The sequence below is a fragment of the Phodopus roborovskii genome, unplaced genomic scaffold (assembly GCF_943737965.1).
Source record: "Phodopus roborovskii unplaced genomic scaffold, PHOROB, whole genome shotgun sequence".
In the NCBI taxonomy this organism is placed as follows: domain Eukaryota; kingdom Metazoa; phylum Chordata; class Mammalia; order Rodentia; family Cricetidae; genus Phodopus; species Phodopus roborovskii.
Genome location: NW_026126447.1, coordinates 26,848,145 through 26,920,233, shown reverse-complemented (window position 1 = coordinate 26,920,233; position 72,089 = coordinate 26,848,145).

Here is a 72,089-nt window from a genome sequence, read left to right as displayed (position 1 = left end):
AACAAGTTCTCTACTTACATTCCTTGAATATTCTTGAGTACATCCAGATACAATATAAGTACCTCACATAGCTATGGTCTTTGCTAAATGTCTCAGTGGCAAAATCTGAACCCAGATAGAGGGTAATATAGCCTCTTATTTATTGTAAAGTCACTATTGGATTTGAATATTAACTTGCCAACAGTGGTGAAGCTCTGTTGCTAAGCCAGCCTTTGAGGGTAGCTGAATTGTTTAGAGAGGAAAGAGTAGGAAGGAAAGTAGTAAGAAGAATCAGATGAAAATAATGGTGTTTTGGTCCTTGAGGGCTTTCATAGCTACCATTTCCTGTGCCAAAAGTGTCTGTGAAGTATTTTGGTTATCTAAACCCACAACCCTGTTCTAGAAGGAAAGTAGGGAATACAGTGTTCCTTTCACAGGTGAGTAAGCTGCATTCCAAGAGATGGAATCATTTACTCAAGGATCAAGCCACTGCTGGACAGAAGAATCAGGGTTCAAATTCCAACAACTCTCATTTCAAAGCTCTTCCCTTTCTATTGTAGGGCATTGGTGAGATGAAAATAAATCAAGACTCAAAGGGACCCCTCCTTTTGTCCTTCTAAACTGTCTTTTAATCACATGACCAGGCAGAAGTCTATGTCATTTTTCAAATAGATTGCTGTGTTCTGCTTGTTTTGTTAACTGTATTTTTTCCTTTTATTTTATAGGAAAAGTGCAGTGTAATTCTTTTCATGCAGTAATGTCAACCCATTACTGTGTGTGAATGGAACACATTTTCACATGACATTTCATTTGGGACTTCATAATATCCAGGAAGCAATATCTGCAAAGACTCCTTTTGCTGCATCAGATCAAGGTCTGGCAATTGCTGGGTCCCAAGTTGAATTTAGTTTCCTATGTTTTAGTTCAATGGGTGCAACAGAACAAGGTCTCTGAACGTACACTCAGTCTTGGTGAAGAGGATAAAAAGTGAAACAATAGATAGCTTTGGAGAAGGGGCATGTATATGGGGTAGTTATTCTCTGCTCCCTGAAATGACAGACAAACATTATTGAGCAAGGATCTTCAAAAATTCTAAAGAGATGCCTGAACAGCAAGTTAAAGAAGAAAAACTATAGAAGTCAGACCTAGTACCCATATCACCCATAACCTGAAGCACAACGATTCAGACAGAGGACACGCTAGAAGCCCTACCCCCACTCTGTGGGTGTATGCACATGTGTTGAGTGTGTGTGTGTGTATGTGTGTGTGTGTGTGTGTGTGTGTGTGTGTATGTGTTTTTCATAAATCTGTAGTGGTTGGCTAGAATAATACCAGTTACAAATTTAAATGTAAGAGACAGTAGGAGGTGACCCTATGAGACTCAAATGGACTGCTCCAGTCTAACAATTACAGATATGGCCCTAGTTAAACTAAATGAATTATAAAACAAAACCAAAAGTCATGATTCTGGAAAGGGGACAGGTTGGGAGGACTGGGGAGAGTTTGATATGGACAGGAGAAAGGAAAGACAGGGTAGGGGGTAACTGAAGTATATTATACATGTATATGAAATTGTCAAAGAACTAACTTAATTAGTAAGAAATAATGTGAAGGTGGATACAGGTATGAAAGTAGAGATCACATCTGTACTAATTAGCTGAGTAGGGAGCACTAACTATGGGTCTTGGCATTTTTCTGTATTTGAAATAGCTGTTGTATACATGTGCTTATGATGCTTTCTTGGAGCTGGTGCTCTATTATTTCACTTACATATCCTTAGGAACAATCAACTCAAAAGTATCTCTTCTTTGAATCTCATTAATTTCATCACTCTCCCTTTGCCTTGGGTTTTCTTCCTTCCCCTCTCCTTCCCCAGTCTTCTCCTCTCCTAGCTCCCTTCTCCCTTCTTCCATTCCAGACGGGCACATTTCATTCTGTTTCTACTATTTCTCTATCTCTGGACTTGAACTTCATCTGTGACTAATGCTGGGAGTAAATATTGTCTGGTGCACTTCTTCCTGGCATACAGCTCTTGGTTATATGAATAGCTATTCTCTATAAGCTTTCCTGGTTCAAGGTTCCTCATTCATACATGGCAAATTTGGAGTCAGTAGTCTGTGGACTACTACCCAAATTTCCAAGTATAATACTATAATATATACACATATATATTATGTAATGTATATATTTATATACATAACCATACATATATGATTATATGATATACGATGTAGAGTTCTTGAAGATAAAAATTATCCTGATGGGGAGGGAAAACAAAGTAACCCCCTAAGCCACTTCCTGTTGATTGTCTCAGAGTGAATTAAAACTTGTGTGTATATTTGTACTGGTTTTGAAATGCATGTTGTGATTTGCAACATGTCTAGTATGCTCTTCATAAGTTGATTCAAATACAGAGAAATTTTATAACGTCCCTGAAGAGTTTTCACGTTCAATGAGAAGTGTGCTCTTATGCTTGTCATATCACAGACTGGGAATTGCTGGCCCACTGGGAAAAGACTGACAAGGAGAGGTTGAGAAGGAAGCCACATTTTCTGGGAACCTCAGTGCTGCATGTACTGTAGATTTCACAGGGGAAATGTGTGAAGGGAGCTGGGAATTACAAAACTGAAAACAGAGTCTCAATTTAGGACACTTTGTCTATTTGTTTTTTTTAAGAAGAGTGGAGTGGTACTTTTACTTTTGGAAATGTGGTAAGATTTTATTCACAGAGGTCTCCTCCCTTGCAGTGGAGTATGCCTTCCCTGGGGACCAGTCCCTTATATTTACCCTTTTCTGCTTTATTGACTGTGATAGAACTTGTCATTGTTGCTTCATATTCATTTTTTTATCTTATGCTTTTCTCACTAGAATATCAGGTTCCCGAGAGCAGATAAATGTCTGTCCTTTTTGGTGTTAATATCCTGAGAGTCTATGACTGTTTTGAAGGTACTGTGAGAGTCAATAAGTGTTTATTGAAGATAAAAAGACCTGGGAATAAATTTCCTGTGTTCTACCTCACTGACAATAACTATTGTTAAGCCGCAAGAACAGCACTGTGGCTAAACTGGTTTGTTTTCTTCATGTGGCTGAAGTTTTGGAGGAGAGCATGATAAGAGTTGTTCTATAATCTCTCTGGGAAGGGACATAGAAACTTGCCAGTTGCAACACTAGGGACTTTATTTCCTAGTCTGTTATGATGCTGTTCTTGTTTGATTTTCTTGGAATAAGGTGTGATGGTTGAAGTATTCATAGCTGAAGGAAATAGACATTAATTAGGTTTAAATTACTGGACTTTACTGTGGCCACATCCTAGAGAAACCTTCTATTGTTGTCTAATAAGGCATCCCAAAACTGAATGGAGATTCTTATATGCTACCATTCTGAGAGTAGAGGATCTAGGACAAATTAGTTGCATGGCTTGGCAGTCAAGCTGAAAGCCAGGGATGTGACCAGCTGAAGGAAGTGGAGGCCCACTGCCAGACATACTCGTGTAGCTGTTGGAAAGAGGCTCTAGTTTTTTACTCTATAGCAGTTGTATTTCTCCCAGAGAGTCAGAAATTTATGAGAATTGAGAGGGGAAAAGGAAGGAAGAAGAAGAGGAAAATGAGGAAATCTATATGTAGAGAGCAAGCTACAGAAGAGGACATGGTGTTTTTAACACCTGAAGTTGGAAATTTGGGGCTAGAGAGGTAGCTTAGCAAAGAAAGGCATTTGCTCCCAAGACTGACCATCAGATTTTATTCACAGAACCCATGGTAGAAATATGTACATGAACACACCATACACACAGGCACACACCATACACTCAAGAAAAATGAAAGAAACACAACCCATTACTTATGTTGTATTCTGTTTCTTACAGCAATCAACTATATTACCTTTGAGGAGTAGACTATACAACATCGTGAATGTCATGCCAATATTATTGGATGTCTTAAAGCTCTGTGTATTAAAACCTTAGCCCCCAAGACTGTGCTGCTGGGGAAGCCATAGAACCTTGATGAGCTAGCAACTTTCAGGAAATTCTGGTCATTTAGAGATGTCTTCATAAGGGATTCTGATACTTAGTCTCTTTTCCTCTTTTGCTTTCTGGATAAGGGGCAAAATGGTTCAGTCCCCAAGCACTCCTTGTAAATAACTCTATGTGGTGGTGGTTCAAAGAAAATGGCCCCTAGTGGCACTATTAGGAGGTGTGACTTTGTTGGAATGGGTGTGGCCTTGTTGGAAGAAATGTGTCACTGTTGAGCATGGTTTGAGCTTTCATTCATGCTCAAAATACTGCCTAGTGTCTCAGTCCACTCCCTGTTGCTTTGTGATCAAGATGTAGCCAACATCATGTCTGCCTGCATGCTACCGAGCTCCACAATGTGATGATAATAGACTGAACCTCTGAAAAGTAAGCCACCACCACAATTAAATATTTTCCTTTATAAGAGTTGCCATGGTCATAGTGTCTCTTCTCAGAAATAGAAACTCTAGCTGAGACACTCTGCCACCCTCCTAAAATTCAAAGTCAATGCCTATCCTCTGAAATCATAAACTAGAACCAATAAAACTATGTGAGTGAAATTAAAGGTTTTTCTCTTTATAAGTTTATGATCTCAGGTATTTTGTTACAATGATAGAAAGCTAGGAACCATCTTGGAGCTTGGCTGGCTACCACACTGGAAAAATTATGTGTGTGTGGGGGGGTAATAGTATTTTCCATTCTGGAGGGTTTCTCCCACAAAGTAAATTTGGTTTTTATTTCTGTTCCTCATAGTTAAATCCTGTCTCTTATTTTTAAAATATATTAATACACTTGTATTTCATGCTCTGTGTTTGTAAACACTAGTGTCTAAAGACTTTGCTCATCTGAATTTGTTGTTGCCCATCTTCTCATCCAGCTGTAACTCAAGGTGTCTTTTGTTTTAGGACTCTGTTCACAAAAGCTGTCTGAGAGCAGATCTTCTTTTCCATAGAGGATTGCATTTGCTCAAGGGAACACTTTATCCCAGAACCACTTTGAAAAAAATTCTTGCCTTGTAAATTTTTTTATCGTCTAAGTAATGTGAATAGAAGCTAAAACTGCATAGAGATTACCTTATATTTATAAATCATGAAGGGAATGTCTTACTTCAATCGTTGTCAGTTTTGTGACCAGCAATTACCCTCACACTGTCATGACCTGGGGTTATTTATCATTTACCCTCATACCATGCTGGGTGCATTTGGGATTGAAACTCCACATTGTAATTCCTATTTTCCTACCCATCTTTCCTGCACCAGAACATTCATCTTTCATCCATACTCTTTACTGCTGGGCGACTGAAGCACAAATTCCCCTGCAGCAAAGGTGCTCATCATTCAAAATTCTTGTCTGAGTTCCTACTGTTGCCTAGCTCTGGCTTCTCTGAGACTTCATTCCTAGTTCATCAGCACATTACAAACATCTTAAAAATCACCTTTTATCTAGAGTCCTTAATTAGTTCTGTTTGGAATGCTGGATCTAATCCTCTATACTGCTAGACATCACTTTTCTCCTCTTAATAGCTTTCAGTAGCTTTTATACTGAACTTTATTCATACACACACACACACACACACACAGAGACACACACCCACACACCCACATCCACGCACCCACTGCTACACACACACGAGAGAGAGAGAGAGAGAGAGAGAGAGAGAGAGAGAGAGAGAGAGAGAGAGAGAGGGAGGGAGGGAGGGAGGGAGTGAGGGAGAGACAGAGCAGAATTGGATTATGGTGACAGACTGTATGTTGTCTTCATTATATCTGAAAGGTTGTGTTCCAGAATAATATGCATTGAACATCCTCTTGCTTTCTTTCTCAGTGGAGATTAAAAAAGGATTCCCAACATTTATGGAATTCAATGAGAATTTTTACAATAGAATATGTTGGTTTTGTTTAAATTTAATGTGTTAACTTTTTTAAAGCATATCTTCTGTTGTCTTAAAAATTTCAGAAAACACAATGATCCAAATGAAAATCTGTGCCATTGTTCTCTCCAAACACAGAATGATGGGTTTGCGATTTGTTTTTAAACCTATGATTTCTTTTTCATTCGTGATATCATAGTTCATCTTTCTTGATTTTGTCTCTTACATTAAATATCCAATTTTAAATTCTGTTGTCTAATTGATTTAATGATTATAAAAGTGTTCCTGATACTCAGCCTAAATTTTGTTTCCTAATTTATTCCCATTACTCCTGGCTACATCTTGAATAACGAGGATTGATGAGACACTGAGAAGTAATTAATTGATTGCTAATGTATCGTAGTACTTAAACTCTGCAGTGAATTATCTTTGTTTTAAAAATATGCTCAATAAACTGCTTTGTCAGACTCTTTGTTGTTATTCCTATTACTTTTTGGAACAAGTTTAAGTATAGTATTTTAGTATTTTCCCTGAAGATGTCACATGGATGTATGAACTCATAAAAGGTCCACATTTTTACTTAGATATTTTTATCCATTCTTCTGCAGTGGAGTTTATCATATTTGCAGAAAAGGCCTTCAGACTTAAGTGGCCCTCTGGGAACTGTCTTTTGCATGGTCCTTTGTGGATGGAATGTACTTTGAACATAAAATATAATTGACTGAGTTTGTGGCCTACTCGAGGCTCCAAAGCATTCTGAGCTGCACCTTCTCTAAGCCCTTCTTACCCTGCATTGCTGAGTTCAACCCTGTATGCCATTTGGTAAATTTTTGTTATTATTATTATTATTATTATTATTATTATTATTATTATTTGTTTTTCAAGACAGGGTTTCTCTGTATTGCTTTGGAGGTTTTCCTAGAACTCACTCTGTAGACCAGGCTGGCCTCATACTCACAGAGATCCGCCTGCCTCTGCCTTCTGAGTGCTGGGATTAAAGACCTGTGCCACCAACACCAGGCCTCCTCTGGTAATTTTTGTAGTCCTGATACAATTAAACCTTCTTAAATAAGAACTTTGATACATCCTCCATTTTCTACAGACTGTGCTGGAAAACAATAATCTGTTTGTGGCTGACAACAGCATGACCCTTAGTGCCAACATAATGATAGTGAGTTGAATTCTGAAATTGCAGGAAGTTCTTTAGAGCATGTAGGGTTTAGTAGGAATATAGTTGGTTGAGAAAGACTCAGCCAAGTGCACATGGCAAGCTGGTTTATTTGTTGTGTGTATGACTTAATGTGTGTGCATGTGTCTGTGTGTGTGGAGGACAGATGTCAAACTTGAGTGTCTCCCTTATTGGCTCTTAAACTCATTTATTTATTTATTTATTTATTTATTTATTTATTTATTTATTTATTAATCAGGGTCTCTCTGTGAGCCTGGAGCTAAAGGATTTAGCTAGGTTGGCCAACGAGAAAGCTCTTCCCAGTTTTGTCTTCTTCAGCACTGGCACAGAGTGCTTAAGGGTCTGCTTTCTTATGTGAGTACTGAACATCTGAATTCAGGTCCTCAAGCTTTCATGGGGAGCACTGTACCTACTGACCCATATCCCCAGCCTCTTGACAACAAGTAATTGTAGGTTGAGAACATAATCTACAAGTTCCACTGCGTGGCAATGCTCTTAAGAGTGGAATACAGTGCTGGTGAAACAGACAGAATTGTGCCCTGGGTACTTGATATGCTGTATTTAGAAAGGTCTTGAAGAAGATGAAGAGTTCATATTTGGGGCATCTAGATGTATTTGCTATTGAGGATTTTTATGAGTTTTATATAATGAGATATTTAAACTTTTGTTTAAAGCATAGTTCAGCTATAAACAAAATAGTTTAGGTTTTGGTTTGGAAGTTACTTCAAGATTCAACATAAAAACATTGTTTTGCTTCTCCCATTGAGACATAGTTTAAGACTCAATTTATGAGAGATGATCTCATAGGAGCCCTTATTTTCTCCTGGTTAAAAAAAATGCAGCATGGTTTTGGAGAAACAAAAGTGTATGGATTTGACAGTTCTGGCTCGTTCAGTTCATAGATGCTTAGCTGACCCAGAGGGGCTGTTAGGAATTTCTTTTCAGATCTGTGTGACAGATAGGTGGGCATGTGGCCCAGCGTAAGCAAAAGGAGAGGATAACATGGCAGGCTTGGGGTTTATAATCTGAGTATTAAATTTTAGCATAAGAATGAAAATAGGATATAGTTTTATTTTATTAATTTCCTATCTTTTGTATTAACCTTTAGAAGAATACATTTTAAAATGTTGTATGATATTGCATGTCTTTTTAGTAACCTTCTAGACTCTTTTGCATTTGTCTTCATTCTGATGAAATCTGGGAAATATTGAGTCTTGGGAATTATAAGAGTCTTGGCATTACTGAGGAGCTTTGATTGTCAGTATTGTATGGGTCAGGGTTCACCACTGGACTTCAGGCCCATAGGGCATGCACCCACCAAAATAAAAAAAACTGTGATCCTGATCAACATTTCTTAATGCTTTGTATGACTTTTGTGCAATTATGAGTTCTATTCAGACAAAACACTGTTACTCTTTAAGGCCCTATTCAATGACAACGGGGTCATTCCCCATCAAGGAGAATGCATTGTTAATGTCAAATTTGAATATACTATAAAACAATACAGAATTGTATAGTGTATGTATTTATTTTAGTCTTGTGAAAGTTTAAATGAGTTGCGACCATAGGTTCATGCATTTGAAATCCTAGTTGCCAGTTAATGGTACTGTTTGGGAGCCTGTGGAATCTTTAGGAGATGGAACCTTGCTGGAAGAAGTGTGCCCCTGGAGTCAGACTGTAAGCGTTACAGCCTCACCTTAGTTCATGTTCACTCCTTGCTTCCTATGTGAAAATAACTTAAAATCAACCAGCAGCTTCCTGCCATTCTACCAACACCATGACCTGGACTCTTGTCTGGAAATGTAAGCAAAAGTATCCATCTGCCTCCCAAGTGCTGGGACTAAATGTGTGTGCCAAATAAACTCTAATATAAATTGCTTTCAGTCATAGTATTTCACACCAGAGCAACAGAAAAGTGACTAATACAAGGCAGTATTTGTAGATTTAGATGTAAGAACATTTTGATTTACAAAATAAATTCAGTGAGTTCATTGTTTGAAGGGAAGAAAAAGCAATGGACTTGATCTGGACTAACTCCACAACACTGACCCATAGGGCTCCAGATAGTCCCTGTCAGATCCAGCTGTTTCTCCAGCAGGAGGAAAGATGGGGCAGGAGGATTGCTAGTTTGAACTCCAGGCCACTGTGTGCTGCATAATAAGATGCAACCTCTGGGGGAGGGAGGAGAGCCCTGTAAACCCTCATGCCAGGGAAATACGTAGAGCTCTGTGAGTTCAAAGTCAGCCTGGGCAACATGGCACTGTGCCTCAAAAAACAAAACCAAGGGGCTGGAGAGATAGCTCAGGGGTTAAGAGCAATGGCTGCTCTTCCAGAGGTCCCAAATTCAATCCCCAGAAACCATATGGTGGCTCACAACCATCTGTAATGGATCTGGCACCTTCTTCTAGCCTTCATGTACAGGCAGAACACTGTATACATGATAAAAGTATAAATATTTTTTTAAAAATCTGCATCTGAAATAAAAAGAGTCTTGGCATTGAATTAAAACATGACTGTGGCATTTATAAAATTATCTCAGAGCAGTGCCCAAAGGATTCATGATATATATATATATATATATATATATATATATATATATATATATACACACATACATATATATATATATCTCCCTTTTCTGCTAATGAGCAGTGTGTGGGAGGCAAGCAGGGTCAAGGTTATCCAATAATGTTGTGTGCAAAAGTTTCTGTTGGCCAATGTGGGATTTACTTCGTTACATTATGAACTTTTTTGGTTGATAACTATATTAATGTTAGAAAATATTTTTCACCTCCTGGGGGCTCTGTTGGAATCACTGTGAATTCTTTTTGTGGTTTTAATTTATTTCTAGATGAGAGGGTCAGGAATATTCCACATCTCTTTCCCTTTTGTCTTTTTTTAGGCTGGCTTCCAACTCTGGCATGCTGGAAGCGAAGGAAAAAAAACAAAAACAAAACCTCCTTTTCAAGGAAGGACAAGTGGGAAGATAAGACTCAAGATAGATAGAGGAGAGGAGAGAGGAGCAGAGACAGGAGGAAGAAGAAAGAGGTGGTGAAATTAAGAAAGCGAATACAGGGAGAGAAGAGAAAATGTTAAAGATGCTCTTTCCTGTCTTTTCTCATTTCATTTTATTAGACATATTCACAGAACAGGGCCTTGAGAGCACAGAGGAACGGATTCTGACTTACTGGTTACTAAGCAAGAAAATTCAAACTAACTCACCTCTCTGAAGCAGCTTGAGACAGCAGCTGTAAAGAAAAGTAATAGGACTAAAAACACACTGGGCATGTGGCCATAAATTGTATTTTGTATAAAAGTAAAACATATTAATGATTCATATCCTTTTTGATTAACATCGTGAGATGTATATGTGTACACACGTAGACATATTTTATTTATAGCTTTGTTTTGGCATCTAAGCTACCTTTCCAAATACTGCAGAAGGTCAAGGAAACAATTCTAAAGATGGCAATAAGAGAAATTAAAGGTAAAGGAAATGGAAGAAGGCAGTTGCCACAGAGATCAAATTTTATCTTATTTTTTTTCTGCCTGAAGTTTAACACAAAAGATAAATCTTTCCAGAAAGCACAGGCTGAAGAATATATCATATCAACTTGTAAGTTATTAACTGCAGGTTTTTTTTTTTAAGACAGATATCATCTCAGTAACTGTTCCAAATGCATTCACTTTATTTTAAAGGTTGTTCTTTCCATTATTAATGCCATACCAAATCACAGAGCCATTTGAGATGAGATGAGCTCCTCTAAATCCTGTAAATGCATCTGCAGTGGTTACCGATACTGTCTGACTCATTCTAAAACGTACTGTAATTTTTGGAAGATGTTTTTATCTTACTGGATACGCCTTGTGGACAGTTAGAATCCAATTTATTAATTCTCCCTAAGTTGAAAGCTCATGCTCCTGTAAAGTGTTACCATATTTGTCAGGATTGACCTAAATTATGTGTTAAGTGGTAACATTACTACTCAAGACTCTGAATATCTAGCACAAATAATGTCTAGATAGGGCTAGTGTAATTCAGAAGGGATTTTATTCTCATTTAAATTAGTACTGTATTTATTAATAAATTAATAAATACTGTATTTGCTGTACTATTATTGAAAGTGGGAACTTTTACTTAATTGGACAAAAAAAGTGTGTAGTCAACAGGCATATATTGTTTCAAAGCCTGCCTACTTATAAATATGATGTAGATATAAGGAAAGTGATGTAGGATCCTTGAGGTAGGGGTCCAGAGAGCCTAGTTTGTTAAGATCAGTCCATAAACCTGTGTGAGACAGTTATCTCAAATGTAATGTGAAGAAGCACCTTCAGCTTCTTTGCTTCAGGCCTTGTAAGTCATTTAGTCATTTTTTTTCCACTAGAGGAGATTATTTTACAACTCTCAGAGAGTAGGGAAGTGGTAGCTTGTGGAGCTCATATGTACCTGTCTGATGTTTTAAGCAAGCGAAGTAAGTAAATTGGTGTTATCTAGATTCCAGATTTATACTTTGAGGCCGTGACATGCAAGAATACTGAGCTTAGCACTCTTCTTGATTAGGTTTGAACCCAGTTCTTCATATGCAGGGCAGCTGAGTTCTAAAAGATCAAAGGGGTTGCAAAATCTAATACAGAAGTCAATGACTGGCAAGACATGTGTTCTCTTCTCATGTTTTTACTGAGTAGCATTGGGGCCTAACATGGTATCATGTTGTTGTTCCCATAGTAAGACTTGCTCTCTGGAAGGGCTCATAGAATTTTAGTTTAGATGAAGATTAAGTGACCACTAGGTCTTTCATTTTCTTCTGGTTAAAAATTTGGACTGTGGCAGCATTCAGCTGAGAGAGGTCTGATGTTCACAGGGTTCACGAGAACCCTGCTCTGTCTCTCTCCAGTGGGATCCCATATTCTTCAACTGCCTTGGCCGTTATATTTTTCTTCCTGTGCATGCAGAACAACAGCAGCAGCAACAAAAGCCCGCCTGATCAGAGAAGCATTGCATGCCATGGCCTTCATTGCTGTCGGAGGAGAACTTAATACCAGATTTATTTACCATAGCTTTATTAGCTTTATTATTAAGATTTTGATGTTAAAGCACTGAATGAATTTTGTTTCTGATCTAATAAACTTGTATTACAGAATTAGTGTTCTTACATCCTTCTGTGAACTGGCCATGAAATACCTGTTCATGGTTTGGTGGGTAAGACTTTACTATTGCATTGTGCTTTCATGCCCTTTTGCAGATGTTTCTTTTTAAAAGAGTTTACAATGTTGCCTGTAAAATGCCAATGATGGGAGAACTTTTTCTGTGTCCAATTTTCTTAATGACATATTCCAGGGAACAGAAAACTTGCTAAAAGAAGTGATCTAATGTCAATTCATAGTCCTTTTATTTATAATTTATATAAGATCCACAAAGGTGGGCCCTTATTCTAAAGGACTACCAAAGGATACTGTGCGTAAAGGTAGGATATATCAGACTATATCTTGGATATTTTCTAATTCAACCGCACATCATCTTTGGTACTATAATATTTTGGTTCTGCTTCAATGGTATCTTTTACTTTGTATGATCATGGCATTGGATAATGGTTCAATACTTAAAACAATCCCTGAGTTTCTGCTCCAAAATGGCTGTTTCATAATTAAGGGGAACATGTTTCTCCCTGGATGAAGTATGTAGGACAAATGTAACATTTTACTATTTTGTGCAGAACTCTAAGGCCAACATTTAATAGTTACAATGACTAAGAGGTCAACACCCCCCTCCACTTCCTATAACCTCTCATTAAGGGCAAATCTCTAGAAGGCCTGATCTCCTCTGTTGGATCCTTGGAGACTATAAAGCTACATAAGCACAAAGCAGGGGGCTTTTCCTTTTCCATTTCCAATCATCGGTGGAGAGTCTAAATGAAGAGGTATAAATGGCTCTTTCAAGAATTTGTCAAAGCAAAATCCACATTAGAAAAGATTTACTGTTTTCTCTCTATCAATAGAGAAATCTCTCTTGATATTTCTGGGCTTTTATCTTCCCTTCAAAGAACACACTGTCCTCGGCTTAGGTTTGCAAGGTGCATCATTGTGGGGTAGATTAGCTTCATAGGAAATGGAGATTTAGAAAGTTATACTTCTGGGACAGCATGTTTTAGCAAAATAGACGTTTCCCTAACTCAAAGAAAAGAAACTCAACATTAAAAACAGCAGCAGCAGCAACAACAACAACAAAAACCAACCCCAAATCACTTACATAGAAGTGATTCCTAAGAGAATGGTGGGTACAAGATACTCCTTTTAGAGAGGTATGTTTTGTAATGTTCGGATTCAGGACATTGCTTAGAGAAAAAGTCTTTCTCCCTGATGTTGTTATCTTTAAATATTCATTATTGATTTCTGACTACTCTCTCTCACAAGTTCAAGGTTATGTTCTCTTTAACTACTTTGTATGGTGTCTGTGCTTGCAAAGAAATGTGTGGTCTTCTTTCCAGGGATTTCTGTAATCATCCTTTTAATATTGTCTGTATAAGGAGTCTGTGAACTATAACTTTAAAGCCAGTCTCTCGCTATCAGTGGCTTATGTCTGGGTAAACCACATCAACAGAAATGGCAACAGTTTATGATAAAACACGTGCATTATTTATAAGCATATAAAACTAAATTTGGCTTGTACATATTTAAAGATCTTTTGTCTATATGGTTTTTTATGAGTAAGCAACAGAAGAATGGAAATACGTTAAGCCAAGGGTAAACATATCTAGTAGATATTGTGTTGCTATTTTATTTTAGCATTTTGTTCTTTTCTTCTTTATCAGGTACTATAAAGGTGAACTTGAGTTGAATTCTTCCTCTAGCCTTAAATATAGATGCTTTCTTCTTTATCCCCTCTAGGACAGTTGTCCTCTACTCTGCATGCTGGAGGATTTCTTAAAAGAGTTTCAGAGAAAGGCACATGTATATATTTTGTTGTATCTAATACTTCAAAGTTAGTACTTATTATTTGACTATTGCTTGAAAGCTTAATACCTATTTAATTGAATAAAGCAGCCATTGGCAGGGCACTGCATTTACAAGAGTAACTCCATACTGTAAATTTATAAAGTTATATCTAAGTTGAACCATTCTGTCTGAAATTGAGGCTGGATCCATGACACTATGCATTTGTATGAACAGATGTTCATAGCATGAAGGGTGACTCTTAAAGTATACAAATTTAAAAATAAATTATGTATGGTGTCAGAGTATTATTTGATGAAATGCAAAAACACGACAAAAGGTTCTAGCTCCATTATAGTGTATGAAACAGGGCCATGTTGATTTAAGTAACTGTGGAATTGATTGAAATGTATAAAAATAAAAACAAATTGAAGTGTGTGTATAAGTGCTTTAATTGTTAAAGTTGTTTTCTATAAAGGAATAGTTATGAATGTTGAAGTCATTATGCAAATATACTAGGATTAAACAACAGAGTGATGGGAGTAGATATCTCATTGTAGAAGTGAGAAGTGCCAGATGAAAAAGTAGGAGGCTAAGGTGAGATATTGGCAGATAGAATAGAGTTGTAAATATCAGTATGGACTCAAATATATTTGGATGACTATATACACAGGTATTTATAATTACATGTGTGTGTATGAGCTAGTATAATCACATACATATTGCTTGGCTTTGGCATTCTATTCTGTGATGTGACACTACCTGAGAGATAATTATATCATGAAGATGGGAGTTCTGATGGAATTAGTGCCCCTGTGAGAATACATGGAGAGCTTGCTTCCTCTTTCTTTCTTTGCTACTTAAGAACATAGCTGTCTACAAACCAGGGAGTGGTTACTCGCAAGAATGTAACTTCATTTTAGACTTCCAGCCACTATGGCTATAAAAAAATGTATGTTTGCAGCATTGGACTGACATGAAACCTTTGAACATGGGTCTCAATTAGAAGGCCTGGGCAGTCTACCGGACCTCTGATAGTGGAACCAGGATGTTTAACTGGTGCATGAAAGGACTTTGGGAGCACATTCCCCATGGAGGGATATTCCCTCAACCTAGTGACAGATTTTGATGTTCCCTCCTGGAAGGCCTCACCTTCTTTGTGGAGTGGGTGGGGAATGGGATGAGAGAGGGGTTCGGGGGCATGGGAGGACAGGAGGGAGAGCTAACTGAGGTAGATATGTAAAATAAAATAATAATAATAAATGTATGTTTGCTATTGAAGGCACTCAAAGAGATGGTATTTTTTTTTTCTTGGCAGTCTGAGCCAAATAGGACATTCTTCCAGTTGACAGAGTTACAGTGATACCTCAGTAGCTATGATCATACTTGAAGCTTAGATCTTGGTTTCTAATAATATTCTTCAATAAAGAAGTCAGAGATCCTTGTGTAAATAGCTGCTTCTAGGACTGGGGCAGGATGATGAGCCTGGATCAATTTGTAGTACCAGAAAGCAAGTGTTCGACCATGATCTCCAAGATAGGTTAAAAGAATGTAAGAACCATTTGGCAAAGTTTCCAGTAGCCAAAGTTCTTCCATTTTGAAAAATGAAATGAATTAGTATTGGATTATAAGCCAAATATAAAATATTTATATGAACACATCCATATAACAGAATGATTGAATAGAGAAACAAGTAGGGGGTATTAGAAAAAACTCATGTGGAATAATAATTAGGGTTTCTTCTTCTGTGAATAGACACCAGGACCATGGCAACTCTTATAAAGGAAAACATTTTATTGGGGTAGCTTGCTTATAGTTAGGAGGTTTAGTCCATTATCATTATGATGGAACATGGCAACATGCAGGAAGACATAGTGCTGGAGAAGCAGCTGAGAGTTTTACATCTTGCTGGCAACAGAAAGTGGACTGCGTGTTACATTGAGCAAAGCTTCAGCAAAAAAGACCTCAATGCCTGCAGTGAATCACTTCCTCCAATAAGACCATGCCCACTTCGACAAGGCCATATCTTCTAATAGTGCCACTCCCCTTGGGGGTCAGGTTATTTTCTTTCAAACAGTCATAACTCCAAGAGATTTGTATAGTGTTGCTTCCAAGGGACAGAGAAATTGCTTTTTCTATTCCTTGAGTGTGAGGTACAAATTTCACTGTGTTTCTAAGGAAAGGTTCAGACAGTAGTCATTCCACAGTGCAGAAACTTGACAAACACTGTCTCAGCTGAGCAGTCAAGGTTAACATCACATTGAAAATCATATTGATAATCTATAGTGCTTTATATGTGTGAGAATTTCATTTAAACTCTCCATTCTTCTCACAAACTAAACATATTCTGCAAAAATTCTTTCTCAAATTGTCATGATCACCAAACCCAGGAAAGACTTCAGAAATTTCCATTGTCTCTAAAGAGAAAATGCAACATGGTATCTTGGATGAGATCTGCAAACAGAACAAAGGAATTATGGAGAAACTCAGCAAATTTGACTTTAGGATGATGCTAGCTGATAGAGTGCCATGGTGGTTCATTAATTTTGATAAGCATAGCATGCTGAAATTAAATCTTAGTAACAACCAGAAAATGGATTACTGCACATAGAACTGTCTATACCACCTTTACAAATTTTCCATGAATATACTAATACTTTGAAATTAATAGTGTGATTTAAAAGGGAATAGTATCTCTGTGATTTGCTGACTTAGCTAATCATTGGGTAAACCACTCAAAATCTATTATTAAAAAGACTAAAACTAACAAATGCTGCCAAAGAAGTAAATAATGGGAAGGTCTGATACACTGATGGTGGGATTGTAGATCACTGTTCTAGTTATTTTTCAGAGCTTGTTGAGAATGGAATGATAGAGCATGAAAATATTTTGAGGAGTGTGCTGTACAAATGTAAGGAATTATTGTTATCTGTTGTAGAGTAGATGCATTTCCTCTAAAAGTATATGGGGATATTTTCACTTGTTCAACAAAGCACAATATCTTCCTACCTCCTGCCATGCTCCATCCTAGGCATTGTTCTTTTCTTGAGATAAGCTGAGTTAAGAGTAATATTAAATTATGGTGAACTAAGTGTGAATGAATGAGGACCTTAGAGCTAATTGCCTGGTGGTTCTGAGGTTAGAATTTCAGAGGGAAAGAGAGAGAGAGACAGAGACAAAGACAGAGACAGAGAGAGATCACCATCTATTTTTAAAAGGAAGTGAAGGCAGAATATTAATTGTTTGGAGAAAAAGTTGTGTTGGCCAGACATGGCTAACTCAGATATTTCAGTGCAGATTTCCTCTGGCTAAGCTGTGGTTATAGGCATTCATAAACTTGCTACTTGGGTCTTTCGTTATTTGCTGTTTATCACTATGTGTGGACGTATATGAAATATTGAAAGAGCTATCTGATAAAAAGCAAGTTAGTTCTCAATGCCACCCCTGAAAATTCTAAATTGGTTGTGTGTTTAACTTGGAGTCCGAAGGGCTGATTTTAGGACCCCTTTGAATGTGCCTAGTTAGTTTAATTCTAATGCCCATAGAAGACAGAAGTTGAAGGGGTGTTGTCTTCTATTAAAGGAGGCAAAATTATCTTTTCGGGATATAGGTTCTTATTTGTACTTAGATTGTTTCCTAACTAGTTTCTTGTGACTTCAGGGAAACCACTTTAGCTCTCAATGCAAGAGCTTTTCTTCACTTTAAGGTGATGTGGACTAATTGGCTTATGGAACTGAGAAGTCAAGGTTTTCATTAATGTAACTATTTCAGTACATATATGAAGTACTTTACTGAGAGAATTGTATGCACCACTGATACATAGTGTTTTCTGAACAAGAGCATAAATAAAAGAGGAAGATAATATTTGATCTATTTATCTTTATAAACATGAAACAACCTTCATTTTCACAGGATGTATTGGGTGGTCCATTTATTAAAGAGATTCATGAATTTTATTATAAGAACCTACTATTAGTCATAACCAATGCACTATATACTCATACGACATTTGTATAAATTATACAGAAAAATTTATACCATTCTTTCTCTCTCTTCATGTGTATTTTAATGATAAATGGTTAGAAAGTAAAATTTGTTTGACTCTAATGATTTTACAGTAATAGAAGGCCAAAGAGATCTGCCTCTGATCACTATAAACTATACAAATCCCTCCATCCTAGTTTTAGAGTTAATTGTTTTACGTTATTCTACTGGTAGGATAATGGGGAGGATATTGTCAGGGAGTCTGTGGTATTGTAATATTGGCCAGCATCTCTTAAAAGTCATATAGGCTGTTCCTGAAATTCTTGAAATGAAGATTAAGTATTTTATTTGTATTATAGGCAAAGTGTTAAAAGTTTGAAAAATCTCTCACCACAGTGTATCTACACACCCTCTGATAATTCCAATGTTACTGGCATTGGTTAGCCTAGTTCAGTCTGGACTTGGTCAGAAGACACACAATTAGATCTCCAGTCTAAAGTCATCTGAGAACCTTTCAGTGGTGACTCTGATATACAGGTGTGACACAACATCCTATGATGGTTTCTGTCTCCATAAAACCATTGCATGTTTACACTCTGAGAAGCAAATACATCTCTATAAATGTACATATAAGCACACATTAGTAGAGAATTACAGCTCACATTTTAGCTGAAATATATGGTAGCATCTGTAGAGATCTTATCATTCAGCAAATCTCCTTTTACAAAGAGGAAATTGATATTCTAGGAAGGAACAGGATGGCAATTTTAGGGATGAGGAGACTAGGAAGCCAAGGCTCCAAGCCCCAGCACATATATTTTGTTACAAAATGGCATGTATGCCAGTATATGGAGATAAATACATAGATAAATATAGATACACATTTGTAGCATGAATGTGATTAGATACAAGTAATTTCCTATAAATATATTCTGAAATAAAAGCACATTACTTTTTAATTGAGCTATTGCCTAAGTGGTTAGCTTTTATTATTATGTTTTTACACTGAATATACCAATTTCACAAAAAATATTTTAAAATTCCAAATCATCTTGATTACTTAGATAAAAATGATAAAAGGGGCTCCACAAATGGCTTGATTTCTCACACTGTCAGAAAGGAGTTCTAACTTGCCTGCTCTTGGTACTATGGAAATGTCCATTAATTAACTGAAGGCAAGAAATGTAGGCCTGTGTTTAAAATTCATGAAAAAAAATAGTTTCATTTTGAACATATGTAGAGCTACTAAATACCTGACCTCAGTTACCCATTAGGGGGATATTAAAGAAGATACATTGTTACAAATGCTTACAAAGTTTCAGTAACTTTATAGTCATTATCTCTTTTAGTCTTCAGAGACCATCTTTGCTTCATGGTAACAGCATCTGTATTCACTGGTGGGAAAACTGAGCCTGAACTCAGGGAACAAAAAGTGAATGGTTACAGCCAGACCACAAAGTTCAGGTATTCTGTAATTTACTAAAAAGTCTTTGTAATAGGCAGTTTTCTACAACTATTCTAGTTTTCAAATATCTCAATGCCCAAGTGGAGCATAAGAAGAAGGAAAAAAATGGCAAAGTCAAATTCCCCATGGAGGAGACATTCAATGCAAGTGGTGTGTGCTACTCTTTGTGAGCATGGCCTCCCATTGCATCCCAACCCTGTGCAGCTCCATTCAGCTTAAGATGTAAGGAGTTTTATGTTTTAAACAATGAGACTTGACAGAGCTATTGTTTCTCTCTTATTTAATATCCTTTAGCTCTGGAGCCCAGCCAGTGTCTGTACTCTCTCTCTAAATTTAATTCTTATTCCTTCTACATATCACTTAGTTGTCAGAAGACAGCAACTTAATAGCATTTGTTGCTCTCTGGCTTAGGAGTTTCTGGGTTATGTCATTTCCCAACTGACCTGCTTAGCTCAGAGGGAATAAAATGTTTTGTCTAATGGTCTTGGGGTTTCGATCAGCAAGGTTCTTCCTTTCAGTTCCTGGGTGTTTCTGTAAATGTCATGGGATGACATAATTTCTAGATATTATTGTTTCTTACACAAGCATAAGGCCATTATAAATATGAAATGGGTCCAGAATAAGGAAATTATAGAGGGAAAATTATCTCAGCCTGGTTATTGATTTGTGACTTGTTAGTCTGGGAAGTCTAAAGCTCCAAGGGAGATGCAGAGGAGGACTGTGGAAAAGGGAAATTCATCTCTAAATTTCAGTTCACTCTAATTCAACTCTACAAAGATGCCATTGTCCTAAGTGTGGAGCAGGCATTGACCTAAGTGCTGAAACACACTTGTGTGGTTAAGTAAAGCAGGACTAGTGAAATGTATAACTAAGAATGTCATTGTATTTCCCAAGGACTCAGTTTCCTTATGTGGTAAAAGCTGTTTTTTTTTTCTTCTCATCATTCTTGTTTAATTATGAGGAGGCAATTTGAAGGATTATTTGCTTTAAAATTTCCATGCATATTGCAGTCTTGACTTTGTGACTATTCAGCTCTTAGGATGGATAAGTGATTTAGCTTTTCTGGGTCCTATCTGAGTTATTGAAAATAATTTTGATGATTCTCTTATTAATTTATATTCCATGAGACCAGATACATTCTCCTTTGTCATATTCATGTCTTGCACAGAGTCAAGCAATCAAGTAACACATTTTGTTGAGCTTAATTGTTCAAGGAATATAACGCTATAGTTTGTAAACTGTTACTACATAAATATGCAATGGATTTCTATGGCAGAAAAGAGATCTGAGACCAGAAGGAAAGTTATTATAAAAATCCTTTTTTCTTCGACATGAAAATCTCTTTGAGTGTTTTAGAGAAGTTTCTGGCAAGATGTCAACTGGTGTGTGATTTATGTTTGTCAACTTGCAGCAAAGAAAAATTTCATTAAACTAACATTTTTTGAGGTTTGTTGTAAGCACACATTACTGTTTGCTAAATATTTTTGTTTCCTTTTCCATGGTGCCCTCTCTATATGAGAATTCCTCATTGGATTGGCATTAAACTTCATCACATGGCTTATCCTAGCTGGTAAAATATGAAGAGAAGTAAGATGGATTATTTCTAGATGGAAATTTTACAAGAGACAGTTGTTTGTTACTGGGTTCCCCTTTTCTCTAGCACAAGACCAGCAATGTTTTCAGGGGTGGGTGGGGTAGGGTGAGTGTCATTTTGGCATGAAACATATGGAGCTACTTTGGGAGAAGCTTGTATGTAATATGAATGAAGACCCACTTTTTGGCATTATAATATGACAAGATTTCTTTTTTAATTGTACTGTAATCTGATATACTATATATTATGCTTGCAACTGAAAAGATATAATGGCAACCAAGTAAAATTAATCTCAGGCCCTTTGGAATGTCTTGGTGGAGCTAGTTGTTATATTAATGCACAGCCTATATTACAGTAGAGGAAATATGCAACACAAGCATATATTGAGGAGACAAAACCAGCTTGTGATTAGAGAAAGCCCTCTTACAATATGCATTTAGTTTATAAATTCACAGAAGTGAGGCTGGATAAGAGATGGGAGGAAGGAATTGGTACTGAAAACATGAAACCATAGGTCAGGAGGTGAGACAGGTCATGGGAACACTGAGTAACATGTTATTGAGTATGACTTTAAGGTAAAGGGGGGTTGTGGAAATGAATGTGGCTAATGAGATAATGTCAACAATAACATCAGCATTTATTATCTCTGCAAAGTGCACATTTCCTCATGATTATTATTATTATCATTATTTTAATTGAGCCATAGAGGGACTTAATAACTTGCCTGTTGCCACACAGCAGGAATGTGATTTTTCCTGAAGGACAATAGAAAGTCATTGAGCAGTGTGACACATGGAAGCCTTATGATCAGACCTCCACTTCAGAATGATCATTCTAGCTCTGATTCCAATTCCAAATCTAGTCCTGGTTTGAGAGAGTATGGGCCCTAACTTCTGCATCTCAGCCTCCTGACTCCATTAAGCAAGACAATAGAAGGCAGAAGAGAGCTGGATTACTACAGGGGAGTGATATTTTGAAGAGCTTGAAATAGTGTATGTAATGAATTATAGACTGTAGGTCTCAAGATAATTGAGATTTGGTAATAGTTTTAATAACAATTTAAAAATAATAAAATCATCCCCAAATAAACTCTTAGGTCTAATTCAAACAAACAGTATGCTATTATGTCATTATTTTGAGCATTTCAATATGTTTTTGACTTTAATATAGATAATGTACTGGATAAACTAGAGACAAAGCCAAAAATACGTGAAGCAGATCTAGCTAGTGTTCTGTGTGGTCTTTTCTTTTGTTTACTGAGGCTGAATAACAGTTATTGTGATTTGTGATTTTCTTCATCATAAATGGGGTCATCTATTGACCAAGAGGAGAAAGAGCACTTCATAAATGACAATGACATTTCTGACAGTTGTTTGTCTTCTGTCCATCAGAGGTCTCTGGAGACCAAGACCTGACTGAAAAGGTCCCTGAGTCAACATGGCAGAGACTGTGATTAATATGGATGCTATTCAGGCTTCAGAGGGGCCTCCCTTTTCAACAGGCTTCAGAGAGAAGCTTGAAGGTATTGCTCATATTTATAGTTTGCTTCCTAAAGTCTCCTCTACATTATAACCTCAGAGTACCTGACACCATTTTGCTCTTTCCCCTTCCATTTCCCCCTTATTTTCTTTCTTCTTTGCTTATTCTCTTGATTATCTTCTTCTTCATTTTAAACACTGTGTGGTTGCAGAAAATAGCATGCTAAGAAACAAAGCTAACTGCCAATATGCATAAGAAGATTTATTGCAACAGAGAAAGGAAGTAATGAGACAGTGTGAATATTAATCTTTTGGTTTGGGTCTATAAAGACCCAGGTTTGGGTCTTTGGGGACTCTTATTTATATGCAGTAAGGTTAGAGAAGGAGATATAGGGGATGATAGACAAAGATTTATGGCTCAAGAGTTTATGAATACAGGTTGGCTCAGCCATTGCAACTTTTCCCTAAGAGACAGACAAGGGTATATCCTTTGAGGTGCTACTGCATCTGGTGAGTATCACTATATTTTTAGGTATTATTATTATTATTATTATTATTATTATTATTATTATTATTGCATCCTTTGGGTACCACTGCATTTTTTTTTTTTACATATCAATGCACCATTTCAGGTACTACTCAAAGGCAAGCTTGGCAGAGGTTTTCAGTGCTGTTCTTTTAAAATAAAACTGCCCAAAACAGAGACATTATCAGTAAAGACTGCTCCAGGTTTAGGGATAGTTTCCTGAATATTCTAGAAATAACCTAGTAATGAGTTGACAGCTTAGATAGCTCTTTTTATAGATCTTGCAGCAGCTGGATCAAAATCTAATGAAGATGTTTGCATCTGACAATGGCAGGCCTGCACACTTCTATCCTGTTTCTAGAGTGCACAAATGCATTTCATTTGGGAACATGAAAGGCATATTTAGTGACAACTGATGGTTCTTTGTTTTTTAATTCCCAATAATGTCTTCAGTAAGTGCTTTTGTTAACATTTTTGCATTATACAATAGGTGACACAGGAAGATAATCGGTGTGCTGAAAGCAATTAAAGAGTTTATATCCAACTTGTTCTGCCTATTAAATGGATCCATTCGGCATGGAAGCACATTAGCATCTTTACAGTGGAACGGATTGTGGAAATAGGTTATTCACGGGGCTTGTGCATCTTGCTCCTGCTGCAATAAGACATATCTTTAAGATTGTAGAAAAAAAGGAATGAGCCATTTTTCTCCCCTTAGAACTGTAAACAGAAGTAAAACTATTAATAGATGCTGTAGCTAATCCCAAGAAGCTGCAACTGAGAGATTAAATAATGTCGCAAACAGAGGAAGCTGGATGAAAAGAGGGGAGGGAGGGAGGAGGAGAAAGGAAGGGAGACAGTTCTCTGATCACAGAGCTGAGTTAGACAAGGACAAACTGAAGGACTCTGGCTGATCATAGGATCAAATTGTTATAAGGGGAGATGCCTGCTTTTAGTTGTGTAAATATTACTTTATTTTCCCAGCACTGTTCTAATAGGGAGATTTGTACTTTATTTTCAAAATAGTAATCAAGATAACTAAACAGAGGTTGGATGCCATGGAGATGCAGCTGAGCCTAGGGGACAAATCTGTGAACCAAAAACTCTGTTTACTGATAAAAGAAATAGAGAACTAGGAGGCCTTTGGGTAAATGTACAATATGAGACCAGAGCCCTAGTTTTTACTGCCAAATAGAAGGAGTTATAACAGGAAGGATTGGGGCATAATTAAATCTGGTACCTTGCATACTGGAAGTGATTAGATGGCCCTATATTTTATTACTGCTAATTCTCTTGGTCTTTGGTTGATCCTTTCCTTGATGCTGGCTTTGAAGCATTGTGATTCTGCAGCTCTGCTCGGGGTCATCACATCACTTCATACCTTAGTGGAAGTTGTGAACGCTATGTTATTGTTACCATTCAATGCTATTCAAAGTGTGGTACATGATTAATACCATCATCATCTGGATACCTAGCAATACATATTCTCTGGCTTTATCACATGCCAAATAAAGCAGGACCTTCAAGGGAAAATGTTTTAATGCATAGTCAGGCTATAGGCAGTTTTTATGCCCATTAAAATTAGAGAAACAGTGTGTTTAATTTTGAGAAGTCTGGGCCCAGGATGTTTGAGTGCTGTGTGAGGATCCCAACCATACCATAGAAGCATAAAGGAGTTTGTTTAGAGTTGGTTACACTTTTCTATAGCCATGTTCTAAAATTGTTCTTTTTTAGGATCATTGAAATATCATGTTATTTATGGGACTGGAGCTTATGAGGTCTTTGAAAATGGTTTCTTATTAGTGACTGTGACTGAAATTCTTGGAGGTTATGAGGGTGGGGTTTTAAGCTATTTTTCTTTTGCTGTGATGCAGTGTTTACCAGCATGATTGAGTCTATACAGGGCCTCTTTGTGTGTGTATGTGTGTGTGTGTGTGTGTGTGTGTGTGTGTGTGTGTGTGTGTGTGTGTGTGTGTGTGTGTGTGTGTGTGTGTGAAAGAGATTAGGAAAACACAAATAATGACTGACATGTGTGCCAAAAGGAGAAGGGATATGGTATCCATCTATTTCATGGGTAGAAATAGTGGAATGTCAATCCTCTTTTAACATCCTTATCTTCTAAGTTCTCAGGTAAGGAAGGGATCATGGCATGTTATAAAAGTAAATCACATTTATTTATGGTGGCAGTGAAATCAGTAGTGAAGACCTAACTCAAGGAATTTACTGTGTGTATGAAAATATAGATCAGCACCTGGGGAAACAGACTTATTGCTCTCTGGCCCTATTGATGGTCACTCTGTATCCTTGAATAGGCATTAACTCAGGCCTTTAGTATTCAGGTGGCGGCACTGAGTACTTAAGAGTAGGATGCTCATTAGTAAGTAATTGCTTTTACTGGCATTATTCTTTTCTCATCTGCTCTTTGTTGATAGTGTTAGGGAGTAGTGACCTAGAGCTTGCCATATAATATTTATTCAATCAAGGCTGACATTCATAAGAAAATGCTGCCAATGTATACTTGATACCTTGAATAAAGCAATTCAAAGAAGTAATGTATCTTAAGGGGAACTTTTGGAGCCTTACTGACAGAGGTTTCAACTTTGGATCTGTTATTTGCTCATTTGTATATGATTGAACTCATGATTAGCTTCTGTACATTCAAATTCCCCTTTTGTAAAATAGTGAGCTTTATAGCTCACATAGATTAAACATAAAATACCATACATTCAGTTTAGGTTGGTTTATGCAGGATCACCTGGGTTTACAACTTTTGGCTTGATGTAATTATTTGTATAATTATTATTTTTTTTTGTAGATTTTTCTTCATGAAACATGAAAGACCAAACATTTTGGGCTGTGCTTGATGGGAGATGTCATTCTGTATATGTTTCTCATACTGGTTTATGAATAAATCACTGTTGGCCAATAGGAAAGCAAGATAGGCGGGACTAGGAGTAAGGAGGAGCCAAGATGGAGAGTTGGAAGAAAGCAGTATGCCGGCCGGCTCCCTGGTAAGAGAAATACATAGATCAGCAGAAATGGGTTAATACTTAAGACAGAGCTAGATGATAAGAAACAAGTAACCGGGCCAACAGCATTGTATCAAATACAGAGTCTCTGTGTGTTAATTGGGGCTGGCGCGGCAGCGGGACAAGACCAGGCGGCGGGCAGAAAAACTGTACCTCTTACATGTGCTTATGTTTGCTACAGCATCATAAAATTGTGTACCTGTCTATGTATCACTTCGACATTAGCAAACTTTTACATTAATAATGGCAAAAATCAAAAGAAAAGCCTACTGGTCACATTTGTAGAACCAAATGTTACATCTCTTGGGATGGGGATGAGAGCTAGATTATTAGTATATTATTTAGAATGTTCTGAAGAAAAATTGCAATATAGTAATGTATTACTATACTTGCTGAACACTCCCTTGGTGCTAAGCACTCTACTACCCTAGGAGCAAATTTGATATTCTTAGCCTCATCTTACAATGAGGTGCCTTGGACTCAGAAGTCAAGAAATTTTTATGATCAGACATATGACTAGAGGAGATACACCAGCAGTCGAAGTTGTATTTTTCTCTCTTAGGTGAACGTTTTTCTACAATAATGTGTATGTGTCATTAGTGATGAGTCAACCAATCCATTCAACTTTATTCTCAGCTCCCTCTCTTTCATAGGTAGAGAGAGGGTTCTTTGTGTTAAGGGAGGAGGATATTTCTAAAACCAACTGGATACTTCTTAGATTTTAATATTTCTCACTTTCTGTCCATCATAAATGCATATTTTCTACTTCACTGAGCATTTCTTATATTAATTGCTATTATCCTGAAGTTTCCATCACATATCACAAAATTAGTATTAGTAATTAACAGAAGGCTGTATTTAGGTAGATGGCATGAGAAAAACAGGAGAAATGGGAAGAAAATCAGGAATGATGGCCAGATGGGGTTCCATTAAGCTTAAACCGACAGGGATATTTCTAAGAAAACCTAATTTTGCTTTCTTCAACAATTTTTTGTTAGTTATGACCTGCATTAGGTAGATAAAGATAAATGTGAATTTTGAATTATATTTAATCTTCATTAAAGCAATTATGTCTCTTAATGAAGAATTTGCTGGGTTGTGGTTGTTCAATGGAGTATAAAATCCTAAGTGAATAAAATCAATTTCATTTCAGGCTAGCTTTTCTGTCCATTAATAAACAAGACATAGAAAATATATCTGCTGTGAGTCATGCAGGCTGCTCATAGCTCACAGAAAGCCAATACAAGTTACAATAGCAGGACAGTTGGCTTTTCATTGGTCGCCCTTCATTTTTCAAATCAAAGGAGAACTTTTACCCTAAAGAAGTTGTTCAATTTTTCCTACTGGGACTGTTTTACCAGGCCCCATAGTGAGACAACTGTGGGTAATGCTTCATACTCAATCAACTGTGTGATAGAATAGTGCTTGTGTTGTGAAACATATTTCATCCAACTTCTCTGCTTTATTAATCACACAAGTCTAAATTAGACTCTGGCATGCTTACATATCCTAAGTATGAAAGCTGCATATAGATTTCCATGCTGCTACAATGGAAGGAAACAGACTGGGTCTAAATGGCAATGTATTGTATTGTAAAACAATCAAGTGAATTGTGCATGCCCTTCAGGAGGAGGATAATGATAAATTGGGGTCCGCTTGCCCTCATTGCTACTAGAAGAAAAGAATAGAACATGTCAGAAAGTGTCTATTTATGGATAGACACTCATATACATGTTAATACAGACATGAGAATTTATTATTTCAGAAAAACTTTAAGACTTAGATCACATGAACTAGCTAATAATTATAAGTGGCTAAAATTCATCAATAAAGAGATGCCAACAATTTGACTGGATTGTGTAACAATATTCAAGAATTGATTGTTTCCAGGAAACACATCTCACTTACAAAGACACCAAAAGAGTGAAAGAATGGAAGTCAGTCTAGTAAGCAAAAGGAAGCTAAAATGATGGTGACATAGCTAATCTGATACCCAACACAGTAGACTTCATATTAAAAGGAGTAAAGTAGATGTCATTGGAGGGCATAATCACTATAAATCTATATGTACCAAGTGTTGCAGCTTCAATTTCATAAAATAAATACCAATGGGTATAAAACATCCTAAAATTCTTTTACATAATGATGAATGTCTTCAGTAACCCACACACATCTTTAGGTAGATAATTCAAACCAAAAACTTCAGAATAAAATTATATAACACATGAAATAGATTTAAAAGATTCATGCAGAATACTCTGTTCAAATCTTAACAAAAATACAGATATTTAAACAATTTCTTGCCAGGTCATAGAATTAAACTAGGAATCAATAGCATCACAAGCACAGAAACTTAGGGAATGAACAGTGCCTTTTTCAGTAATGGGTTCTTGAAGGAACCAGGAGGGAAATTTAAAATTTCCTGCAATCAAATGAAAATGAAAAGTATTCCAAGTGGCTGAAAGTTAACCTCTTAATAGGAAAGTGAAGGATTAATGATGTTGTTGACAAACTCACTTCTCTTCCTCTTCAGAACTTAAAAACAGCAAAGCCAAACTACCCCTAAACCAGAATGTCTTTGTATCTCCCACTGTAGTGCTCCATAAAAGGTAGTGCCACAATTCAGTCTATGGAGTATGTTTCATGTGTATTGAGACAATAGATTATATGTTATTTGTTATTAAATTGCATTGTGCATTTTATGTGTTAGGGTTTGTGCCAAATGCTTACATTATTTAATAATAACCATTTCCAGACACTTCTTTCTTCATGTTTTGTATATGAGGACACTAAGATGCAGGGCAATTAAACAATCTTTTCAAACTATACAACTGGGAGAACTAGCTAGTACTGTGCTATCTGGCTCTAGGGACCACACATTTGACAGCCACACATACGTTGTTCTCTCATCTGAATGTGACCAAGTTTATGACCTGTCTTCACTTTAGTTCCTTTATCCATAAAGTAGGGGAGGTAATGATTACTGAGTTCCTACTGTGCCAGGTTGGCTATGATGTCAGTCATCCCTCAAAGCAGAAAAATCCTCTAATGTATATATAAAGATACTGATACAATTTGTAGCACTAAGATCACAAAAGCTATAAGAGGTAGAACACTGCTTTAGTCTTAGTTCTTCCTGAACAGAAGAACATGCTGCTCCCATTGCATTGTTATACTGTTGTAAGACAACAGATGTGATATGTTCAGTATGAGTAAAATCTGCTAAGGCTTAACAAATTGAACAGTTATTATTATTATTGGTACCTTGGTCTGATGCTGACAGAGGCAAGAGATTCTAGCAAAAGCACATACATCTAGCATACTATATATAAGTAGGCAATGTTGATGCTACTGTACTCACTGTCATGAGATGGAAAAGATATTCAAATTGTTTAATTACAGTCATGGGTCATTTTGTTCCAGAATTCTTGGCATCTGTGGCTGGTTTTTGAAATCTGTTTTTACAATGAGAAGACAAACAGCACCAATATATAAAAGATATGATAACATTATGTACTCAGTTCCCATGCCAAGCACATTATAGGAGATATTTGCTGCAGATTAATTTGTGAAGAAATAAAATCACCACAGAAATATTGGCCTTATTCACCCTATCAGTCATCCTATCATTCCTTCTTTACATCTATCCAAAGTTCCTAACAAATTTGAATATTGAATTTATAATTTAACTTTTTAATTTATATGTATGTAATTATAAGTAATTCATGACATTGTTTTTAAATAGTTCTACAAAAATATCTGTTTATTCTTTTTGTGGACAATCTCATGTTAGTGAGTTTACTAATACTTAGGTAGCTCATTGCTATATTGCATTTCATCCCTCGAATATACAAAAATTTATTGACAATTCTATTTGTAGGCAGTTAAATAATTATATATTTTTCATATAAAATTGAATGTTGGTTTTTAGCTCCATTATTAATATTAAGTAAATATAAATGGACATGATGTCACAGGAGACATACTAAGTTTCTGTTTCTCCTGTCTTTATCTTTTCTTTGTTTTCCAGGTTTTTTACTGAGGTTTTAGGGGACTGCTGTTTTGCTAGCTATAGGTGGACTTTATTGTTGAGCTTTCATTGACTGCCAACACTCAAACAATGACATGACTTACTATCAGTTATGAAAGATTGGTCTTAGTTTATGCTTGTCCCACTAGCTTTTGTAGTTTAAATTAATCCAGATCTGCTAATCTACATTTTGTTATGTTGCTTTTAATCTCTCCTCCATTTTATATGTCTGTTTCCCACAATATCTTGCTGGCATCTCCTACCATGCCTGATTCTAACCTTGAGTTCCTCTCTCTGCCCAGAGATTCCACCTATTCTCTCCTGCCTAGATACTGGCCATTCAACTCTTTATTAAACCAATCACAATGACACATCTTCACACAGTGTGCAAACTTCCCACAATATTTCCCCCTTTTGTTTAAATAAAAAGGAAGGGGTTTAATTCTAACACAATAAAACTATATATAATAAGAACAATTATTAGGTAACATCAAAATAAAAAGAAATGTTTTAATTCTAACATAATAAAATTATGTACAATAAGAACAATTATCACGTAAGGATTACATTCACAATGTCCAGTCCATCTGTATTAGTCAAATTTGGAGAAATTACTTTACTATCTATCCTATCTTGATGAATTCAAATTTTACACCTAAATCACTTTCTATCATAACTTGTATTAGCTTCCTAAAAATATCTTCTTATACCTTAAAACATTTTCTTAAACAACTTCAGCTGTTATATCTCTTAACCTTATAAAATTTACTTCTCTTTTGTAAGTTTCTTTTCTGAATTTGGTAGCAAAGAAAATGGTATAACTATCTTGTCTTCAACCCTATCAAAGACCCAAGAAGGATAAAATATTACCTGAATAAACAAGTTCAGAGCAAGTAACTTCCAAAGCTATAGAAATGACAAAAACAGCTACTGCCTTGACAGTCATTCAAGGTTCTCCTACAATTTTGGGTCATACATCTTAGGATCTACATGCCTAGAATATCTGACAGACTGTTTTTTTTTTTGTTTTTTGTTTTTTGTTTTTTTTTTTTGTGAAGCAGGAGTTTTGAAGGACTTTTCTTGGTGATGTTTGGCAGTTATCTTCTTTTGTGTACTGCTTGTCCAATTTGGACAGCATGTTGTTGGCAGTAGAAGCAAGGAAGTTTCTTTTCCAGTGGCTATGTTTGTCACAAATGGAAGCAAACCCCATATGGAGGCTCTTTGGCCCATAATCTTTTCTGAAGTTGATTGGTGCTGCCAGGACCATCTAACTGTCATGAAAAGCCTTGTAATTGATGGCATTTGGCATTTTATGTAGATCTCTGAAGTATTTGAAGACAATCTATCTATCATCTATCTGTCTGTCTGCTGTCTATCTATCTATAACATGACATTATTTCTGTTTGACCTTGCAGAAATACATAACATGACTACAAATTTGATTCTCTCTCTCTCTCTCTCTCTCTCTCTCTCTCTCTCTATATATATATATATATATATATATATATACATATGATGTTTTCTTATTTTACATATCAATCCCAGTTGCCTCTCCGTCCCTCCCATACCCCCCCAACCACCCTCCCATCCCACCCCCCCCACTTCCACAGGGAGGGTGATGCCTTCCAGGAGGAATCACCAAAATCTTTCAAATAATTTGGAGTAGAGTCTAGGCCTTCCCTCCTGTCTCTAGGCTAAGGGAGTATCCCTCCATGGGGAATGTGCTCTCACAGTCTTTTTTTATGCACTAGGAATACATCCTGGTTCCACTGTTAGAGGTCCCTTATACTGCCTAGGCCTTCTAACTGAGATTCACATTCAGAGGTCTGAGTCGGCCCAATGCTGGTTTCCCAGCTATCAGTCTAGGGGTCAATGAGCTCCCCCTTGTTCAGGTCAGTTGTCTCTGTGGGTTTCTATAGCTTGGTTTTGACACCATTTCTTATCACTCCTCCCTCTCTGCAACTGGATACCAGGAGTTCGGCTTAGTGTTTAACTCTGGGTGTCTGATTCTGTTTCCATCAGCTACTAGATGAGGATTCTATGATGGCATATAAGTTAGTTATCAATTTCATTATCAGGGAAGGGCATTTAAGGTAGCCTCTCCACTATTGCTCAGATTGTTAGTTAGGGTCGTTCTTGTAGGTCTCTGGACATTTAGCTAGAGTCAGTTTGTTTTCTCTCCAAACCTATAATGGCTCCCTCTATTACTATTATGGTATCTCTCTCTTTTATTATTATTATTATTATTATTGCTCTTGTCTATTCTTACCCTGACTCAATCTTTCTCGTTCCATATGGTCTCCTCTCTTCCCCTTCTCTTTCTCCTAGCCTCCTCTCCACTCACTGCCCTACCCCCATACACCCAATATGCTCATGAGATCTTGTTCTTTTCCCCTTCTATGAGGGATCTTGTATGAATCTCTTAGGTTCCTCCTTGTATCCTAGTTTCTCTGGCAGTGTGAATTATAGGCTGGTGATCCTTTGCTCTATGTGTAAAATCCATATATGAGTGAGTACATACCATGTTCCTCTTTTTGTGACTGGGTTACCTCACTCAGGATGATTTCTTCAAGCTCCATCCACTTGCCTGCGAATTTCAAGATACCATTATTTTTTTCTGCAGAATAGTATTCCATTGTGTAGATGTGCCACATCTTCATTAACCATTCTTCAATTGAGGGGCATCTAGGTTGCTTCTAGGTTCTTGCTACTACAAAGAATGCTGCTATGAATGTAGTTGAATGGATGTCTTTCTTGCATGGATGTGAATCATTGGGTATATGCCTAAGAGTGCAATTGCTAGGTCCCATTTTCCTGAGGAGCCACCATCATGATCTCTAAAATGGCTGTACAAGTTTTCACTTCCATCAGCATCCTCTCCAGCATAAGCTGTCATTGGTGTTTCTAATTTTAGTCATTTTTACAGGAGTAAGATAGTATCTCAGAGTTGTTTTACATTTTTTATAGATAACTAACTACTAATTTTTATTTCTTAATTATTCTAAATTTTTGTTTTTAATAATAACTTTTAATGATTTGAACTTTATATTACATTTTTAAATGAGCTGTATAACATATATTCAGTATGTTATAACAAAAATAATCTTAAATTTGTATCAATATACAGAAATATCTTATGTAAGAGTAAAAACATAGATGGTATACTATTACAAAAATAACCTTAAACAGAAAAGCGCATATATGTGTATATATATATATATATATATATATATATATATATATATTATGTTATAACAAAATAACTTTAAATTAGTATCAATTTACAAAAGTCCATATGAATGTAAACTATTTGAGACTAATAGTTGCTTTTTTAGGTTAAAACTAAATTCAATAATTTATGCTTTTATTCTATCATTCCTATAACCCTCCCTTTTTCCTTTTCAGAAAGAAATCCCTGAATCTAACTTACTTTCCTTAGTTTTTCCCTGACCATGATAAGTAACAGCTTACTACTACCACCCCCAACAATAATAAACATGTATAGTCTAGATGCCCCTCAATTGAAGAATGGTTAATGGAGATGTGGCACATCTACACTATGGAATACTACTCTGCAGAAAAAAATAATGGTATCTTGAAATTCGCAGGCAAGTGGATGGCACTTGAAGAAATCATCCTGAGTGAGGTAACCCAGTCACAAAAAGAGGAACACAGTATGTACTCACTCATATATGGATTTTAGACCTAGATCAAAGATCACCAGCCTATAATTCACATCACCAGATGAACTAGGATACAAGGTGTATTCTAAGAGAGTCGTATAAAGTCCCTCACAGAACTAGGCAGGGACAAGTCCCCCAGAGCTCAGGTGAAGTGGGGGGGGGCAGCGAATGGAGAGAGAAGTAGGAGAAAATGAGGGGGAGGAAAAGAAAAACATGTACGACCAGGAAGATTGAGCCTGGTTAGGAATAGAAGATAGGAAAGAGAGAGAGACACAGACACAGAGAGAGAACATAAAAGAGAGAGCCAATATTGGTTTGAAGATAAAGTTGAACACAAAGAAAGGTCTAGAGAACTACAAGACTGCTCCCAACTAACAATCTCAGCTTCCGTGGAAAGGCTATCATAAATGCCCTTCCCGGAGAGTGAGATCAACAACTAACTTCTCCATGGAGCCCTCAACTAATGCCTGTTGAAAACAGGATCAAACACCCATACATAAACACTGAGTCGAACTAGAACGCAGATGGAGAAGACAAGACCATGCGGCAGAAACACATAGAGACAGCTTACCTGAACAAGGAGGAGCTAACGGGCCACTAGACTGATAGCTGGAAAGCCAGCATGGGACTGACTCAGGCCCCACTGAACATGGGTCTCAGCCAGAAGGACTGAGTAGTCTAAGAGACCTCAGACAGTAAAGCCAGGATGTATCCCTGGTGCACAAAAGGACTTTGCGAGCATACCCCCCTTGGAGGGATAACTGCCTTAATCTAGAGACAGGAGAGAAGCCCTAGTCCCTACTTCACAGGACCTGTCAGATCTACATGACCCCAACTGGATGGCATTCCCCTACATATGGGATTGGGGTGGGGGGATGGGAGGGGAGGGTGTTTAGAGTGCATGTGAGAGGGCAGAGAGGGTAAAAAGGAGGGAAGGAGCGAGGGAGGGATGGGGGGAGGGAGGCAGGGAGGGAGAGGAAACTGGGATCGACATGTAAAATAATAAATTAAATTAAAAAAAATGCTTTGACTCCAAAATTTAAGTTGAAGGACAAGTTACTGGGGAAAAGGTTTTCTATTTTTTTTTCCACAGAAAATGAAAAGATGTGGATTCCTTCCAGACTAATGTGGTTTGATCATGCCAGACTGCCTGAAACATAGTACAAGTTGATCCTACATTCAAAACAGCTGGACAAAACAGCCCTACAGACTACAGCCAGGATATCTGAATCTTCTTGGAATCCCCCATGACAGTGCCCCTTACCAGCAGTAAGTAGTTTGGAAAGAAGGACGCCCAAATTCCCAAATATTGTGTATAAATGTTTGTTTTCATTTAATTGGACTTTGTTATATAAAAGATAAGTATGGTATGTACTCACTCAAATATGGATATTAGTCATAGAACAAAGGACTACCCACCTACAATCCATACCTCCAGAGAAACTAAGAAACAAGGAAGACCCTAAGAGAGACATACATGGTCGCCTGGAGAAGGGGAGATGGATAAGAACTCTTGAGCAAATTGGAAGTATGGGGGGGTGGAAAAAGAGAAGAAGAGAGGGAAGGAGAACATGAGGGATCAGGATGACTGAGTCGGGGAAGAATAGAGAAGAATAATAATAGAGATACCTTATAGAAGGAGCCATTATAGGTTTAAGGAGAAATCTGGCTTTACAGGTTTATGGAGAAATCCTGAGATTCACAAGGATGACCCCATCTAGGAATCTAAGCAATAGTTGAGAGGCTACCTTATATGCCCTTCCCCCACAATGAGATTGAGGACTACCTTAAATACCATCCTAGACACTTCATCCAGTAGTTTATGGAAGCAGAATCAGACACCTACAGCTAAGCTGAACTCCTGGAATCCAGTTGCAGAGAAGGAGGAGTTATGAGCAAAGAGGTTAAGATCATACTAAAGCAACTCACAGAAACAGCGGACCCAGCCAAGTGAGTGCACATGGACCCCAGACATAATGCTGGGGAACCAGCATTGGACCGTACCAAGCACTTTGAATGTGGGTGTCAGTTAGGAGGCCTGGATAGTTATGGGACCTCTGACAGTGAAACCTGTGTTTATCCCTAGTGCACAAATGGACTTTGGGAGTCCATTCCCCAAAGAGGGATACTCTTTTCTACCTAGGCTTTCTCGCTAATGATATGACAGATTTTGATGATCTCTCATGGAAGGCCTCACTCTCCTTGGGGATTAAATGAAGGGTGGGAAGGGGGTCAGTAAGTAGCATGGGAGGATGGGAGAGAGGGGGAACTGGGAATGATATGTAAATTATTATTGTTTCTAAATAAATAAAAGAAGGAAAGAAAAATTAGAAAAATACATGTGTTTGTTGGGTGCAATGTGATGTCTTGAAATATGTGGGATATCAAAATCAAGGCAATGAAATTAGATTATTCATTTCTGATAAAATTAGTTAAAATTTATTCACTTAAATTTTTCTAGAATGATACTTTGTTATTGACATCCCTTACTTATCATTTCCTTTTTTGTTTTTTGTCTTATCTGTTCCTAGAAACCACCATTGTATGTCTTTTATCTGAGCAGCTAGACTTCTCTGCATTTTATGTATAATTGAATAGTTGTTGTATTTGTTTTTCAACATTTTCTTAATTCACTTAAGATAATCCCTTTAGTTTCATGTTGTGAACAGCAAGTTTCTTTTACAAGGCTGATGAGCATACCAATGTGTATATCTATCACATTTTCTCTGTGCATCTAATCATTGATGGAGACTTAGCTTGTTTTTGCTTCCTGACTATTGTGAGTAGTACTGTCACAAGCTTGGCTGCACATTCATCTTTTTGGTACACTTTCATTTGGTACAATTTCACATACACACACACACACACACACACACACACACACACACACACACACAATCCCAACTAGATCATATAGTTGCTATATCATATCTTAGTTCTACTTTTTTGAAAAAAGCTCAATATTGTTTTTCATAATAGCTATTTTAATTCTCATTCTTAGTTTCCCTTTCTCCACTGCCTCGTCAGTCTTTGCCTTTTTTTGTTTCTTTTTGTTTCTTTTCTTTTTTTTTTTTTTTAGGCTAGCTATTGCAACAGGTACAAGGTTTTCCCCAATATATCCATTTGTCCTTTTATTTCTTCTTCTGATAAATATCTATTGAAGCCCTTTGCTAATTTAAAAATTTTCATTCTTAAATCTTGTCATTGAGTTGAATTTCCTACGTACTATGATACTAACTGCCTTGATTTTGAGTGACTTTTATTATACATTGCAGTTGTGTGGTATTCTTATTGCTATTATATAAATTTGTCGTACATATCTATCAAATCTAATAATCTCTGTCTGAGATATAAATATTAAAATTGTTGAATTTAAACTTACTGCTTGAATCTTGTTCTTACCTATGCTTTGTTTCTTTTATCTCTTCCTCTGTTTTTTGAATTATTCAATTAATGATTTCACATAATCTTTTGGTATAACATTTATCTTGGTAAACTATAATATTTTATACTTTCACTAAGTTGATTTTGTATTTTTGTTATCTGTCTCAAATTTTTCACAGTTTGTCTTGAAGTGATATACTATTTCATGTGCAATATAATTATCTAAAATTTATTTCATTTAAATTTCTTAGGTTATTAACATACTTGTATTAATAGTGGGATTTGTACTATTCTTGTTTTACTCCTACCTTTTCAGTTCATCACTTTTATGTGAGTTACGCATTGGGTTTCTTTTTTATTCAATGAGACTGTATGTAATCATGCTAAACTTATTCTAAGACTTCTCCATTATTTCTACTTTATTTGGGCTTAATTTATCTTCCTTTTTGTTTAGTTTGTCCCTGCTTATATATGCTCTGAATGAGCTTTCATATTTTTTTCTTTTTGTAATTCCAAACCCTTCTCCTACCACGTGGGTGTGATTTTATAACCAACTACCCTCACCCTCCCAGATTTTCAGGTTCAAGGTCATACTGATAGCTCCTATATTGTTTTCATTTGGATTAGAAGGAAGCCACATTTTCTGAACCAAAGACCAAGGTTGTCATTGTTATTCTAGGCATTTCCTCTGTGTGCTTTATGTTTGTTTGTTTTGTTGATTTTAGCTTAGAGACTTTTATCAGCCTTATGTTGTGAAAGTACTTTATTCACTCAGTTATTTAGAAGACAAGACTAGCATAGTCCTGAATTCAGCTAGTGGTTCCTATTGCTCTTCTCTGTAAGGAAAGTGTGCTGCTGTTTCCTGTAACTCTGTAAAAGTTAAGTGTTCAGTAACTTTTTCTCCTTGCAGACTTAGGGCCCAGCAGGTTCCTGGCTTCAGCTCATCACTTTTGTGCAAGGTGTTACATCACATATAGAGGTCTAGGTATATCTTTAACTTTAAATATTTTATTTTTCAATTTTTGTTCTGGACCATACAAAAAGCTCAAAATATAAATGCAGGATCATAATCACTTATAGTCTATTTTCCCTCTTTTTCCATAGGACATTGATGACAAATGGTTTTATTCTCATTACACAGTAGAAAAGATCAGAAAAAAAGATGCAGTAAAATGTGGGTGAAATGCACTTTACTTAATTCCTAAATGCTATTACTTATGTTACAGATATGCTTCATCTTTTCCCCAACTCCATGTACATTTCCTTTTTTGTATAAGAGTTTGAGAAAAAAAAAAAACAATTATTGGCTTAGGAGGACCTACTCTATAGGATGATTGATTGTTTTCTTTTTTATTTTTTTTATGATTTTTTTATTTAATTTTATATAACAAAGTCCAATTAAATGAAAACAAACATTTATACACAATATTTGGGAATTTGGGCGTCGTTCTTTCCAAGCTACTTCCTGCTGGTAAGGGGCGCTGTCTTGGGGGATTCCAAGAAGATTCAGATATCCTAGCTGTAGTCTGTAGGGCTGTTTTGTCCAGCTGTTTTGAATGTAGGATCACCTTGTACTCTGTTTCAGGCGGTCTGGCGTGATCAAACCACATTAGTCTGGAAGGAATCCACATCTTTTCATTTTCTGTGGAAATGAAAATAGAAATCCTTTTCCCCAGTAACTTGTTCTTAAAGTTAAATTTTGGAGTCAAAGCATTTTTTTTTTAATTTATTATTTTACATGTCGATCCCAGTTCCCTCTCCTTCCCTCCCTCTTTCCTTCCCTTTTATCCTCTCTGCCCTCTCACATGCACTGATTGCTGTTTTGTTTTGTTTGCTTTTTAAGTTATATTTTGCATTTAAAACTGAACCAGTCACTCCAGTCATGGAAGCAGGTAGGCTAACTGCAGGTGTCACCTCTTCTTCTTCTTCTTCTTCTTCTTCTTCTTCTTCTTCTTCTTCTTCTTCTTCTCCTTCTCCTTCTCCTTCTCCTTCTCCTTCTCCTTCTCCTTCTCCTTGTCCTTCTCCTTCTCCTCCTCCTCCTTCTTCTTTAAACATATTCCACCTATTGTCTCATCCCCAGCTTTGCAGCCTCCACCGTCAGGAGACCCCTACAGCTGATAAAAACACTTTTAGCAAAGTAGGTGAATGCAAAATTCACTCACAAAACCCAGCAACTTTCCTGCATACATACAAAGGACAAGTGGGCTGAGAAAGAAATCAGGGAAACTAACCTTTCACAATAGTCCCAAATAACATAAAATTTATTGGGGGTAGATCTAACCAAGCAAGTAAAAGACTTGCAAGATAAAAACTTTAAGACATAGAAGACCTATCAGACGATGGATGCTCATGGATCAGGAAGATTAACATAGTAAAAATGACAGTCTTACTGAAAGCAATATATAGATTCAATGCAATCCAATTAGAATTCCTACACAATTCTTCATAGATCTTGAAAGGACAATTTTCAGCTTCATATGGACACAAAAACCCCAGAAGAACTAAAACAATCCTGAAAACAAACAACAACAAAAATAACAAAGCAAAAACTGCTAGAGGTCTCACCACCATCGATTCCTTTCCCCCAGGGCTCTGGAAACCCATAGAAGAGGTGGAAAGAGTATAAAAGCCAGGGTGACGGGACACCAAGAAAACAAGGACCTCTAAATCAACAGTTTCAATGTACATGTGAACTCACAGAGATCAAGGCAGCATGAATGGGGCCTGCATGGGTCTGTACCAGTTAGGGTCTTAGAGATGAAAGGGGAAGTGGACACATGCCCTCATCTCTAGCCCAGAAGCTTTCTCAAATTGACGAACACTTACAAATGAAACTTTAATTTTCTCCATGGGTGTTTCATTGGGAAAACAAACTATTCATATATTCAAGTATATATATATATATATATATATATATATATATATATATCCATATATTTACTTACTTACATACATACACATGTATTCCTTTCTTTTTACACATCCTTTGAACATATGTTATGACTTCCAGTTTAGTGTTTTTATGGGATTCTTGAGTGTGTGAACTAGTGGGTCTGTCTCATATGCCTTTTCTTGGGCTCTTTTCCTTCTCTTTGTTTTCTCTTATTATGATGTCTTAGCTTGTGTCTTATATTGTATTTTATTATTATTCATTATAAGCTTGTTTCTGTTCCAATGAGAAACAGAAAAGACAGTAGTAGACCTGGACAGGAGGAGAGATGGGGAAGGAACTGGGAGGAGCAGATGGAAGAGAACCACAATCAGGGTCTACTATGTGAGAGGAAAAGAAAATCTACTTTCAATGAAAGATGTGGGGGTGGATGGGGAGGGGGGAGAGAATCTTACTGCAAAGTAAAAGGAGCAAACTGAATTGAAAAAATAATTCTGTTACACAGTCCTGCCAGTCTTTCTTTGTGAGACAAGGCTGTTCGGTAGAGTGAGAAATAGATCCAGGGCTTCACTGGGCATCCTGGCCCTCCTGTAGAATTGGCACCCCACATCTCAAGGTCTCTGCACTCCCCACTTTCTTTTATGGGTGGTGTAGTGGTGGGTGAGTCAGGAACCATTGTCAAAAAAATATTCTTTTCAAGTTAGAGAATGAGTTCATGTACTTCTTTTATGTGTCATTTCTGGGATAACAAAGATGCAGGGAAGGAAAAGGGGAAAACTCATTTTAATCATTCTTTCCACAGAAAATTCTTATATCCTTATGAAATCTCCTGAAACAAGACACCCACACCAGGCCACCTGCTCTTGCTTTTGTGAAACAGTAAGTTCCTCTCAGAGGTGACATTGCCACCTCCTTTGCAACAGTGTCTGAAGCAACAAGACATTCTGGATAGCTTTCTTTTGGAAGATTTTTGCATTCATGGAACATAGGCCTTGATATTTGAACTCTAGCAGTTTGTGGGAAATAGTTTTAAAAATAGCTAGACAATATAATTATCATTAAAGCATGTATTTCAATGATTAATAAGAAGCATCACAAAATTGCTTGAATAATTAGCCTTTGATTTTAATAATTACTAAGAGCCAGAATTCTGGAGCTAGATACTTGAGCTGAAATGGTCATTTCACCTCATATAGCTATATGGCTGTAAAAAGTTTACGTAAACACCGTGCTTTAGTTTTCTTCAGCATAAAATGAGGTTTAAGATTGTAGGTATTTCCTATGGGTGAGGTATTTGTTAATCAATACAGGCAAAATTAGTACCTGCAGCATTGTTAATAGTACATGAATTTGAAGCATTTTAAGTTATGTACTGTGTAAAATAGTTTATTCTAGGCACTAAGGACATGGTGGTAGTCATGTAAAAATGTTTGTTGCCAACAGAAATACCATGATAGTAAGAATATGTAGTAAGTCAATGAGACAAAAAGTAGTAATAAATAGCATGAAGAAAATGAAACAATTCCTGATACTGAACTTGAAATTGTTAATTGAACTTTCATTTTATAAACGAGCGAAGTAAACTGTACAGAAATGTAAAATCCTTTCTCTTACATCAAAAATTCTCAGAATTGTAAGTAGTTTGGTATAAGGATATGGATAATTCCAAAATTGAATGTAATTCTGAGTGTGCCATATACTTACATTGGAGGAGGGTCTTCTTCCTTTTGTTGCCCTGGAAGGCATTGCCATTGACCACATTTTATTCAAAGATTTTTCCTTTTAATATTGACTTTGATCATTTGGAATAAACATTCTCTCTGTGGAAGGACCATCTATGGACTGCAACCAAGATGAAGGTTGAGCTAATAACCTGTTTCTCTTGCTTTATTTTTTATAATCCAAATTATAATGGTGTTCATGGTATCTCATAATTGATCAACCCACAAATGGAAATCAGCTCACATGACAGAAATGAGATTACTTCTGGAATGTATTAAATTTGTAAACCATATAATTAAAACAAAATGGGGTGAGTCATTTTGCCTCTTTTGATTAAAGCTGGGCTGGGTAGGTTTCAGTTGATATACTCATAAGATACAAAATGACAATATTCCCAAATTCACCATTTATTGCCAAAAAAAAATTAAAATCACTCAGAGGCAAGTACATTCACCACCATTTCAATGGTAAATAAAGCTATTTATTTCAGCAATAATGTGAAAAGGGTCTGCAGATAACAGTCGTAGGTTCCCATTTTCAATGTTGTTTTACATCGTGGATGATCCAGTTTTTTTCTAATTGGGAACACACTCTTAGAAAAACTCAGACACAGAAAGTATGATGTGAAGTCTTATATGGACCACCAATGAATGCTCTGTTTAGCATGTAGGTACTTACCTAGGTTAGTTCCCTTTATCCTCATTGTGATTAAATACCTCACAGAGAGCAGCTTAAGGAAGAGTTTAAAATGGTGCAGTCCACCAGGTCCAGGAGGCTTGGTAGTGCTCTTGGTATCTCTTGATTGTGAGTTATTTGCTTAAATCTCAACAGATTAGGAAACAGAAGCAGAGACCAAAAGCAGATTTGGGCTTTCATCCTAATTACCTAAGTCCTTCATCTAGGCCTGACTTCCTGAATGACCTCCTATCTCCCTAAATAGCTCTATCAACTAGGGACTAAATGCCTATGTGTGGTGGCAATTCACATTAAGACATTACTATACCACACATATAGAGCTGATATCAGTTTCATCTGATGATTTAAACTGTCAACATTCCTGATAGGGCAATATAAGTGGCCCCATACTGAAAATCACATTTCATGTCTTACTGGATGTTAGTAGTATGCAGGGAAGTCTCTGATTTCAGAAAACAAACAAACAAACAAACAAACAAACAAAAAACCTGTTTATGTCAATTCCAGACCTTCTGCAGTTAACTCCTTTAGTATGACAGTATTATAATGAGCTAACTCTAATCCTTTCAGGGTTTCCCCAGTTGGGCTCTGTATAGAAACAATTACTACAGATTTCTGAGTTAAGTGTACTGTATGAATATTAGTGCAATTCTGCTCTGAGGAAGTTGGACAGTAAATATATAGTGTGTTGGATTTTAACTGATTTCTTTCTTTCTTTTTTTATATATTTTTTTTATTTTATTTAATTTTATATAACAAAGTCCAATTAAATGAAAACAAACATTTATACACAATATTTGGGAATTTGGGCGTCGTTCTTTCCAAACTACTTCCTGCTGGTAAGGGGCGCTGTCTTGGGGGATTCGAAGAAGATTCAGATATCCTAGCTATAGTCTGTAGGGCTGTTTTGTCCAGCTGTTTTGAATGTAGGATCAGCTTGTACTCTGTTTCAGGCGGTCTGGCATGATCAAACCTCATTAGTCTGGAAGGAATCCACATCTTTTCATTTTCTGTGGAAATAAAAATAGAAATCTTTTTCCCCAGTAACTTGTCCTTCAACTTAAATTTTGGAGTCAAAGCACTTTTTTAATTTAATTTATTATTTTACATGTCGATCCCAGTTCCCTCTCCCTCCCTCCCTCCCTCCCCCCAACCCTCCCTCTTTCCTTCCCTTTTACCCTCTCTGCCCTCTCACATGCACTCTAAACACCCTCCCCTCCCATCCCCCCACCCCAATTCCATGTGTAGGGGAATGCCATCCAGTTGGGGTCATGTAGATCTGACAGGTACTGTGAAGTAGGGACTAGGGCTTCTCTCCTGTCTCTAGATTAAGGCAGTTATCCCTCCATGGGGGATATGTTCGCAAAGTCCTTTTGTGCACCAGGGATACATCCTGGCTCCACTGTCTGAGGTCCCTTAGACTGCTCATTCCTTCTGGCTGAGACCCATATTCAGGGGGACCTGAGTCAGTCCCATGCTGGCTTCCCAGCTATCAGTCTGGGGGCCCGTTAGCTTCTCCTTGTTCAGGTAAGCTGTCTCTATGTGTTTCTGCCGCGTGGTCTTGTCCTCTCCATCTGCTTCTGGGTTCTAGTTCGACTCAGTGTTTATGTATGGGTGTTTGCTCCTATTTTCAACAGGCATTAGTTGAGGGCTCCATGGAGAAGTTAGTTGTTGATCTCACTCTCTGGGAAGGGCATTTATGATAGCCTTTCCACGGAAGCTGAGATTGTTAGTTGGGAGCAGTCTTGTAGTTCTCTCGACCTTTCTTTGTGTTCAATTTTATCTTCTTGAAATTCGCAGGCAAGTGGATGGCACTTGAAGAAACCATCCTGAATGAGGTAACCCAGTCACAAAAAGAGGAACACAGTATGTACTCACTCATATATGGATTTTAGACCTAGATCAAAGATCACCAGCCTATAATTCACATCACCAGACGAACTAGGATACAAGGTGTATTCTAAGAGAGTCATATAAAGTCCCTCACAGAACTGGGAAGGGACAAGTCCCCCAGAGCTCAGGTGAAGTGGGGGAAGACAGCGAATGGAGAGAGAAGTAGGAGAAAATGAGGGGGAGGAAAAGAAAACCTGTGCGACCAGGAAGATTGAGCCTGGTTAGGAATAGAAGATAAGAGAGAGAGAGAGAGAGAGAGAGAGAGAGAGAGAGAGACAGAGAGACAGAGACAGAGACAGAGACAGAGAGAGAGAACATAAAAGAGGGAGCCAATATTGGTTTGAAGATAAAATTAACTGATTTCTAATAAGTTTTTCAAAGAGAAAATTAAAAATGTTGTGGGAGATGCAAAAGCAAAGTGCCAGTCTCTAGACATGACTGAGGGTTCATTTGAACATACCACATCACATGAGTTGATGTTATTTTCTAATGTCTAAATAACACAAAATTTTTCTGTTTTAAATATTTCCTAATTACATTTATTTACATGTTTTATATGTACATGTGACTCTGTGTGATAGTATGCATTCATGTGTGTGTGTGTGTGTGTGTGTGTGTGTGTGAGGTCACACTTGTATCATAGTGTGTGTATATGTATGTCAGAGAACATCCTGAAGGAGATAGTTTGGGTTTCATCTTCTATCATGAGGGTCACATGGATTAAACTCAGGTTTTCAGGCTTGGTGGCAAGTGCCTTTATCTACTGAGCCATCCTACCAACCTTTTTTTCAATATTCTTAATGATAAGGTACTCAGCAAATAGTTTCATGGCATTTTTTTTTAATAAGGTCAGGATGAACTTAGATCTTTATCTCAGACAAAGTGTTCTTATTCATTAATTGGTGCCACCTTGTGAGCTACATATTGTTTATATTTGTCAAGGTATGAATCTGGAAGAGATAGTTGGCATTTCAAGGATGCAAAGATGTAGTGATATGCTATAAATTCTGGCCAAAGTGATTTGAATTAAGTTATAGTTGCTATTCTTCTTTCATTTAACAATAAGTAATGTTCATCAAATTCTAGTTCTGTTAGACATTTAATGCTACCATCTCATTAAGCCCTTACAGTCCTAGGAATGAGCACATTTCTAAGTGCTCACAAAACCTACGAGAGCTCAGATAACTTACTCCATGTTACACAGCTTATAGGTGGGGAAGACAAGTTTCAAATCAGGCAATTGGATTAGGCATCTCACAGATCATCATTAGTTTCAAGGGAAGACTTAGAGAAGCTTGACTGATGATCATAGCCAAATATTTTGAATACACAACACACTTAATGTGATCAGTACAACTTCAATACCTGTTTTTTCTATTCTTTATACTTCTCTTTTCATTCATTTATTGTGTGTATTTGTATCTGTGTGCATGTGTGCATCATAGCTCCATGTGTCATGGTACATTTATGGAGGTCAGAGAACAATTTAATGGGAGTTGGTTCTCTTTCTACCATGTGGATCCCAGGGACTGAATCTAGGTCACTTGGCTTTGCAATAGGCATCATTACTCACTGAGCCCTCAACATTCTTTTAAGAGTAGGAAATAAGCATTATGCTGATAATGTTATTTCTTTGATGAAAGTCTTTGGGGAACTCCCTCTGCCTGACTACATTGTTTTGGTCCATTTCTATTCTCAACTTTCACCAGTCTTCCCACACTACACACTGGTCACTTTAGTCTATTTCTGCTTGTGCAAAATCATCTTGGCAGTGCCTGTTCCTTTGCAAATAAAACTATTGAAAATGTGTCCCCTTTTAAAGGCCCAGGTCAAATGCTACCTACTCCAGGGGTAGTTTAAAGCCCATGATTATGTATTAATTATTTACATGACAAAGGATATCACACACTGATTTTTTTTCAGTTCAGTCACCCACTGAGTCTCAGTGCCTTCTCACTGAAAGAAATTGGACACATGTGCTACCACCCTTTTATGTAAAATTGGATGAAGGACCAGCACAGTATGCCAAGGAAGTTGCAAGAAAGCCCCCCTGTGAACAGCTACTTGTGCTAGGATTAAGCTTCCCTGGGAGTGATGGGAGGGGGTCTGGCTGATTGTTCTGTCTGATTTCCTCAAGGGTACAGAAGGAAGAGAAATGGAATTTTTTTTTTTAAATAGCTTTTTATTTATTCTTTGTGGCTCTCACATGCATCTCAATCCCATTCACTTCCCCATTCCTTCATATCCACCCTCTGCCTGTGCAACTTCCCTCCAAAAAAACTAAAACAATATTTAAGAGAAAAGAAAAGAGAAAATCCCGTGGAAGCTGTAGTGTGATACAGTAGGCCCACACAGTATACCCTTTGATCTATATATCATTACTTGCAAATGTTCATTGCAAAGTGTCTGTGGTCTGGTTCCCTTTTGGTTTCTGCTATACTTTCATTATTGTGCTCTCCCTGGGACTCCTCTTGGATATCCTGTTGTTGGCCTGAGTTGTAGAGGCCCTGCAGCTTTGGTTCTGCAGGATTAGCCCCTTCACATGCTCTGGCAGATCATAGATGGGGTGAGTCAACTCATAGCCCTGATTCTGGGTCTGGGTGGTTGCAGGGTTGGTCAGCCTGTCGGCTCTCCTCTATCCTCATCACCAAGGTGAGCTCTCCTGAACTGCCCCAGCTAGTTCACTCTCCAGGAGCAAGGGGCAGGGTCAGTTCTTCTGCTTTTGCACCCTCAAGGCTGGCTTACTCACACCTAAACCAACAGGGTCAGGTTTACTCTACTACTCAGGTGAGGTACAGGGCCCTCTCTTCTTAGTGAGTGCAGCAGTTGATGAGGGGCAGGAACAGCCCACCCACTCTCAGGACCTCAAAGCCAGCTTTCCCACCAGCCACAGGCTGTGAGGGGTGGGGGTGGAGTAGGTTGGGGGATGGCAGGTGAGGGTCAGGGCCAGAACTCCCATACTCCTGTTCTCAGGGCCAGCTCACCCTTGCCCCTGTCAAACAGGGTTAGCTCTATTGTACTGCTTAGGTGTGGTGCAGGTCCTGCTTCCCTAAGCTCTACTGCTGCTGAGGGGTCAGCTCTCCTCCCTGCCCCAGGAGGCGAGGGGTGAGTTGGGGAGGTCAGATAGATGCATCTTTTAAAAACCTGGCCAAATTCATTAATAACCTGTCCCTGTGGACTCTTCGCAGCATCTTCCCACTGAAATTCCTTATTCTTGCTCTTCCTGTACTCTTCATAAAGCTCTTTTTGTTCTCTGCTCCATCTGTTCTTCAAAGCATGTATTAGTTATTAACAAAATTATAGTTGTCACTTAAGAAAAGCTTATGGAAAAGATCCTATCTCAGTTCCAAGAATGTATGTGACTCTTGTTTTACTTATTTTAGTATCTGCCAGAGTATCTTCTTACTCCTAACCTACCAGTTAGGCATATTGGGCTTTTACAAGTGATAGCTCACACCAATCTATTTATAAGATGAAGGATAGAATTTATAAACTGAAGGAAGAATTAAGGCAGGTGGACAGTTGCAGATACTGTTCTTGGTTTACAGTCACCTCACTCACAAAGAAATGGCATCGATACTGGATAAAGACTAGGTCACTCACACTTGAAAGCCTCCTGCTTAACAGGAGTCAGCACCTGTGGTGATGGCCCCATAGTAAACATCTTTAGTGTTTCCACTGAGGATAGGTTACCATATTAATCTTAGTACATTTGACCTCACATCAGGGATTTGTTCATGTCTCGAGCTATGTGAAGAGAATATCCAAGAGGAGTCCCAGGGAGAGTACAATACTGAAAGTATAGCAGAAACCAAAAGGGAACCAGACCACGGACACTTTGCAATGAACATTTGCAAGTAGGAGGCACAGAGGTGCCTGTGCTCACAGAAAAGCACTAGGGGAAACTGGAAAGATAAACACACAGAGTGGTTTCTCCAAATGGAGATGGAGTGATGCATAGCTTGTTCTCCACCAAGACTGCTGGGGGCAGAAATGGAAGTTAATAGCTTGATGAATTTTGTGATTTCTGTTTATCTGGGACCACATCAGATTTTCTCCCAGACCCTTATCATGAGTTTGCTTTCCTCAGTTAATCTATAAAATCCATCTTTAAAGTAGATGCCATAAGTACTTTACAAGGAGTTTTGACATAGTCATGTCCATCTTTGTAAAAGGCTTTATTGTATACATGTTACTGAGTTAATAATCACCAGGAAAGTCTTCCCCAAAGTGTGCTGTGCTTAAATTTGCCTAAAATAAACTACTGAGGGTCAAACTCCAGAAATTTGAACTGACACCTGCTATTTAGTTTTGGTGAACTGAACTATCTTCTTGTCCCCTGTTTTGCTCTGCTGGATGTGATGGGAGGGGGAGGGTAGAAAGCCCCATAGTGTATCAGGTGTCTTCTTTTTTCCATAATGTTTAATAATTTAGTTGATGCATACTATTTTTGATACTTCTGAGGAAAACAAATAGTGGACATATGGACTCACGTAGAGGAGTTATGGCACCCTTTTCTGAACTTGGAAATTTTCTGAATGTTGAGATTGATTCTTATAGTTTGATTGTGTTAACTAGAAGCATGAAGTATAAGAGGCAAAAGTCTAAAAGGTAAGACTGCGTATCAGCAATCACTGACTTAATTGCTATTACTTAATTATCTTTTTGTTTTCTTTTTATCTTCAATATTTTATTTCTGTCAATGGTAGAATTTTTCTTATTTAACTTGTACTTTCCTTTGTTTTTACCTGTCTTATCCCCAAATCTAACATAAGAGCCTATTAGTCTCAGTTAATTTACCATGGTTTGATTTTCTTATACTTACCTTTTATTTCGTATTGAGATTCCCTTGATTTTTACTGAAAGACATATGTAAAATTCATTCTTTTTCTAATTGTTGACCAGCATCCTTGGATCCATATTTAAAACAGTCTTTAAAGGCTGGTTTGTAAGAGCAAAGCTATAACAGAAGTTCTTACAATTTTGGTCAGTTACTGATCTCTTACCTCAAGTCCACTGAATGAAATATAATCTAGGCAGTGGTGAGATAGTCATTGTGTGTATGTGACCCTTCCCACCAGCTGCTCAGGTCATTCTTCCTCCTTCTTCTGAACACTGATTATGGTATTTTATGTCATTTTGCTTGATAGCCTCATTTGTTTAATGTTCAAAATAAATTTCAGAATCATTTGGCTAATTTCACAAAGAGAACAATAACAAATTTTAACTGAATCTGAGTAAGCACATGAATTGATTTGATTAGACATCTTTGCAATATTCAGATTTTTTTTTAAAAAATATAATACAATTAAGTACAACTCTATGTCTATCTAGCTAAATATCATCAATCAATCATCTATCTACCCACTTTCTCTTCTAAGAGGTTCAGTGTGGCTGGGTTTATGTTGAGGTCTTTGATCCATATTTTTTAACTCATAAGCTTACTAAGAAATTGTAAATATGATAGCAAAGTCAAAGATTTCACCTCATCTTTGGAATTTGAAAAAGTTTTATATCTTATATTCCTTATTCTTTTTATTACAAAATGTGGCACATTAAATAGAACAATACATAAAATTTATAGTTAAAGAATTTCAAATGTCACCATTCAGATTTAATCATTTAATTTTATAATTGTTATTTCTTTTTAGAGTTCTAATCATTTTTACCCCTTAGAGTCAGCCTTTCTTAACATTTTCAAACCTGACTTTGATTTTGAGTATATTAGGCTTGGTTACTTTTAACTTTTGATAATTCTGCATAGTTTTATTTCTATCAGTTTCTATGTATGAGGTTTTAAGAGGTAAGGGTCATGACATTTTTACAAACAGTTTTAAACTTCTGATGATATTTTCCATCTCTAGAAAATATTTGTATTGCCTGAGCTAGGTATCTTGAGCCACAAGAATAGAATTATCTATTACTCTACTCTCATTACTATTTATTTAATTATCTACAATAAATTAACCCAGAACTAAGTAGAATTATTGCAGCATCTATGTGTCTCTTGATAGTTATCCCTTTCAATGCATATTATAATTATTTTAGAATATCTCACTCAGACTTCTGTGACAGTTCCTAACCATGTCTGATCTACCGATGAATTATCCTTATTTCCTATATCTTAGTCACATTAACTTTGCAGAAAGCACTAGGAGTCAGAATAAACCTAAATGTCTCCTATTTGCACAAGCTAAATGCTTCTAAAATAGAACCTCAAAATTATTCTATAGCATGTAATGGGTCATCTCAGCAGAAATAAGACTGCAGTTCCAAACATTAATTATGATTAGCATTAGCAAGCTTTTCCAAAGCTTGTGTTATTAGCCATACCTTCAGAGGAAAAAAAAAAAACAGTATTAAGATAGAGAAAATGAAAGCTTGAACATCCCAGGCTGCAGTTTGAAAATTGATATGCATATTTCATTCAGTATTAGCACACGTGACTTAAATTGTGTAGTCATTGTTCTCATTAAATCTACAAACTCCCACTAGAGTTCATGCCAGCCATCTGGCCAAATACTGCCTTCTTACATTTGAAACTCAATTGCGTTGAAGTTACTGAATCTCTCAATCAATTACAAAGGATTTGAGCTCTTAAGTTTTACATTGATTGGCCACCATTTTCCTAATGGAGTCATAGCCTCTGTAATGACCTATTTGACAGCAGAGGTGCCTGCTTTGGAGGGCTATATATTCCAGCTCTTCATTTACCTAAAATGCTATTTGGCAGCCCTCATGAGAACATCAGCTACAAAATGTGATTAGAGTTAATGTAAGTGTAACAGAATGATGTTCTCATCTCATCTCTACTTATTGCATATGGTTGCCACATATTATTCAATAACATGGATTGCATTTTCAAAGTAACTTCAGTGTACATTTTTATTTTAGAATTCATCAAGAGCCAAAATTTATGCATGTGCACATATAACTCCAACTCCACAGGCATACTCTAAAAGGACTGCTCATTTGCAAAGCTAAAGTATCTTCTTCCACAAACACTCTGGCCCTCACAACACAAAGAATATTTGGTCATGGCTTTTAGTGAGCACTGGGGGGAAGTAACTAAGAGCCCCTTTCTTAGTTTATGGAAGTATATGCAGCTGAATTCAGAGACATAATTCAGATACCAGTGACCATTAAACCACTGATAACCTTCATGTTATAAGAAAGACTTTATAATACTGAGATATCAATACCACTTTACTTCAGTAATTATAGTATTCCTATAATGTAATAATTTACTGTATACTTTTCTTAAGATCAAAATAACAAACAGAATAGAGCTAACAAGAATTAGAATATCTATAATACAGACATTCACGTGGGTCAAGGCTTGCTTTAGTAGATAAGGTTGACTACTGCAGACTCCCAATGGTTTCTAGCACTTGTGTCTCAGGAATCTTCAGGGTACTTGGGACTCTGGTGCAAGTGGTTGAACTTACTTAGCCAGGAGAGCTGCTCCTGGCTCCACTATCCATGGTGAGCTCATCTGCCCTCCATGTGACTCTTTATCTAGAACATACAACAACAACAACAACAAAATAGCTCCTTTATACGTGCTCTCATTGAAGACAGAAGAGTGCACAACAGGTAGAGGAAACTATATTTGTTACTCATACGCATCAGTTTGGCCCACTTTAATGACCATGCCTAAGTCAGTGTGTCAGGGGAATATATTCTACTCATCCAGAACAGTAGAGAAGAAGCAGATGAATGAACAACCTCGATGCCTCCAACTGAAGAATGGATGGAGAAAATGTGGTACATTTACACATTGGAGTACTACTCAGCAGAAAAACATAATGGAATCCTGAAATTCTCAGGGAAATGGATGGGACTAGAAGAAACCATCCTGAGTGAGGTAACACAGTCACAAAAAGACAAACACAGCATGTACTCACTCATATATGGATTTTAGAGGTAAAGGATTGCCAGCCTACAATCCACAACACCGGAAAAGTTAGGAAACAAGGAGGAGCCTAGAAGAGACATACATGGTCCCCTGGAGAAGGGGAAAGGGACATGATTTCCAGTGCAAATTGGGAGCATGAAGGGAGGGCATAGGGAGTTAGAAGGAAGAGAAGGGAAAAAAAGGAGGTGAGAATTGGACATGATGGAACAGGAAGATTGAGACAGGGAAAGAATAGAAGAGAACAGAAAAGAGATACCACAATAGAGGGAGTAGTTACAGATTTAAGGAAAAATCTGGCACTAGGGAAATGCCTAGAGATCTACAAGGATGAACCCAACTAACAATCTAACCAATAGTGGAGAAGCTACCTTTAATGCTCTCCTATGATAATGAGATTGATGACTACTTTAAATGCCATCCTAGAGCTTTTATCTAATAGCTGATAGAAGCAGAAGCAGAAACCCACATCTAAACACTAGTTGAACTCCTGGAATCCAGTTACAGAAAGGGAGGAGTGATGAGCAAAGGGGTCAAGACCAGGCTGGGGAAATCCACAGAATCAGCTGACCTGAACAAGGGGGAGCTCATGATTCTTTGTTCTTCCCCTTCCAGAAAGCTCTTCATGCAAATTTCTCATTTTCCATCCCTTTCTGCATTCAGAGATTGGAACCCGGATGGATATTGGAAGACACAGATTTGACCCTGCTATAGAAAAGATAATCTTTTATACTCTTCTCCAAGGTGAGGAACAGATTTACAATTTGGTAACTAAATAACAATTGGTATCTAAATAATTCTTCCTGAAAATATATATTTATTCAGAGGTTGTTTGGTTTTATTTTGAAATACAGAAGTGACTGATGTATTTTGTGTTTACCTTTTCTGGTAAAAACAAACAAACAAACAAAAAAACCCAAAAAACAATGTTCCCCTCATTAGGCACACTGCCACACATCATAAATGATGACATTCTTTTCTAACCCAAGTAAGTTCCATGGACAGCTGTTTGTGTCTTCCAATGACTTAGTATCCAGCAAATGCTATAAAGCCACACTGTCCAGGCCATGGGTAATCAGCTACCTACTGTGTGAGGCTCACATGTCTGATCTCCTCCAGCTGTGTACATCACATTACGCAAATGACATTAAAATGACATGGAGCATATTCAGGGGGTCTGGGGCTATAATCCACATCAGCAGAGATAATTCAAGGAAGTTTCATGTTCACTGTGAGGACAAAGGAGCAGCATGGCTCCCTGGGTCATAGTGAAAAGACCTGCCAGGTAGTAGGTACAGGCAGATTGTGGCTCAGTGTGAACAGGCCTTGGCCAATGTACAAAAAGAGTTATCCAACAAAAGAAATGGGCTGTCTCAGAAGTCGTGATTCCTGTTAGTAGAACTGTTTAAAGCCTGCTTGGTGGCACAGCTCAGGGAGGTTAGAGAGATGCAGTATGGACACAGTGTTTTATAAGTTTGACCTTTTATGTATTTGTCCCAGAAGTCACTGTTTCTAAAAAGAAATGTGTTCAGAACTGTGACCAATTCATGCACAAGGTTTAGGCCATGCACACTCATCGGTATGAACGAATACCTAAGCTCTATGTTTCCTATTACAGGAAAATAGATGAACAATTGTTTTTTATTGATTTTTTTTCTTTTTCATAACAGGTTTTCTCTGTGTACCATTGTAAACCAGCCTGGCCTTGAACTCACAGAGATCTGCCTGCCTCTATTTCCCAAGTGCCATAATTAAAGGCTTGCACCATCACTGCCTGGCAAGATTTATTTTTAATTTTAATTGTGTGGATTTGTGTGGGTCTGTATAGCTCCCTAGGGATGCCAGAATCAGGTATAGTATCCTTGAATCTGGAGTTGTGGGCCATTGTGAACTGCCTGGCATGGGTACTAGGAACCAAACTCAGGACTTCTGGAAGAGCAGTGTGATTTTGGATTAATTGGATACAGTGCTTCATCAGTAGCTGAGGAGAGAACCATAACCCTGAACTGATATTCTAAGTAGGCAGACCCTGTGAAACACCATAGAGTTTTTTTAAATTTTATTTTTTACTTCGTTGTCCTTGTTAGACCAGTGTCTTTATTGTCAATCCTCTTTGCATTTTCTGGAAGCACTTTTCTGTTGAGTGTAATCTACCACAGTGTAATTCAGAATTTGATGAAGAGATTTGTGCTCTGAGTGTTGTGCTGGGGGAAGAAGAAAAAGGCACTTTGAGCCCCTATTTTCTGAGTACTGGTATTGGGTAAAAAGACTTTCACTTAGCAGAGGTAAGTCTTTTAATAACATAAAAGCAGAAAGCGCTCCCAGCCCTCGTTTTCTGTTTTCTGACCCACTTGGTATTGGAAGTGAGAAAGGCTTGGTGTTTCTAATCAGTTTTATCTCAATAATGTCTAACTTCAGAGACAGCAGTAACAGGACTAACTGGGCAGAAAAAAATTCCCCAGAGAGCCATTTCCATTTGTAAACCTTTGGTGAGCAGTTCGGCAAGAGGCTCTTCAACCCTGGAGGGATCATACTAGGGTTTAATAAACCCGAGTCAGATAAGAGACTCTTAAGTCTTCAAGGTTTTATTTAAAAGAAAAAGTAAAGACAGCTAGACAGAGGTGGGGGTGGGGGTGGGGATGGGGATGGGTGGGTTAGACCTTTTGGCTTCCCTGTAGAACAAAAGCCACCATTATTTTAAAACCTACTCTCAGTTTAAAAGAATGACTATTCATTTTGTGATTTTTAAAAACATTTCCTTGTGCCTGAAGATTCAAGTCCCCAGCCATCTTAATCATTCATATTGGAAAAGTAATTCTCTTTTTCCAGGTTAAGAAAGAAAAAAGTCAGACATAGAAATGTGAGTGTGTTTAACCATATTGACCTCAATTTATGTCTCCTGGGATTGAAAGAATGACTCACATTGCAGATGAGCAAACAAACCAACAAACAAACAAAAAATTCCAAATAGAAGATTCTGATGCTTTGGAATATTTCTGGAGTGTGGATTGTTGGAACATTTTCTTACCTCTGAAGTTTTGGTTGTTTTCAGTCCAGTTCCAAATGCTACAATCTCTGAAATTACTGCTTTTGTGCTTGGAGTTTCCTTAGATTTTTTTTTGAACAAAAAAAAAAAAAAAAAAAAAAAAAAACCAAACAGTGTATATGCATTTAGTACAAGCAACTCAGAAGCTTAGCAGACATTTTTTTTTAAATACTACTCTAAGGCACATATCCAAAGGATGCACTTTCATACAACAAGGAAAATCTGTTCTACTATGTTCATAGCAGCATTATTTCTAATAACCTGGAAGCAACCTAGATGCTCCTCAACCAAAGAATGAATGAAGAAAATGTGTTACATTTACACAATGGAGTACTACTCAGCAGGACAAAAACCACAAAAAACAAAACAAGCAAGCAAGCAAACGAACAAAAAACCAATGAAATCTTGAAATTTGAAGTGATTAAGGTAACCCAGTCACAGAAAGACAAGCATGGTATGTACTCACTCATATATGGATATTAGACATTGAGCAAAGGATCACCAGCCTATAATCCACACCTCCAGAGAAGCTAGGAAATAAGGAGGACCCTAAGAAAAACATACATGGTCCCTCAGAGAAGGGGAAAGGGACAAGACCTCCTGAGAAATTGGGATGGGGGTGGAGAGGTAGGAGAAAGAGAAGGGGAGAAGAGGAGAGGAACATGAGGGATTAGGAAGACTGAGTAAGGGGAAGAACAGAGGAGAGCAAGAACAGAGATATGTTAATAGAGGAAGCCATTGTAGGTTTAAAGAGAAATCTGGCACTAAGGATATGTCCAGAAATCCACAAGGATGACCCCAATAAGAATCTAAGCAATAGTGGAGAGGCTACCTTAAATGCCCTTCTCTTATAATAAGATTGATAACTACCTTAAATGCCATCCTAGAGCTTTCATCCAGTAGCTGATGAAAGCAGAAGCAGACATCCACAGTTAAATACTGAGACGAATTCCTGGAATCCAGTTGCAGAGAGGGAAGAGGGACCAGGAAAGGGGTCAAGACCATGCTGAAGAAACCCATAGATAGAGCTGACCTGACCAAGTAGTACATGGAGCCCATTCATAAAACTGGGAACCAGCATTGGACCAAACCAAGCCTGCCTTCTGACTGTGGGTGTCAGTTAGGAGGCATGGGCAGTCTATGGGACCTCTGACAGTGGAACCAGTCAGTATATATCCCTAGTGTACAGATGGACTTTGGGAGCCCATTCCCCATGGAGGGAAACTCTCTGCCCAAGTACACAGGGGGAAGACCTAGGCCCTCCAAATGATATGACAGACTTTGATGATCCCTGTGAAAGGCATCGCCCTCCCTAAGGAGTGGATGGGGGGGGGTAGGATGGGTAGGGGTTTGTTGGCGTCATAGGAGGGAGGGGGAACTGGGATTGCTATATAAAATAAGATGGTTTCTAAATAAAAAAAGGAAAATAATTATTTTCCAAAAGTAAGTTACAAAGGAGAGAAGAGAGGAGGATGAGGGACAAATAGATGATGGAAGCATTCTAGAAAGAGAAGTTTGGAAATCTAAACTGCTACTTTGCTATAGTATATGTTAGAGATCAATTAGTTCTTATAGGCCATGACTACTTTATTTAACTCACATGTAAATTAGGACACTCCTCATTTTCAGCAGCTCTAAAAGGCTTGGATCCTACCTATGAATCATAAACAACCTGATGTTCTTTAACTAGGAGTGATTAGAAACAGTGGTGTTTGTTAATTTGTTTTTTTTTAGATTTACTTATAAAGATGTGACAAGTGGAAGTGACAGAAATATATGAAGATCACTTTGACAAAATGCTCTCTGCCTTAAGCAATGTTTGGCTCTTCATGAAAGTTTATTAAGCCAGCAAATTACAGCTGGCATCACAAAGATGAGTCAGCCTATCTAATCAATTACATGCTTTTAAATGTCATCTTCTGTATCTGGACACTAGTTCTGGTACATGTGTAATAGCTCTGAGACCACTAATGAGTGTCATGTCAAGCCATTGTAAGCATCACACAGTGGGTTCCTTTGTGCTTTCAAATTTATAGAAGAGATAACTGAGTCTTGGGGAGAGGAAGGTGTTTGTCAGAGAAATTACTTGGCACTCAAAAGGCAGAAGAGGAAGGACTAATCGCCAGGCAGGCGGACTTCAGAGACTGTGTACATCACTCTGCTACAACTTCTTTAGCAATTGCTTTATTGATGAAGACAGGGAAGGCCAAGTTACCTTTTATATATCTTTATACATGTATACATGTGTTAATAGGATCATCTGTTTTTGTTCCTGATGCTTTCTATCAAAGCCTATGATGTCTTACAAAACACGTTCTTTCCCTTAGTAATGGGCCCTGGGCACTTTAAAATGAAACTAGACAAATAAATATTTTCTAGAGTTCCCTTCTGGCAAGTACATTTTATGAGCTTAGGTCAGGGCTAAGAAGAGGAGACATTTTATCTTTGCTATATACCCTTCATATTTCTCAGTGGCCTGTTCTAACTCTGGCAGAGCCCGGAAAGAGGTTTTAATAGAAGCAAACGAACCCCCAATCAATTTTAATTTTGGATTCACTTTTGAAGGTGAGTTAGGGTTAGATGGTGCTTAAGAACAGGGCATTTTTCTCATGTGCAGACACATATGTGCATATGGGTATATATACTTTTACATAGCAAATATTATGAATATTTTCTTGGCTAAAGGCATGGGTACATACACACACACACACACACACACACACACACTCCTTAGTCCAATTCATTCACAGAGATTTTTTTAAATTTTATTTAATTTTATATAGCAGTCCAATTAAATGAAAACAAACATTTATATACAATATTTGGGAATTTGGGCGTCGATCTTTGCAAACTACTTCCTGCTGGTAAGGGGCGCTGTCTTGGGGGGATTCGAAGAAGATTCAGATATCCTGGCTGTAGTCTGTAGGGCTGTTTTGTCCAGCTGTTTTGAATGTAGGATCAGCTTGTACTCTGTTTCAGGCGGTCTGGCGTGATCAAACCTCATTAGTCTGGAAGGAATCCACATCTTTTCATTTTCTGTGGAAATAAAAATAGAAATCCTTTTCCCCAGTAACTTGTCCTTCAACTTAAATTTTGGAGTGAAAGCATTTTTTTAATTTAATTTATTAATTTACATGTCAATCCTAGTTCCCTCTCCCTCCCTCCTTCCCTCCCCCCAACCCTCCCTCCTTCCCTCCCTTTTACCCTGTCTGCCCTCTCACATGCACTCTAAACACCCTCCCCTCCCATCCCCCCACTCCAATTCCATATGTAGGGGAATGCCATCCAGTTGGGGTCATGTAGATCTGACAGGTACTGTGAAGTAGGGACTAGGGCTTCTCTCCTGTCTCTAGATTAAGGCGGTTATCCCTCCATGGGGGGTATGTTCGCAAAGTCCTTTTGTGCACCAGGGATACATCCTGGCTCCACTGTCTGAGGTCCCTTAGACTGCTCATTCCTTCTGGCTGAGACCCATAATCAGGGGGGCCTGAGTCAGTCCCATGCTGGCTTTCCAGCTATCAGTCTAGTGGCCGTTAGCTCCTCCTTGTTCAGGTAAGCTGTCTCTATGTGTTTCTGCCGCATGGTCTTGTCCTCTCCATCTGCATCTGGGTTCTAGTTCGACTCAGTGTTTATGTATGGGTGTTTGATCCTGTTTTCAACAGGCATTAGTTGAGGGCTCCATGGAAAAGTTAGTTGTTGATCTCACTCTCTGGGAAGGGCATTTATGATAGCCTTTCCACGGAAGCTCAACTTGTTAGTTGGGAGCAGTCTTGTAGTTCTCTAGACCTTTCTTTGTGTTCAATTTTATCTTCAAACCAATATTGGCTCCCTCATTTATGTTCTCTCTCTTTCTCTCTCTCTCTCTCCCCTATCTTCTATTCCTAACCAGGCTCAATCTTCCTGGTCGCACATGTTTTCCTTTCCTGCCCCTCATTTTCTCCTACTTCTCTCTCCATTTGCTGCCCCCCCCCACTTCACCTGAGCTCTGGGGGACTTGTCCCTGCCCAGTTCTGTGAGGGTCTTTATATGACTCTCTTAGAATACACCTTGTATCCTAGTTCCTATTCACAGAGATTTTCAATTTGTTCATTTCCTGTTGCAAGAGTTAAAGGAAGGGTCATTTATGTTTTCAGTCTTCTATCTAAATATTCCTGTTCTAAAGAATTCTTTTTCTGTTTTAACATGGCCCCTACTTTACCCGCTCATTCTGAAATGTTGATTAATTTTTGGCTTAATCTTCTAGCTTCCTATGTATTTTTTAACTGCCATTCTGTCCCTTCCCCATGCAAAATGCTCCTTTTGGAGATTTTTTTCTTCCTTTTCTCTGTATGAGTACTGCAGCTTGAGTCTGCAATGCCCTCCCATGGGCTTGTGTGCTGAAACCCTGAATTTCCCAGCTCATGGCCCTATTGTGGAAAGTTTTGGGGCATTTAGAGCTTGGGTCTTGCTGAGGGAAGCAGTTTGCTATGTCTTGTCTGGGCTATGTATGCTCTTTGCCTTCTGGTCTTCTGCATGCTTCCACAGCTGTGGACTCTGCCATGGCTTTCCTGCCAGGATGGGCTGTGCTCTCTGAAACCATGAGCCAGAAGCAGCCTTCCTTCTCTTAAACTGTTTTAATCATGTATTTTGTCAGAGCAGTGAGGAAAAGTATTACAATGTTCAGCCCTTGTTTATTTATCTTTTCATACAAAGTCACTTTGGGCAATCTTCTTACTGGATGTACTTTCATTGGGTTGCTCCTACTGAGTACCTTCATCTAGAACCCACAGTACCTGGGCATATCTCTTTAGTAGCTTTTATAGCAGCCAAATTCTTGTTCCAATGTCTACATTCTCCTCTGGACACTGGGCTTCATGGGCATAACATCCCATGTTTCCCTGTTTCTAACCTCTAAAATGTCAATGCACCGCAGAGCATATGACAGATGGTAGGTGCTGTTAAATGTTTGCTGAATTAATAAATACTGAAAGATTCAAGTTGCTTGCCTTCTCCATTTTTCCTCTTTGGATCTCTTTTATTTTCTGACTTCCTGTGGTAGGTACAAATTATACCACTTATTTGGGAATTAATCATATTGTTCAGAGAGTCTTTCTCACATTATTGCTATTTAAATTTTATGCTCTTTAATGCTTAGTTCATGTTTTTATCTAGAATTTGAACTCCTTGGAGGTAAGAGAAAGTCTTTGTAAGTTTGGATGTCCTCAGAGTACCTCAAATGATGCTTTGGTTAACTCAAATGCTGCCTTAATAATATTGGTTCATGAGTTGTTCAAACTCTTTAAACAGCAGTGCGTGAGAACTCCCCCAAAGCACAGATTTCACTGCCTTTGCTTTTCACTCTCCATTTCCTTGCACATTAGGAACATTGTGTGATGGGAAGGCTTTAGAGGAACTTTTATTTCTCAAAGGAATCTTAACAAACTCCCCTGGAGTGAGGATCAGAGACTGTATTTCCGTATAGAAAGATAAAATAGAGTGACAATTGAGACCTCAGTGTTTTTTTGCATGGAATCATTTGTATGTTATTTAGCGTCCCGTTGCTTTGTCATAATACCTAAGCCAATAAACTTAGAGGATAGAAAAGTTTGTTTTTTAATTATTATTTTTCCAAATCACGATTTCATCCCAGTTATTTAGTCCTGACGCTTTGGGCCTATGGCAAGGCAGAATTTAACGGCAAGAGCACATAGTATAACAAGGCTGCTCATTTCTTGGTGTCTGAGAAAGAGGAAGAGAGGGAGGAACGCAGAACAAGAAATTGGGGGAGATAAAAAGAGAAGGGGGATGAGAAGGAGGAGGAGGAAGAGGAAGAGGAAGAAGAAAGAAGAAGTGGGAAGAAAGCTGTGCTCTCCAAATTCTAGATATTTAGTTCCATTCTTTTTCCATGGTCTCACCTCTTCAGCATCCCACCACCTCTTCTAATGCTCCAGGAAAATAGCTCAGCATTCAACAAATTCTAGATACACAGAAAAGATGGCTAACATTCGCATGTTTATAAGTAAGGAAACTCAGACTTCAAAAACACAAGTTTCTAGAATATTACCCTGATAAGTTTTTGGTAAATGTGCAGTAAGACTAAGCATGTAGAGAATGCAACATGCTGAGTGATTACCAAAGATTAATTGAGGTTATTGTGAACATTCAACATGTCAGAATAGCTTGAAGGAGCTCCAAAGATAAAAAGACACTTGGAACTTATTCAGTTGATTATCTATTTTCTTTAATAATCTCTCTAATGGAAATACTTATATACAGGTGTATTGTAGATACTTTATCTACTCAATTGCAACTTTAGACATTCTAGTTCATTTTGCAGTAACCGCCATTTCAAAGATGAATCATTAAGGCATGCAAATTCTCTAGGCCACAGATAATAAATTGCTGGAGTTTTAATCTAAAATCCTTTGTTATAGAATTCATAAACTAAACAACAATGAAGTGGAAGGTGTCTTTCTAGAAGGAGCTATTGCATATGAAATATATGCAAGTTTCTAAATTTAGAGAGTTAAATAAGTGAAGTCCCTGCCTCAGTGTCTTTCAAAGTGTAGGATGGGAGACAGACAGGTTAGTAAAAGTCTGGTTTATATAGTAGAGAATGTAATTAGGAGGATTTTCTGCCCAAGTTTGCTTGAGATAGTACTAGGTGATGCCTGCCACCCAGAAGAATTATTATTAGTATTGTCTCTTATGTTCAACAATGTGTTGATTTGGATGATAAATTATATGGTCTCAGCAGTATTCATGGAAGGCATGAGGAATTCGGGGAGCTTAAAATAGGAAACTTTGGCTTTCTCAGGTAGTGCTTCATGTAGCTGTCTTAAAGATGTAGTTAGGTAAGTAGAATAAAGCTATTTTAAGCAGAAGAAAGTATAAGAGGTGATGACTGGCCAGAATAAGCGGACTAGGTAAGGACCAGCTCATAGAGGGATGTGGTTGCGATTAAAGGCAATGCTCTGTCTCTCAATGAAGAAGTGGCTTCTGCAGTGCCTCAAGCTAGAAGTGGGTGCTTTATGAAGCCCTTTCTCTACTACCACCTTCCAGTTAGAACAGAAATAGGAGTGGATGATACACCATGGGAGGAGCTCACACCTTCTGTTCAGAATGCTAAAAGCAGGTGTTCTGATCTTAATTTCTCTTTTAAATTGGCTCTCTAATCCCACAAAATGTCTCAGAGGGTGCTGAGTTTGTCAAGGGATTTTATACATGTGAGAAAGGTCATATTTTGTGTAATAAAGATAGGAAAGATGGGCATGGAAATACTTAAAATGATGTTTTTATCAAACAATATTCTGCTGTAACACTACACACACACACACACACACACACACACACACACACACACACACACACACACTATCCATAAGGTCCCAGGAAGGGAACTGAAGTTTAACATTTTTTTTTTTGTTCTTTATTGTGTAGTCTGATGGGAGATGTCATTATGTAAATATGTTTCACGTACTGGTTAATGAATAAAACACTGTTGGCCAAAAGGAAAGCAAGATAGGCGGGACTAGGAGACAAGGAGGAGAGAGGAAGGAGTAGGGAGGAAGTCAGCATGTAGAGACTGGGGAGAGCAGAACCACTGGGCCCCTCTCTCTGGTAAGATGAGACCACATGGAAATACTTAGATTAATAGAAATGGGTTAATATTTAAGACAGAGCTAGCCAATAAGAAACTAGTAACTGGACAACAGCTTTATTTCAAGTAGAGCATCTCTGTCTGTTATTTGGGGCTGGTGTGGATGTGGGACCTGACTGGCATGGGGGAAAAACATACTCTTAACATAATGGCATTGCAACGTGGCGAGTAAGAACTTCCACTTAAAATTTAACAAAAGTTTAAGAAAGGGTTTTATAAACAAAAGAACAGAGACAAGCAAGGCTTCTTGGTAGCAGCATTTTTCTCAGTTAGATTCTGTTTTGCTGGAGACAGAGACTTGTGCGGCTCCTTTAAGGGAGGTTTCCTGACTCAGCATAAGCGGCAAAAAACCAGAAGGCTTTTAAGGAGCTCTGCTAACAACTGAATGGTGTGTATGAGAGCTGGCAATGGCAGTGACCACATCTTGAAGCCAGCAACATGCTGCTGGGGCAGCCCAGACCAAGGCAGTAAGTACAGCTCTTAGTTCTGGCAGTAAAGTTACCTGCCACCATCTTGGATAGACTGCAGCTAACACAGCTGTGGCTTTCTTTCATTTTAGCAATGTTGTTGTTTACCAGATAAAAGACTCATGGCCAGGAAAAGATAAAGACAAGACAGATTCAGATTAAGAAAAACCTCTAAAGGTTTACAGTGTGTTTTAAAATGTATGTAGGCTTAGGAAAGAAAAAGAAACAGGATAAAATGGTTTAAAAAGACAGAGTAGCTGGGTTTGGTGGCACACACCTTTAAATCCAGCATTCAGGAGACAGAGGAAAGCAGATCTCTGTGATTTCAAAGTAAACCTGGTATACAGAGTTAATTCCAGGACAGATAAAAGTTACACAGAGAAACCCTGTCTCAAAATAGGAAAAAATAGAAGTAGAAGAAATAGAGTAATAAAAAATCCATGTAAAGATGTAAAACACAGAGAAAATCTGAATACTGTACAGTATTATATTGTCATTGTAACTTTTGACAGCTGAGGAAATAATATTTGTTAAAAGAAATGATGCTGGATTAGTTTAATTTATATATTTATATATAATTTATATATATATAAATGTATATATATATATATATATATAATTTATATATTTTAAAAATGCTTTGACTTCAAAATTTAAGTCTAAGGACAGGTTACTGAGGAAAAGGATTTCTATTTTTGTTTCCACAGAAAATGAAAAGCTATGTATTCCTTCTAGACTAATGTGGTTTGATCAAGCCAGACAGCCTGAAACAGTGTCCCAGGTGATCCAACATTCAAAACAGCTTAGACAAGGCAGCCTTACAGACCACAGCCAGTATTTCTTTGTCTTCTTACGATCCCCATGACAGTGCCCCCAACAACAGGAAGCAGTTTGGAAAGAAGGACACCCAAATTCCCAAATATTGTCTATAAATGTTTGTTTTTATTTAAATGGTATTGGTTATAAATGGCTAATGTTCACAACCAATTATTCTTAAAGGTAAAAAGGGGACTATGTTATGGAAATGTATACTTTGCTTTGGAATGGATTTTCATTTATTGATACAAATTTAAGGTCAATTTTGTGATATGTAAATTTCTCCTTTAGCTATTGTGTTTATATAGCTCATTTAGAAATATAATGCATAATGTAGTACAGATTATAGAAAATTACCTATGATAATGATAGTGAAAACTTGGAGTCAAGTTAGTTAGGTTTTCAAGATACACAGAGATGTATTTGAGATGGATAGGCATTCTTCAAAACTTTCAAAGACCTACAGAATATGGCATTTAAAATGGTTTAGGGTTTTTCTTAAAAGTGAGACATAAGTCTTCCACAGGCAGCACCACCTATGTCAGAAAGGAAGATGGACATCAAAGAAACTTGTTATAGAGTTTGCCTCCAAAATGGCAAGACCAGCCATTTGGGCAAGATACTGCTCTTGTCTGGAATGTTTGACTTTATGCTGTATAAACTGGATGTGCAGGACCCACAGAACAATGACTGCTGATACAAGTTGGACATTGCTACAGGATTCCTGATTCATCGAAGAGTTTGCCAGACAGTCTGCACTACACAGACAAGAGTGACTGACAAATTGCCAATACAGGTGGACAGTTTAAAGTTTTCTGCTTTGCTGAGGAGTCTGCCAGACACACTATGGCCTATGGGCTGAAGATGAAACATTACAGAAGAACTTCAGGTGACTATTCATGTAGCAAGATGTCTTTTGTCATTTCTAGAGTTTATATATTAACCTTCTGTGGTCTTTGATGGAGTTGAAGACAGATAGTTATGGTTATAGTCCTTAGTTAGGATAAAAAGATAAGTTACATATAAGACTTTAGACTCACAAAGATAGGATAGATTATAGAATATTTTCTTTAAATCTTACTAAATGTTAATGGACTAAATATTGTTAACTATGATTCTTATTTGATAACTGTTGTGTCATATATATTTCTATGCTAAAGTTAAAACCCTTCTTTTTATTTTAGACAGAAAAGAGGAGATGTTAGGAGGTGTCATTTTGTAAATATGTTCTCTTATTGGTTAATTAATAAAGCACTGTTGGCCAATAGGAAAGTAAGATAGGTGGGATTAGGAGACAAGGAGGATTCTGGAAGGATTAAGGAGGAGATTCAAGATGGAGGACTGAGAGCTCCTCTCTCCAGTAAGATGAGACCACGTGGAAGTACTTAGATTAATCTAAATGGATTAATATTTAAGACAGAGCTAGCCGATAAGAAACTCGTAACTGGCCACACTTGGTGCCCAGAGCTAATCTTTCTGCAATTCTAGAAGATACTTTATGTTTGATCTTAAAACCTTAGAATTCTAGTCTGGATTCCTGGGTTTGCTTCCAGTGCTGAAACTGTTCCTTAGGGTGTTCCTCTTGAGAGAAATCAGCCATTAGGCATGGCAAAGAGTTTGATAGGTGGTTTTTGGGTGTCTGTTTATGGGAATAGTGGAGTAGAACATTGTGATATAAGTGATCCACACACATGAATCTCTAATTTGCCTGAAACACACATAAACATTTATGACTGGGGTATGGGATGAGTAAAAAAATGGAGCTAGTACTTCCCATGATTCCATGCTCTAGCATTCAATACAAAGAATTTCAGAACTGAACATTTGAATCTAGTCTTTTAGGTTATCATGAAGATAAATTTGTCAAGATTAGGAGGTACAAGTTATTTTCTTTAAAAAAATTATTGGCTATTTTATTATTGAAGAACGTATTCATATGGCTTGCCATTTGGACTGTTGGCCTGAGTATTTCAAACTTAGCAATAAACAGGAAGCCAGGTCTTGTGAGTAGAACAGAGATACATGAACCACTGGAGAGAAGATTGACATACAAAGTATTTGTTTGCTGCTGATTAGCAAGCTCTCATTTGTCTGGTATGGTATTTTATACTAAATTATATAATTCATATGATTGCTTTCCCACCTGGGTGTAGGGGCAAATGTATCAAAATTTGTGACCATAGGAATTGCTGCCATGCAGATTCTGGAGGACAAACACACGTTTGTAACTTAACCCTTTCTGGTGAATACACTAAAGGATAGAATCACTTGTAATTGGATACCTTCCATGTCCAGGCACTGGTTAACATTTTGGTTTTATTGTCTTTTTAATCCATGTGAAGCAGGTGCCATCATTCTAGTGTTAAAGACATAAAAAATTTGTTTGGGAAATTTAACTCCCGCACCAAGTGTGCTATAAAACAGGGTTGGCTTTTTGACATCTAATCAAGATTGTGTTCTAAAGGTCCTGTTTCTTTTCCTTTCTTCCTTTCTTTCTTTCTTTTCTTCCTTCCTTCCTTCCTTCCTTCCTTCCTTCCTTCCTTCCTTCCTTTCTTTCTTTCTTTTTCTTTTGCTCCCCCAATCTGATTCTCTGTCAAAAGACTTATCTATAAACAGAAACAACATGCCCAGAAGTTAAGTTTGGCTTTTGTGAGGTGACTTTTGTTGTTTTTTTCACTTCAACCACCACCCATCTGTCTCTCTTCCCCCTCCCCTGCCTATTGAGTAAATCACTCTAATTATTAACTTTGTAAATGAACCTCTAAATAAGCTACTTAAGTTTATTCCTATTAGATGGGACAACAGATTCTAAATCCATGACCACCTGGGGTGGGAACGTGTTAGATTTCCATGCTAATGCCTCATGCATGTTTTATGCCTTAGATTAGTGGCTAATGTGGTCATTGATCATCTCATGTCATAGATGCTAAAAACCTGCTGCTCTGGGTGAATTCTTTAAGAACTTCCTTCCAAATCAGTATTCAGAGTCCTAACTAAGGTTTCTGGTCTGAAGAATAGGTCATTCCTGCTTTGTGGTGGGAAGTCAAAATGTTTTTCTAACTATTTTTCTTCTTTGTAGATAATAAACATGGTACAATATATCATCGAAATAAGTTATATTTGAGAAATTTCCAAAGCCAAAATTATTTATGAAAATGTTGGTTTAGAGGAATTAAAAAATTTTGGACATTTCCCTTTTCTGCTACTTATAAGAAAACAAAAACAATTAAAAGTCATTGTTGGAAAGCCTATACAATTTGCACTGCAGTACCTATGCATTTATCCATTAGTCTATGGGCACCCCACCCTGAAAGCAACTGATCTCATATGATCTTAGAAACATTTGTCAATTAAATGGGAAATCAAGCTATGTAAATCAAGTTACATAGCTTGTCTACTATGGAAATCTAATAAAATATTTATTCCATTGACTGAGAAAATGTGACCCTAAAAAACTGAAAAAACAAACAAAACAAAACCTCACAGAAACTATGGTTGCCAGCACAAGGTATGTATATGATCAAGATAGTCAACATTCCTACCTGGGGGGTTGGAGGACTTGGGAAATCCCCTTCCTTACTGAGGAAGAAGTGACAACTGAGAGCTAGTGGGGGAATGGAGAGTCAACTTTTTTTTTTTTTTTTTTAAATAACATGGCTCTGGTAGGTCAACCACACCCTAGTGAATGGCCTGACCAAAATTGGACTCAGTGAGGTCATTAGGTTGGAAGGGGAATGAAAAAGTAGAAGTTGGGTCTGACAGCAGTTAGAGGGGGAATATTATCAAACTACATTGCATACATATATAAAATTTTCAGAGAATTAAAGAATACTATAATTAAAAGAAAGTTTTTATCAGCCTGTGGTGGGACCTTGTTTGTGCTCATACAAATAAAGCTTGCTGGAAGATCAGAGAACAGAGCTAGTTAACCGTAGAGTGATGGGAGATGTCATTATGTAAATATGTTTCTCATATTGGTTAATGGATAAACCACTGTTGGCAAATAGGAAAGCAAGATAGACAGGGCAAGGAGAGAAGAGGGTTTTGGGGAAAGGTGGTAGAGGAGTCAATATGTAGTACCAAGAGTGTAGAACTCTGGATCCTCTCACCGGTAAGATAAAACCACATGGAAATACTGAGATTAATATAAATGGGTTAATATTAAGACAGAGCTAGCCAATAAGAAATGCTAGTAACAGGCCAACAGCTTTATATCTAATACTGTGTCTCTGTGTGTTATTTGGGACTGGTGTGGTAGTGAACCAGGCTGGTAGAAAAACAACTCATAACAACAGAGGTCTGGAGGTCTGTAAAGACAGGCAGGAAGTTATATGTTTGGGAGTAGAGAGGGATATAAGGCAGGAGGAAATAGAAGCTCGCTCTCTTTTCAGCTGGGAAGTTGGCAAGGTAAGGTGTAGCTGTGGTTTGCTCCTTTGTCTCTCTGATCATTCAATATTTACCCATATATATGACTCCAGATTTTATTATTAACACAATTAGAACTCATGCAACACCACCCTGTAGTCTCTTTTAATTGGAAATAAGAGGTTCATGATAGATAGGGCTAGTCTTCTAGTTTGTCTAACAGTCAATAGAGACAGTGACTATTACACATTTAAGACTGTATCTGTCACTTAGTAAATATTCTCATAGCTAGCTGTAATTGTCTAATTATTCTTTTGTGTAGGTATTATCTTTGTGAAAAGACAATGAAGATAATTTTCACTGATGAAGAGATGACACCTCAATTCCCTTGGCAAAGTGGTGATCTGACACCATGTTTAGTGCTCAAGAAAGACCCTTTCAGTTTCTTTAGCTTCTCACCAGTGGCCACAGGGTGGAGAAATGAGTAAAGCACCTGGTGAGACCAACTCTAACCTGTGAAAGGACACCATCCTTGCTTTCTAGGACTAAGGGATGTTAAAATTATGATCTCACTCCATGGATTGTGTGGAGATACAGTGTGTTTCTCTGCTGCTGTTTTTAAGGCAGAAAGCAGAAAGTTGATTAATGCCAACCTCCTTACCCCTTTACTTCTTCCTTATTCTCTGTATATTTCTTGGGAATTTCTCCAGGAGCAATGGGAAACCAGAGCTGCTCTTCTGCCTACAGGGTTCAAGACATGCTGGGCCTGGGCTTACTTTCAGTTCTCTCCCTCTTGCAGCTACATCAAAAGAGCCTGGAGAATGGCAGGCAGTCATGTGAAGCTCCGGATGGTTCTCTGGCTGCCAATATCCTCATGAGTTTTTAGTTCAAGAACTGAGGTTCTGGTGATCAGGGAATATTTGTTTCAACAAGAAAGTCCCCAAAGCATAGTGGAACCAGCCATGACTAGTGAGACTTGGACTGTGTGGTTAAACAATTACGTTTTTAAAGCATTTGCTAAACATATATATATATAGTTGCTTGACTATTAAAGGGATTGGGTTGAAGCTGTTCACAAAACCTACAAGTCTATTTCAGAATTAAATGAATAGTTTTTATTCTTGCCTTGTATAAACATTTCAGTGTACTTTAGAGTTTTAAAGAATAGTATCCTTACAGAATACCTGTGGTTTTCCAGATATATCTTACTTCTATCTACCAAATGACTTGAAACATACTAATACATCTATGCTTGTTAATTGGCTCTTTAAAAACAGAGAATAGATAGCTATATAATTAAAATCAACTTTATGTTTCCTCCATATTGAGCATTTAGTTAATTCTTTGTTATCAAATCAAAACATATTTCACATTCATAAATGTTATTCCTGGTATTAGCTCAATATTGTAAATGTTGTATATGGTCTGTATCTTGACAAATAAGTAAGGTCAGACTTCAGTAAGGAGACAGTAGGATATTAAGTTTAGTAAAGAAGAATTTTGAAACTTAAGGTGCTAAGGGTATACAAATTCATAAAGACAAAGAGAATGCTATAGTTAATTAGATTATGGAAGGAAATTAAGCAACTTAAATGAAAGCAGCCAATCAGAGAGAGAAGCAAAGAACCTCAAATTTTCACTTATATGTTGAATATAAATTAGCATTTCTCATAGAACATAAGAGTAGACGTGTAATTTCCTGAGGCTAAGAAAAGGAGAGATGGAGGGAGGGGTGTTCAGAGAGGTTGCATATGGATGCTGTATCATGGGTTGGTAAAAATAAAGGTATTCAATATGATATTGAATGGTAGAGTGTCTATCAATAACAATAATATACTGTAGGTCTCAGAAAACTAGGAGGATTCTGAAAGTTTTCCTTCATTAAGAAATGATAACCAGTGAATGTAGATATATTTAACCTAATTTCAATATTGCAATATATATATATATATATATATATATATAATGTCAATGCATAATTAACAGTATTCCACATTTTATTTTTTTGGTATAACACCTAAAATTAAATTTAAAATTTAAAATTCAATCAGAATAGAACTGTGGTTGAAATAGTTATTAACCAGAGACTAGAACTTGTCTCTTGTACTAGAAGGTGGAACAGTAGCCATGAGTAACCAAAAATGTGATAAAGCACAAGCTGTAGAGACAGATGGTTGCCTAGGAATCCAGAGATTGTTTTTGTTGATCTACAGGATCTTTGGCAAATATCTCAAGGTCCTGTTTTGTAAAACAGGAATAATGTTCTTAACCTCTGAGAGCTGTAAGACAGAAGGAAGTTCACATGAAGGGCTTGGCCTACAGTAGACACCTAATGATGTAACATTTTATTAGCATAGTTCAGCAGCTAGTCATCTTCAATTAGGATGATGCTCCAAACCACATCTTCCTTTCAATAATACTGTGTTTTCTGTAGCTGGTGATCTGAGTCAGGACCATTGCTCCAGATGGCTGACCATGGAGATGTCAGTATCCCACACAAAAACCAAGTGAGGATTGTCTCCAGGCTAGGGAGTACAGTTGAACTAAATGAAGGTAACTCAGTCTTTAATTAGACACTCTCTGGAAGTGAGATTGGTCCTATGGAACCCATTTACTATGAAGAAAATATTGAACATGCTTTTGTTTTTCAAAAGTGAGAATACTATACTCATTTTTAAAGAAACTTCCCAAACATCATTATTGTAACTCAGCTGTCATTTCTGAAAAGAAAATCAGGAAATTACATTTCTCCAAGCTGAAGATTTGAATGTAGAACCACTGAAAGGATAGAGGAAAGGATACAACACTATTAGTAGAAAATATGGAGGAGGAGGAAAAAGAAGAAGGAGGAGAAGGAGAAGAAGGAGGAGGAGGAGAAGAAAAGAATTTCCCTGGGACTAACGCGTTATAGTTGGAAAAATAGAGAGGGTTGCTCAACAGAAATGGCAAGAATGAGAGCAGGACAGTTCCTTGCCTTTAAGATCATCCAGGCTAAGATATGGAAAGGGAATGATTCATAATTGTGCAAGCATTTGGGAAGATGGCTCCTGACCCTGGTGGATGACTGATAAAACTGACACCAGATTTGGAAAATGTGTTTCCTACCTCATCTGTGTCATATAGGTCCTTAAAGACTAGAGTGCTAAGCAACATGGAAAATGTTCCCTATCATTGTTCCACACTGCTGTACCCAGAAGCTATGATCATAGTTTTTCCAGTCTGCCAGTACCAACACTGCCTGGGGCACAGAAACATGCAGATCTCTTCCTGGAAAACTAATGAAGAACAAATTTACTATTATATGTGTTCTCATGTCCAGACAAAATGCTGTTCATTTATTATAATACAGAATGAAAATCTTTTTTTTTTTTTCCATGCAAGATGACCTAGACCTCCTCTCTCTAGGCTGGATTTATATTTACTCCACACTAATGGTCCTTTAGTGTGGACTCCACTCTCATAGCTCATACCAGATAATGATGGATAATCA